At 39.5% G+C, this 63,933-nt stretch overlaps 4 protein-coding genes across 5 annotated transcripts in view; all 4 read right to left on the minus strand.

Moving 5' to 3' along the window:
• Positions 1-6,539, minus strand: part of dicer1 (dicer 1, ribonuclease type III) — a 19,258-nt gene extending 12,719 nt beyond the window's left edge. Inside the window, exons 1-8 of one of the 2 annotated variants that reach the window (XM_030781691.1) lie at positions 6,453-6,539; positions 3,177-3,236; positions 2,381-2,493; positions 1,803-1,993; positions 1,286-1,448; positions 797-921; positions 469-603; positions 1-48 (exon numbers count right to left, since the gene is read on the minus strand). The exon at positions 1-48 is cut by the window's left edge and continues 113 nt beyond it. In XM_030781691.1, the coding sequence (XP_030637551.1) occupies positions 1-48; positions 469-603; positions 797-921; positions 1,286-1,448; positions 1,803-1,916 (585 nt within the window). In that variant the 5' untranslated portion in view covers positions 1,917-1,993; positions 2,381-2,493; positions 3,177-3,236; positions 6,453-6,539. Of the gene's footprint in view, positions 49-468; positions 604-796; positions 922-1,285; positions 1,449-1,802; positions 1,994-2,380; positions 2,494-3,176; positions 3,237-6,452 lie in introns of those variants that run through there. The other variant, XM_030781698.1, reaches the window with a different exon arrangement.
• Positions 6,540-8,667: 2,128 nt separating this feature from the next.
• On the minus strand, positions 8,668-28,103 carry clmna (calmin a). Its single transcript, XM_030778020.1, has 13 exons — positions 27,803-28,103; positions 17,928-17,989; positions 16,786-16,881; positions 16,577-16,660; positions 16,380-16,472; positions 15,696-15,889; positions 15,416-15,609; positions 15,044-15,126; positions 12,225-14,588; positions 11,110-11,276; positions 10,598-10,676; positions 10,296-10,354; positions 8,668-9,709 (listed from the first exon to the last, which is right to left on the minus strand). Exons 1-13 carry the CDS (start codon positions 27,885-27,887, stop codon positions 9,547-9,549), a joined length of 3,723 nt encoding a protein of 1,240 aa, XP_030633880.1. The 5' UTR covers positions 27,888-28,103; the 3' UTR covers positions 8,668-9,546.
• Positions 28,104-36,480: 8,377 nt separating this feature from the next.
• Positions 36,481-50,483, minus strand: syne3 (spectrin repeat containing, nuclear envelope family member 3). Its single transcript, XM_030777426.1, has 18 exons — positions 50,436-50,483; positions 49,261-49,418; positions 48,928-49,100; positions 48,447-48,756; positions 47,877-48,032; positions 47,359-47,703; positions 46,619-46,755; positions 46,180-46,354; positions 45,663-45,845; positions 45,105-45,248; positions 44,592-44,726; positions 43,686-43,847; positions 43,211-43,383; positions 41,995-42,793; positions 41,343-41,501; positions 39,764-39,937; positions 39,417-39,458; positions 36,481-36,755 (listed from the first exon to the last, which is right to left on the minus strand). Exons 2-18 carry the CDS (start codon positions 49,402-49,404, stop codon positions 36,567-36,569), a joined length of 3,600 nt encoding a protein of 1,199 aa, XP_030633286.1. The 5' UTR covers positions 49,405-49,418; positions 50,436-50,483; the 3' UTR covers positions 36,481-36,566.
• A 1,377-nt stretch (positions 50,484-51,860) lies between these two features.
• On the minus strand, positions 51,861-59,461 carry gabrr2a (gamma-aminobutyric acid type A receptor subunit rho2a). Its single transcript, XM_030773190.1, has 8 exons — positions 59,371-59,461; positions 55,339-55,406; positions 54,131-54,354; positions 53,190-53,272; positions 52,936-53,076; positions 52,649-52,801; positions 52,344-52,540; positions 51,861-52,169 (listed from the first exon to the last, which is right to left on the minus strand). Exons 1-8 carry the CDS (start codon positions 59,387-59,389, stop codon positions 51,861-51,863), a joined length of 1,194 nt encoding a protein of 397 aa, XP_030629050.1. The 5' UTR covers positions 59,390-59,461.
• Between the last annotated feature and the right edge of the window lie 4,472 nt (positions 59,462-63,933).

Genomic DNA, 63,933 nt, shown 5'->3' on the forward strand with positions numbered 1-63,933 from the left:
AGCTGTCAGACCCAGAATCCTGGGACAGCTTGGAAACCCCTCGCATATCTGCAAGCATATGATTAAAATTACACTGAAATTCCAGAGCACTGTATTGCACTCAAAAGAAAATAGCTTACAATCTGATGGTCTAAAGACAAAATTGCATAATTAACTTTTTCATCATCTGAATGTTCTGCATATCAGCTTATTCTTATGATATGGTGAACGAAATGTAATTCAGGTTTACATGCGTATAAGTGTTCTGCATGTCATGTACCCGTCCATATTTCCCTATGCTACCTACTATAGGTCTAACAAATTCAATGGCAAGAATTAAATACATGTCCATTAAGACTCTCAGCTGGATTCACATCCTTTTTTGCATTTCTTTAGGATGACAGCTAGATGAAACTTTTATTATCGTATTCTATACAATGATGGATGTGATTACCAAGCTACAACTCTATGCACAGACTGCAATTTCACCTTCATTATCTCCCGATAGGGATGGTCCGTGATTGCAAGGTGACATTCATCAAAAACCACCAGGTTGATTTTTGATAGTGGCAAGACTCTATTCTTCAGTACATGTAGAAATATGTGGCATGTCATAACAAGCACCTGTAAGAATAGAAATTATGGAAAAGAGGTAGGTTGCATGAGGAGTCGTCACACAGGCCTGAAAAGATTACAGCATGACATTTCAACAAAAAGATTGAATCTGCTAGCAATTCAAATAACACCTTGGAATTCATCAGTGTTTCTAAGTGTGTTCAAAAGCAGCGGAAAACTTTTCTTGGCTGTGTAATCACACCTGATTTTCCATTATTTCTTGGCTCCATTTTTCCTCCGTCCACAAAGCAGTGTTCTCTGTATACTCGCCGACTTGTAGATCTGAATGGGTCCTAACAGTAGCCGCTTGCTGAGCCACAGACGGTGCTAAAACACACACACACACACACACACACACAAAAATGTCAAAATACTATTATAAAGCCTCTTGAACAAAACACATGTAAGGTTATCACAAGCAATCCTGCAACTCTTCAAGCTTTACTGCTTTTCATTTCAATGTCAGCAGATGTTTCCTGCCGTGTCGTAAGCCTTGAAAACCAATGATGCTTCAGAAGAACAAGGCGGCAAAAAAAAAACAAACAAAGAAAAAAAAAAAAAAGGAATGTGACAGTTACAGTGACACACCACACTGGCAGCTGAGCAGCACAAACAGGCAGATTCACTCAGGATGCTGTTAAGTGCAAAGACTGAAGTGTAACAATGCATCAGCATACAGTACTTTCCCCACCTGCATTCACCAAGAAAACGGTCCTTTTCCCGTTTTCTCTGAAGTCTCCACGGATTTGGTGGGAGAGCTCTTTTGTTAGGAGTACTGCAATAAAAGTCTTCCCTGAGCCAGTATTTAAGCAGACAATAGTATTGTGTTCAAGAGCTGCTTCGAGAAGTTCAACCTGTTAGGAAGAGGAAAAAAAAAAAAGAGTATCAGCATTTTCATCATTCTAGGGCCTACATGCATGGTTATCCTTGTTGTTCAAGTCCTACAAAAAACATCCCTCCACATGCAGCATCAGTTTGCTTACACCAAACCAACATGTGTACAGCAGGCATGCTGAGTGCTGCTTGGGCTTAGTAATCTCCATAGAACACATTTCCAATTGCTCTGAAAAGAACATGGCCAACTATCACAGTATTATGCAAATATCCTTAGGGCATCTTTGCAAAATTAAACCTGGTTCTCAGTGGATTCTCCCAGGTTGCATTAAAGTTAAAAATACAAATGACCTTGAGTTCTCCTGAAGACTTACCTGATATTTCCTTGGTGTATATATGTTGTCATGGATAGCTTCCTGTTGCCACGGGAGACCAAAGAAAGGCCCCATGGGTGAGGAGGCAGGGGTCACCAGCTGTAGTCCTGCCATGTTAAGGGTTTCTTAAGCAGGGGGAGCCTCCAGTCATCCAGTGTTTATCTCATATCATCATGGTCTCCTAGAGCTTACTACACAGGGAAAACCAGAACCTTTTAATATACACAGAGTAACAAAGCAATTTCACAGCACAGGGCTGTTGCGCTTACGGCCCTCCGACTTATCGAGTACATAAACCAGGTCCCATTGCTATGAAAACAGCTGGCCTATTCTTAACATACAATGCATCACTAAAAATGCACTGTCCTTGGATTTAGGCTGTCAGATATTAATGAGGCCAAAAGAACAACCGGTATCTCCTAGATCGCAAAAGCATTATTTAGCCTCTAGCTGTAATCTCTGACTGAAGCGTTTTAAGTTTTACCAGTACAGACTAACTCGCTCTATCCAATTGGCTGTTTCGCCCTTTCACTACACTACAGCCGTGTGAGAGTGGAGAGTATGAGGAGTCTACTCACAGATTGGGTTTTCAACACTCTGCTGTGTGTCCTGGGAGCACTTATTCTGGGCTTCATTATCAGTGCTCTTCAATCAGCTCATGCTCTTCCCCCACCGTCACTGTACTATGGGGCTATGATGGGGTAAAAACACATATATGTGAACAATAGTGTTGTACATCAGGTTTTTTTCTGTTTTGTTTCAATCTTTCTCACCTTGTAGCATCTTTTGTCCTTGTCCTTAGCTATTTTGGTTGCATGTGTAAAACTCACTTTATCATCTTATGTGTTAGGAAATGATATTAATGAATGCCAACTGGCAGGGAGTGCTTTCAAGTGGTAGTCCACTATAAATTAAGTTAGTGTTAGCACTTCTATTTATTAAACCCCATGTCTGTCAAAAGCATTATTTTGGGGTTTTTGCATACATGTCTTCTGTAACGAGTTAGCTGCTACTGCATGCTATTAGCTTTTCCCAAATGTATCCCATATACATTTGTGCTAAATTCTTAGATTCAATAAGACTTTGATTAAGACTTTGCCATATCTGATGATGTTGATGTGCTTATGAAGACCTCTGTTTTTGGCCCACGGTCATTTAATCATTTTGGAGTGCCAAACAACTTTCAGCGGCAGGCAACAGCATACAGTAGACACAGATGAAAAAACCAAATTAAAGTTAAACAGTCCTGGGGGTAAGTACAAAAAATAACCTCAACTCCATTGATGGGAGTGCACTTTTTTAATAGCAGTGGCAAACAGACAAAATTTCATTCATATTTATGGTATGGTATGTTTAGTTTAGGAACAGTTTTACCTTAAATGCAACTGCTGAGCCTTCACAGCCTGAGTTAATGATCCTTTTAATGAACTGAAACTAAAAGTAGAGGGAAAAAAACAACATAAGAACATAAGACAGCTTACAGGCAAAGGGAGGGCAACTGAATTTGGATGACAACTGGCTTGTCAACACATTTCTGCCACTCCAAAATCAGGACCACACTTTTCTTCTGACCACCGCTGCTAAACACAGCTGCAACAAATCTCGGCAGTCATTTCAGCTCAAGTAACACAAGGCTTCATTTTTATTGAGTGAACACATTTGCTATTGGTTAAAAATCTGCCTTGAAAAGTAAGTGTTGGAGTTCATGAATCTATAATTCAACCACAGGGGTTATTTACTCTAAGATCTTAGAAATGCTGACACACATCTGCTTTGCTCTATGACATAGCCTACTCTCTGCAGGGGAAAAAAAAAAAGTCTGAATGAAAAATGATTGGCTACTTAACTGTACTTCACTTCAATAAGACTACAAAATACTGGTCGCGATTGCTAAAACGCCAAAAATTACAAGCACAGTATGATTAAATGGCTGCTTGATCATTTCCACAATATAAGAGGGTGTACAGAGCCGTATTTGAGTGTGTTTCAGTCTCCACATCACAAAGAGTGTCTTTCTTCTTCAGATTTAATGATAGCTTGTATTTCTTCCATGCTGGCCTTGCAGAAGTGAATTCTGAATCCATATGCATCATTTAACAAACCCAGATCCAGCCAAAGTCAAACACAGAAGCTAAGGTCTCCAGACATCCTGCTTAAGCCATCCTAGTCTTGCCTTGTTGAACACACAACTGCAGCCCAGACAGGCTGCATACCATAGACCCAGTCAAGGTCTAGAAAAAAAGTGGTGAGTATGACCTACATTAGCATGTGAATGGTTCTGGACGTGATGGCAGCTATGACTCTTTCAAGGGCCCACGTCAGCACCAACTTTATAGTAAGCTTCTATGCTAGCAACAGATGAAGCATACAAGAGCAGCATGAAAATGTTTTAGATTTTCAGTGAGATAAGCTATATTCTGTAACACTAAAATGAGCTCCACGTTCATGATAAAAATCTGTATGTGTGTATAAATTACTGGAACATTAATTAATGGTTAATCATTCCGTTCAGCTGGTGACATTCAAAGTTAGCTTACGGTGCTTTCTAAATCTCCTGGTGCTGGGGAGGGGACAACACTTAGGTAAGGTTTCACAAAGCAAGAAGTGATTTCAGCATCTCACAACACACAGCAGCTCAAACTTCTGACATCTTAGACTAAAACTTCACATTCAGATCAGTCAAAGGAGACAGCCCTCAACAGAGCACGCTGTGCTGCAGATCATCTGACTTGACCCAGAAAAGCAAGGGCAGGTCTCCATAACATGCATTTCACATGTATTCATAAATTCTCATCAATAATTCATCCCCGCTTGCATTACTGTCACATTCACTTGATAGCCGTTACAAAACAGCCTTGTGAACAAGAACATTTGCAGAGCATATGTGGGATAAAAGAACAGGTCCAACAGCAGATGTATTGCAGATTATGCAAAATGTCACTTGCATCTATTTAACAAACGCAATGTGAGATCTTGAGCACTTTCTTTGTCATCTGCAAATTGGCCGTCTAATTGCAATTTTTTACTTGACCTTTTATGTCCTTTTCACATAATGTATGGTGTTACTTTTTGGTTTGAAAACCTGCACGTAAAGACTCATCCAGACAAAACAGAGAGCTGATATTTAAAAAGTCTTCAGCAAATTCTCTAAATAATCCACAAAATCACAAAAGCTAAAAGTGATGCAACTTGTTCACGATTTTGAGAGCGTACACTTTTAGTTCCACAACACTGACTCCTTAAGGCCCAGACACCAGTCCACTGGGCTCAGGTTAATCAAATACCCTCCTAAATGAACTTCTTTATCAGGATAAGATTTGTATTCCTCTTCTATCCATCTATTACTCTAAAATTTACTTAAATGAGGTCTGTTTGCAAAAAATGAGATATCTCCTTGTTACTTTAGACAGATATCTGCATTCATGTAGTGAGTGCATCGCTAACTCGTAGAACCTAACCAACAGAGGCTCAAAATTTCCCTGCGCTTGGGAACACTATACATTGTTTTCCCACTGATATTAAAGAGCGCAGAGACTCCTCAACAAAGGTTATTTACATCATGAAATGCTTCCCATTACTCTCCCTCGCTACATATTCCCACTTGAAATACTTGTTCTTGGGGGGGGCGGTTAGTCAACATCTTTATTTCACACTTCTTGGCCGGCCGATCCGTTACGTTGACATGTAGCCATCTTTACGGCACACGTGTGTGGTACATATCCCTTCAAGTCTTACCTTAACATCTCTCTCATCTTAGTTACTCCGAGAATGAATATATATATATTAAGATATGTATCTACTTTTTTTTCCCAAAGCAATCTCGCTATCACTCACTCTTCCAGCATTACTGATCAATTGTGGCTTACGCCAAAAAAATTCTCAAACGTCAGCTCAGTTAAATGCAAATGTCGTAGCTAAGAAAGCGCACGAGTGCGCTGCTGTACCATTGCTATGTTTAGCCTTATTTTTAAGAAATGTGTAAGAAGATAATACAAAATTTACGTTTAACTAGATAGACATTTGGGTAAATAATGTTCGACAGATTGCAAGGAAATGCAATGATAGGCCTCACTGCGACCTTGGCCTTATGTGCTGCTTTGCTGGTGCCAGTGCTTAGCTAGCTGGGTAGCTAGTTACTGATAGACTACAATTAGCGTAGTTAATTCTGATGTACTGAATTGGAAACTAATATTACAACTATTTCGTGGGGTTTGCGTACATTTGTGCATCTGAAATCGCAGAAATAGTTAATTATTTTAATATTTCTCATTTAATTGTCAGGCTAGCAACAACACCAGCTAACTTAAATCCCATGCGTGGAGAGACGCATGTAAAACGGCACTGTCATTAAGAGAGAATGCAGTGGATAATAATGGATTTTTATTAGGTTATGGTAAAACTGCAAAGTGGCCAGCTTAAATAACATCCAGACCGATCCGTGTAGAAAATCGTAACAATCAAACAAAAAACCCACTACGAATATTTATTCTCTTATTTATACCTAGAAATGTCACCGCTTTGGCTAGCTGCTGTTAAATTGATTTTTTGGGTGCGACGACTATCAAGCTGATATTCTGTCGAAAAAATTTCCAACACCAAAACTAGCTAAGGACTTTGGGACACCATGATTGTACAGAGCAATATTCTCACCTAATTTATATGTTCTTTATTTGCCGTCTTGGTAGAAATATCTTGTTAAATCGTTTGATACTCCTTTCTCCATTCCCTCCTGCTGTTGTCAGACTTGAGAAGCTCCTGTGAAGCCAGCAGTAGGGACTTGTAGACATCGGCCAATTTACTTCCTGGTCAGAGTTTTCCAATACCAAAATAAAAGCCAAATTCAATGCTTAATTGTTTAAAATGATCTTCAAAGTTTTTATGTTGGTTTATGACATCATCCTGTTGTGTGATGAATATATTTTGAATTTAAAAATTCAAACGTAAAATCTTTACTTTAAATACGTAACGGTTGTAGCCAAGCTATAAAATGTTTGGGCAATGCTTGTTTAACTCCGTTTACAGTCTAGTATTTGGGTTAGTGAATTGTAAATCCATTGATTTAACTTCCGCCCTCTCGCAACCAAGTTTTTCGTTTAATCGACTACTCGTGTATAATTTCGAGGATATAGGGCAGATACAGGGTAATATACGTCTTTAATCTGAATAACCGTCAGATCTATGCTCAACTTGAGCTCCTTAGACATCATCTGTTGTCTCTCTCTGCGCAAGAAAGACTCCACAGAACTGGCAGAGAGAAAGAACGGGAGAGAGTTAAAAAAAAAAAAAAGTGATTTCAGAAGGACGAGGAAGAGATTCAGAGATGTTTGGGTATATCCAGCCATTTGTGAACAGTATTGTTAGTCCAAGACATGTTATTTTGACAGGGAAAGAAAACTTCCGTTAAAATCGTTGCAAGGCGTCCCGGGTTTCTCAATTATGTCCTTTAAGATTGTCCACCAATTCGGTCCTTTCAACTGTGGTCTAATTTTGAGACGACAAATTTTGTCCTGCAGCTAAAGCGGAAGATCGCTTCAGTTCAATAAAAACGGTTCTCGATACCGCTAACTATAAACTCAACAATATGTTAATTTCGTGTCGTTGAGTACACATTTCTAAATATCTGAGTGTTGGTCTAAACAGTTTTAAATTTGCTTCTGTAGTGAGCATTGCGTGAAATCCTGCCATGTTTGATATGAATTATTTACTAACTCACTGCATCTTAACCTGGTGTCTCCGCTTGGTGGCAGCATGTGCGCGTTTTGAGGTTATGATAACTGCCAACGTTAAAATACACGAATCTGCCTTTAATATAAGGTGTTTAAAGGTTTGATATTGAAAACGTGTTATAAGAAAGATGGGAGTATGAGTCTGTAACTTAATTACACTGGCTCAACAGCATAATCCTACGATTTTAAAATAACTGCGAAGAGGCTCAGCAGTTGCCAGACCCCGACAGATTTGTCTCCTCAATGACAAAGCTGCACTTGTGGGGTGAAATCTCGAGATATTTCTGATGTGTTGAATCCGAAATTTGGTCAAATCTTTGACGGGTTGACGGTTTCCAGGAAGAAACTTAACCAACTGCTCAATGCAGACCAGTTCAAAACAGATTTTTTTTTAAGCAATACATTACTGAATAAGACATAAACCAATCACATAAAATGCACAAAGGGCAAAGCATTTCATTTATTGCACTTGAAAATCAGAACAGGGTTGTCTCATATATAAAGGCGAGATACAGAATTACTTAGCTCTTGAAGAATTAATCTGTGGTATCCCATGGACACATCATGCAAACTTTTATTCCTCAATTTACAAATGCTGAGGACCCTACTATGGTCTCACTGAATGAATGAGCCAGTTTACCAGGATTAAGAAGCATCTCTTCCAAGACTGTTCAGAGCTGGGTATTTTCAGTGATGTGTGGTATTCTCCCAACTGTTAATTAATCTAGCATGTAATGTTGTTATGTCATGGAATGCTGCTATGTAGTTGTCGCATTACATTTATATTTTATGGGAATCTAAAAATAAAGAAATTAGATCCACCCTTAGAAAATAAAGAAAACCTAACAGAAACATTTCATTACAAAGCACTTTCTTTACAGAATCCGTAGGCTCCAAAATAATCAAGCATAGCTCAGTAGACATACAGAATATAGTATTATACAAAGCCAAAAACATACAAATACCACTAAGGAACTTATTTTTCATAAAACAATACAAAGTCATTCATTGTTTTGTATTTGCAAAAACATGGCAAAAATTTCGTATGTGCTCTTGCATTCTGTAAAATACAGGTACATATATATATATATATATATATATATATATATATATATATATATATATAGATATATATATATGAACTTAACTTGCTGTCATGTCAGAAATGTTGTACTTCATGTTAGAAGATTAGGCTAATTCTCTCATATTTTTCTCATTCAGTGGGGTGTATTTTTCAGCGTCTAAAACTGAATCTTTGGCAGTTCTGGTTTTGTGTTCAAAAAGTGCAAATGATACCATCAAAAACATCCTCACAACCCAGAATGATGGATCTTGAGATGTGTACCTATGCCAAGTACCTTACAGTCATCAAAATACAGATTTTATGCACTTGTTACAATGTATCAAACATTGTCAAACATCTGTAAGAAATCAGACTCATTCAGTTTTGTTCAGATTTGTGCATGTAACTTGTAAAAACATATACAATTTCATTAACTATATTGTTCACCTTCACACAGGGGTACATTCACAATTTGATATGGCATGGTAATAACTTAGACAGTTTACTTCCATAACCTTCACTTTAAACCTAAACAAGTGCACATATTCCTACGTATTCCTCAGAGGGCTTCTGTCTTCAAACTGTAAGCAAGTGGACTCAAACTATATAAAAGGCCAAGAACATACTTTTAAAAGATTTAGAAGTTATTAAAAGATAAAGCATTCATTTTAACAGGTGACACTACACATATGTGAAAATAAACCGCAAACTGATTGCTCTTCCAAAACCAAGCCATATTTCCCTTGGCCTTTTTTTACATGTATGTATGTTAACTCCATGTAACTGTATGGTGGGCATTGTCGGAACTCTGCCATAACACTTGTAACTATTCAGTCCTCTGAGAGCTGCAAGCATGGCTTAGCAAAATGGAGTTTGGTGTCAGTTTAAGACTGAGCTGTAATGCTAGCTGAACATAATGTATGTTGTTACATGTGTGCCTGTGTTTAACCTGCAGTCATTCATTTAAATTAAGGAGAAGATGTGGAAGAGACCAGAAGTCCATCTGCGGTAGGACAAAAAGGCAGTACAGGATGAGCCATACAATCAGAAGGATGTGGAGTTCAGGCACCTCTGTTTCATCCGAGTTCTCTTGATTTTTAGATGTCTTACTCTCCTCCCTATGAAACAGACGGAAGCGTGACCAAAAAAGGAGTTATAACAGGCAAAACATTTTCTGTAAAACATACATGCACAAAAAAGCACTGGTTGACTAGACATTTTCACTCTCTTGAGAGAAGCCTTCAGAAAGCATATATATTTGTTCAGTAGTTCTGTTGCCTCACTCAACTGAAGCTTCTTGGTGATGTAATGATCGTGCAGATTTATAAATTTTCCACATGATTGTCAAAGGAAACTAGAGAGGCTCATTTGCTTGAGGTTGACATGGGAACCATAAATAGGCCACACCTTGATATTCAAATTGCTGTGAGCAAAGGGAATGTCGTGTTCCTCCGAGGCCTATCCTTAGCGTACAGACAGTGCTCACCGAGGACAACGCAACAACGACTGACTCCTACACCCAAAGCAGTTGTGAACCAGGGAGAAATGTTATGTGGCATAATGAGTCAGAGCTCTTTTATCTTCACTGGCGGATTCACGCTGGATTTTCAGACATTTTGTGGTTAACTAAAATGGGATTATGTATCCATTTCTAACTGACAGACTTTAAAGTATAAGGGTAAAAACTTTATAGCAGTGTTATACCTTTTATTGGCACCAATGCTCTCTAAGCTGCTGGCTTCTATGGGTGACCCATTTTCACCCTGTTGGAAATGAAGAGATATAATGTTGGTATACAGGAGATTTGGTCATGACTAATGACAATAAATGGATTAAACTAATACCAAGTTCATGATTTTGCCACATCTACAAAAATACATTTATTAAAAAAATAACAGGAAAATGAACATCAGAAAAGCTGTGAAACATAAAAATGTAAAATAGTTTATTAACCCAGCATGAACCTACATGTCATAGTAACTATCAGTAATCATAATGTAACTGACCTGTAATTCATTTGAGTCAATCACCTTCCTTTCACACAGCTGACTTTCATCTGTGCTGTTGTCACCAACAGAAATTTCCCTGTTCAAGTAAAAAGACACCAGTCATGTAAACAAAAAAGGAGCTGTCTTTCTCAAATGATTCTTCAGGTTACCTGGTCCAGCTTTTAGTTACAATCATTTTTTAAAAGACTAAAACAGCAGCATAACACATTATATATACTACAATAAATGCCAATGAATGTTATCTAATTGGCACAGCCTTTAGTTAACACTACAGATGATCTAATAGACTGAAACAGTGGTTTAAAAAGGAAACCAGTACAGTATTATTGGCAAAGGTCAGTGAGGTATCATATTCCAAAAACAAACGACTACATTTAAGGGTAATTTTGTGTTGTTCTGCAAGGCACACTTCTGAGGTCATGTTTCTCTGAAAACATGCCTTTTCCCAGAGGTATGAGCTGCTCTGTTTGTGGGCCTTTATGCAACAGGCACTAATAATAGAACGGTACCTCAGAGTCTCCATGTTTTCTCTGGCAGCAGCCAGCTCCTCATCAGTCTTAATGAGCTCGTACTGCTCAGCTGGCACATCTATCTCCACTGCACCCCACTCTCCTGGGTGCCTTTCCCAGGGCTCGAAGAGGCATTGGTCTTGCAGCTTGGGAGACACCTCTCCTGACTGGACACACAAGAAGGGAGTAGGTGAACATCACACCCAGACATTGCTATGGCAACATTTTTACCAAACATTACACCTAGAGAGTAAACAGTCCACGCCCAAGGCAGGCAATACTTCTCATGTCGAGTTTTCCTCCCTGCAAGATTATCTGCCCATCCTAATCTGACATGCCTGGATCTAATATTCAAAGGCTCTTCAGGACCATCAGCTGGATCATGACAGTTTGCGTGAGATCAGAAGAAAAGCCTGCATATCCCGTGGACCTTCACGAAGATGATTACCTGCCCCTAGATCTTAACAATCACAACATCAAGAAATCACCAAATGTGGACACTCTTACAAATATCAAACACCAAACCATGCCTGTATTAGCAGTGTTTGGCACATGTGGATTTAAGGCATTTTTAAGGCATTCAGAATACCTGCAAGGCTTTTAGCAGTCATTCAGTATGACACCCTGACTGACAAATTTTACTCTTTTCTTTTAATATGCAACATTCGAATGTGTGCTTTCTGATTCAGGTCATATGAAATCACTGAAGCACTCTGAACAGGGAGTATCAGTATGTAAGTGGGATGATCTACTTATAGAGCATCTGAAGTCTCCAAGAATTTAGTTACTTGTCTGCACATCTTCATTTGCTCTCACTAATGATTAATCTTGAATCATTTATGGAATGTGTATCAGTGTATCTTTTAAATGCAGTGAATGCATCAGCAGTTCCTACAGCATCAAAACACTTTAGACATGCTTACTGAAACTGAGAACTAACTGATCATTAAACTAGAAATGGGCCATTCTAGGAAATTGCCTCCGGTAAACCACTTTAGATTTACTCTCTTGAACTTGACTCAACTGCTACATGCCTCATATTACTGTCAGTGTCTGTGTTGTCTGGTCCAGCGTAGCCTATGATGTAGTAAAGACTGGTCATTTTGCCCTATTACCTTCCTCTGTATCACATCATCACTGCCTTGTGCCATTCCATCTTCGCTGTCAGTCTCAGAATCTGGCGATCTGTGTTGAGTTGGTGCTGGCTGGAGCGGTGTCACACTAAGGGAAAGACGATGATCTGTCAGATCTTTCTCAGGCTCTTCTAAGAGAGTAGGGATCTCCTCAGCCTCCTCAGAGATGGCCTGGCTTTCATCCTGACAATCCAAAGAAAGACTATCTATGTTCTGTTCAGTGCTGTCCACTGGGCTGTGGGGCACTGGTGAGGTAGGACTGAGATTATCTTCCTCACAGAGGACTGAGTCAGGCTTGGGCTCCACAAAAGCCTCAATCACTTCTGATATGGGCACATCATAGTGTGGGTAGTACACCATGTCCAGTGGTATCACCGAAATAGCCCTATTTGTTTTGTCTTCCTCTCCTTCTGTATTGCTTATTTTGCAAGGAACCTCATCATTCATCTCACATTCTGCTGGTCTTTCCTCATTTTCCAACTTACTCTCTTCCACATTAGTCACATCTTCAGAAATCCCCTCAGCTCCTCTTGACTCCTTTTCAAATGAACTTTTAGCCGCACTTGGCTCATCTTCAGAATTGTTTCTTGTTCCTTCTTCTGCAAATTTCTCCTCTAGCTCATTCTCTATCCAGTTTGGTCCCTCAAGATTGGTCATTCTGTCTGGATCAGGTTCTCCATTACACAGGCCTTTTTCAGTCACCTCGTTGACAAGACTGGAGTCCTCATAGCTTCCCTCACTACTGACTGGTGTAATTTCAGAAGTGTCATCAGTGTACCTCTGAGACAGCCCAGCAGAGGCCTGTGGTTTAGCTTCAGCAAAGTCCTTCATTTCAACTCCTCCACTTATATCTGAACCCTCTAATCCAACAGCCAAGTTTACCTCTTCCCTCTGACTTAATGGGCTGTTTGGAGCCTTAGATTCATTGTAGTGTGTGCAGCCCGGAGGAACTTCTGGCTCTGTACAAACCTGTTCTGCAATATCTCTCATTTGTTTATGACTTTGCTCTGGGTCCTCTTGTGGCTCATCCTCTAAATGCTTTGTCTGGTCTTCTTCCTTGCATTCAATCAGACCTGTCCGGACAATAAGTTCATCATCATTTATGCTGCAGTCTTTCTTTGTCCCCATACAATCACTTAACACATCTTGCACATTGTGATCTTCTGGTTCTTCTAATTGCTGTGTCTTCTCGGATAGTTCACTGCACAATGGCTCTTTGCCATCCTTTGTCTTAGAGGGGATTTTCTCATCTTCATTTAGACATTCAGGTTCACTTTCAGCCTTCACAGCAACAGTGACTTGATCTGGTTCATCTAGTGATTCAGGAGAGAGCCTGTGCACAGCTGTAGTGTTTTTAACATGACTGGAAGACTCTGTCACACCAGTGGAATATTCAGATTCACTTTCCATCTTATTTTTGACATCTGTCTCTTGTCTCTCAGAGTCACCAGTTGGTGCTTCTGTATTACCAGCATCAGACTGTACTGCTGTGTGTTCTGTGTAATCCTTGTCACCTGGAAAGAACCCTGAGTCACTGTCCCCATGGGCAAGTTCATGAGGTGATTGAAAAACAGTTTTGTCACACTGCACTAATTGTGTTTTGCTTAGATCTGAATCCGTGTTTGATCTGATCATGGCCTCTTGTTTAGGCATATCGCTGGCAGTTCCATCCTCATTCAGTTCTAAAATATACCTATATGCATCTTCATCCTCCGATGGCAGTGTGGTTTTGGCCTGTAGACTCTCCACAGAGCTGAGGGAAAAGTTCCCCTCATCTATGAACAGCTCTGTGTCTGTATTTTCATGTGAGTTCCCATCCAGTGCCAGTGGTGATTCTTGATCTTGTAGCATTTCACAGGTAGAAGAGGAATCTCTCAATTCACCTGTCTCACTGCTCTCCCCCAGCGAGACATCACTGGGGCTCTGCTGTAGCTCCTCAAGAGGAGTAGTTTCACTAGTCATCTCGCTCCATGAGTCTGGTGACTCAATCACGGAGTCGGCAAAAGAGGGCTGCGGGGAGCTGGAGGAGGACACAGTGCAGTAAACCTCTTTGTTTAGGTCAAGAGAGTGATTAAAGGACCGGTCATCTGCCGGACTTGGGCTAAATCCAACAGACGATTCTTCACTGGCCCAGGGTCTGTCCTCTGATGTCCCTGAATGGACAGGAGAAGAAGTCTGCTCAAGATCATCGGACACAGACGAAATGAAGATCTTGGGTGGCGGCTGGACCCAGTCCCTCTTTACAACACAAGATTTTTCTCTTTTCCTCTGAACACCGTTTCTAACCATTGGCTCATTCAATCGTGCGCTGACCTTACTCCTCTCTATGACATCCGACATCTGATCCTGAAGGCAGAGAGAAGAAAACGAGGTAATGGTCATTACAGTTTATTTTCATGGTCATATCTTTTGGCATTGGAATTTCATCTTGCTATATACAAAAACCCACTATGTTTGTGTTAAGATCCTTTTCAGTGCTATTTTAAAGTTAACTGCAATAACTCACCAGATGTCTAAATGCAAAATGGCTTTGCATCATGTCATTTCAAACCTGTGGTGCAGCCTACTAAATATGAAAAACTGATGCAATGCACCTTTTGGGAGTTTTATTCTTTGGAATATTTTCTAGTAAGGTCACCGTGGCTCATAAATGATCTTGTGTCACATTTTGAATAAAAACATAATGTCAATAAACAATTAAACAACAACTTGAAAATGTCAAATGCTAATATCAGGTTCATTGTATATTGATGAACAGCTGCACACACCCTTGTTCACCAACCCACAAGAAAGTATCTTACCTCCTCCATGCCTGGGAAGTGCTCAAGGAACTGGGACACATAAGTCATTATAGACTGTTCATCAGGTGGATTAAGGGTCACATCTGCAGAGACATACATTTTTACATTTCAATGAGCTGGCACACGTCAATAATGGTAATACTAAACAATATAGAGCAAACCAAATAGTGAATACTTTAGTGATGTGCATATAGTCACCTACTCATCTAGAAGGACACTATACAAAATTGTATGGTAAACATTCCATGCCATGATTATATCATTCAACTCAGGGCGACTCCATTTTGTTGTCACGGTGATAGTACACTACTTGCCAAGTTGATAGGCATTAGAATAACTCTGGCACATGAGGAAGCTAATCTGTGGTTTCACCTTCAGGTTCCAGTAGCCGTGGAATGCCCAAGCTATAGTGTGCTGTTCTGAATGCCTCCTCAATGTTCTCTCTTGGTGATCTCAGCAGTGCTCTCCTCATGTCCACCAGACTGGGGTCAATGGACTTGATAACAGCAAGAAAAGCCAGACCACTTGTCCAGCTCTTACCAAAGTCTTGGACAGCCACTCCATATCTGACAGAGAGATAAGCAATGAGCCATTCAGAAAACACAACACAGAAATCTCTCAAAATGTTTTTGTCCTCCACAAAATATCTTACTTTCTAGTGCGTCTCTGCACCCACTGCAGGAGGGTCTTTATGGCTTTTCCATGATCCCTAGCAGCAATAGAAGGTCGCCTCTCATCTGAGGGTGTGCTGGAGTGGGAGGTGTCTGAATCAGAGCTGGTGGGAATGGAAGACAAGCTGGAAGAAGAGGGGAACTGGCTCTTGATGTTCCCAGTGAGCTCTTTAATCTATAGAGCAGATACAAGAAATCCAGTGGGACAAAAAAAAAAAAAAATAAGTCTTGGAGAATTGCCTGTTCTTTTGTCAAAACGCTTATCTAAAGTGATTAGTTTCATGCAAGAAAATTTGAAAAATAGAGGAACATAAACTATTAGTTCCACTCATTTGGAAAACAAATTTGGACATCTAATTTAATGCTGTGTGATTGTTTAGAGATTGGGACAGATGAATTGGTTAAGAGAGCCTGACAACACTGTAGTTACACTATCTTTATGTAACCCATTAAGAAAGAACATGTCTCCCACGACCAGCAGTGTTTGAGCATATCTACACAACCTACAGCTAAAAGCCAATTTGTTTTGTTTTGGTTGAAACAGGACAGCTCAGTGAGAAAGAAGTAGTAAGAACTTCACCAAAGCTGATGGTGAAAGAGGGACAAACAGAGAGAAAGAGAGAGCATCATGAAACAGAGCTTTCAATTTCAATATGAAACTTCACCTGGAAAAACAGGATGATATTCCAGATGAGCCCAAGAATTATTGAGGAATTTCCATCTGCGACATCAACAGCATCAATGCTGACCAGCTTAACCTGGCAGAGATGTTTGTTGCACATTAATATTTAAATTGAAAATTTCAACAGTTAGACCAGTGTGTAGTCCTTTGTATTTCTGTGAGACTTCAGCTAATACTTACATTTCTTTCCTCCAAAAATGCCAGTACTTTGGCAATGTTATTTAGCCTGAAAATGCGATGTGAGGATGGCTTGAATCCATGCAGCTGAAAGGTCAGAGTGGAGGAAAAAAAATAAATACACCATATCAGAACAACAGTAAACACACATGTGTGAAATATTAGCTTTTATTAAAAAAAAATATTTATTAAACCTAAGGCAAAATTCTTACCAGCTTACATCCTGACAATTCCTCAAGCAGAGCCATTAGAATCTTGCCATCCTGAATGTCACGAAACAGGTCATGGACTACCATTGGAGGATTGCACTGAAAGGGAATGACAGGAGATAGAGTTGAAATCAGGTCAGTTAATGTTTTGAATTTATCATTGCTCCTTAAGAATTTAACCATTTAGTACATTACAGGGGCGGGGTAGGAGGTTTCATGTGATCATTTCCAACTCTGAAACAATTACACATCATTCTATTGTAAAACTCAAATGACAAACAGTTTTGAATAGATTTTTTTGGCAGTGCATGGTAGCTGAAGAGAGAGAGAGAGAGAGAGAGAGAGAGAGAGAGAGGTCAATCTTCCAAACAAAACAGAGAGGACAAATGTGTAATTGTCAATTAGTGGGTCAAAGTTTTGATGAGACGCCAGACCCTGAGTAACAGAATAGAGGCTCTTTGTACAACAAAACAAAAGATTCAACATTGGTTGTTTTCAGCCAGTACTCTAGGCACTTAGAACAGCAGTGTTATCATCTCCAAGCTGTCTGAAACACTAGAACCACAACAAAGCCATGCCAGTGACAACAATGGAAGGGAGCCTGACGAGTAAACCTACAGTGGCTTGGGTAATGTGCATTGCAAATGTTTGACTATGTATACATATATATCAGTGCATGGGGAAGTCAGAGAGCAGGAGAGGGCAAAGGAAGAAAGAGAGAAAGAAAGAAGAAAGAGAGAGAGAGAGAGAGAGAGAGAGAGAGAGGGAGAAAGAAAGAAAGAAAGATTCTGCATACCATTCTCTCTGCTTACTTTCTTTAAGAGAAAAAAATACCCCTCTGGAGTATTGTTATCGTTGTTTCATTTTGGCATATTAGATTCTATACCTTATGCATGTTTAATGTTGGACGATGGCAATTCTACTGAATTCATCTATTATTCATTGTAAAAAAGGGTACAAAAATTCCTGTTTACTGTTCATGTCATCACATGAGGGAAGTGTGGCCTGAAAAGTGCTCATACAGAAACAACCTGGAACTATCAAATAGAAATGCAGAGGCTGAGCTCAGGAAGGTGGATTTTGTTTATAATGTCAATCCCAAAAGTGTGCAGGGATAAAAAAAAATTACATAATCTTCCACTAACCTTTTCTAAATGTAAATTCATCCATCTTGTAAAAGTCCTCTTCTGAACAAGTTCTCTTTCAACTGGAAAAGAGACAGACATTCTACATGTTAATTTTATTACTTTGAAAGCAATGCAAAAAAAAACGAAAAAAAAAACAAAAAGTGCACATACAAGCTACTGACTCATCTCATACAGTTCCTCGCTGTGCTAGCCATTAATCACACACAACCTGAAGGCTTCACACACTTGTAAACACACCATGGCAACGAAGAGGAGGTGCAGGAGGTAGTCATTACAGTACACATAGAATGACCAATGCCTTTAAACGTCAAACCTGTTCCCAACCAATTCCATATAATTACCACCCGAGGGCCATTTTGGGAATTCATTGCTTTTTATGAGTTGAACAGGGCTAGTAAATTAGTGTAACGTCATCATGTAGCAGTAACACACACTTTTTTGATTTGTGTTTGGTGACTTGCTACTGAGCATTACATACTCCTATTAAAGATCTACACACCTGGCAAGAAAAGAAATTATACATACAAAAGTCTTTTTTATTTTTCAGTCAGATTTACTGATTCTACCATAGCTGCACTTAATTTTATTGCATTTGATGTATGTGTTAACATTATTGATGGTTAATTGTGAGGAAAATGCAGAGCACCAAAGAGACCACAGACACATACGCCTAACCTAACACGGGATTATTACTACACTGGCTTTTCTCTCTCCACTCAGAAAATCTCATATTGTTAGTTTCGTTGCTAAGTAACAAGAGATTTGCAGTGCATTGTGGTATATATTCACCATATCAGTGATTAGACATGTTCACTAGATATTACAGTGCATTGTGAGAAAAAATGTAGAGCCCTCAAAATGACTCCACAATGTCATTTTACAATTTGAACACTAAAAAATGGCCGACGTAAGTGTCAGTGCCCTAAAGCACAGATAGGAATCCATATCAGAAAAAGACACGAATCTGTTGGGAGATGAATATGGAATGCACTGTTATGCCTTATAGTACAACAAAATACAGTCTAGAACACACTTAATAAAAGGTATGAATGGATAGTCTGCAAATTTGCAAACTGAGCAAGTGGTGGTCATAGCAACGTCTGTGAATTCCTACAGTTCATGGCTGACAGAGTAAAGGTCAAAAGTCTCTAAAAATCTGGCATGTGCATATTTGTCTTGAAAAGACTCACTCTTTGGACAATACCATCTGGTACACAGAGAGCTGGGGATACCCAGAGAGCTGTCCTCGAAAGTCACATGATCTGTTTGTCAGTTTGTCCACACCATCTTCCTTTTGATGAACTGTGCAGACTCCTCAGCAGTGTCTTGCTCTTCACAGTGTTCTTCATTAGCATTCCAAGAGTGCACATATATAATATAGGGAGAATGGAAATGTCTTGGGACGCCTGGGAGTGCATTTGAGATACAGCGTTCTTCATTCATTATTCAAAGCAAAATCCTAAAGAGGCACCATTGGCTGGAATCAATCAATAAGTGTTATCCAGATGACACGACGGAATAATGACCTAACAGTCTCACAGGAAGTCTAGGCTCCAGGCCACATGCATATTAAATCACAAAGCACAACACTCGCACTTTCACTGACACGCCAGTGGCCAGAAGTATTCAAGTGGAAATTATTGTGACATCTTTCATAAAGCCATGAACACTTCACCACTTTTTTTTAAACAATGACAAATAAAAAAAAAAAGACTCTGCTAGTGGAATTTGACAAACGCTGCATTGTCCTAAACTGAAACCAGAGCAATGTTAGCTTAAAGTAACATGGAAAATCCTGACCCTACTTACATTCAGTCAGTAACTGCAACCATGAACTCTGAAAAACATATACTGTATAAATACACAAGTTCTAAAGTAATTTAATAATAATTGCAGATTGAGTAGATTTTCAATGTATGTTTTTAACAAATTATTTACTGCAACAAACAATAATTCACTAGTATGCAAAAAGAATCTATGGTAAACAGACATTACGAGTGTGAAACCCTTTAGAACACATTGTGGTCACTACAATTTCTGGACTCCTTTGCCCTGCAGAGTAACGGGAGCCAAAGTAACAGCGAAGTGCTCTTAGTTTCCATGCGACCCATGTCTTTTTAATGAGGAGAGCTGTTTTCCAACTCAAACGCGCCAGCGGTCGTAAAGACGGAAGTCTGCTGGCTGGTTCTGCAGGACAGCTTTGAGCACTCAAGTGTGACAGACAGGCAACGCTGAGCCGTACTGCAGGTTCTCCATGAGTGGAGAAGGGGCAATTTGGCTCTCTTCATGAAAACATCTTTGTTTGGGCAGCACTTTCATTTTGCTGAGGTCAGCTGTTTTCATTGTGCTACACAAACCCCTGTTTCAAGAGAGTATTTAACTTTAAAATGGCCACCGCTGCTGAATATTGAATACTGCTCAGTGAGAGAGAAATGAAGTGATAAGAAGCATTTTTAAGTCCAGAAAAATATACAGCCTCTCATTTAGATGCATGAAGACTGTGGATGATGTGAAATCATTTTGCCTGATACAAACCAACATGTTTGATCTACTTAGCGCAGAATATTGACCGTTTACATAATCATTTACCGAGTAAATCTCTGGCTTCAGAGAGCAAAATTCAAGGATAAGAACAAGTGGCCACATTCAATAGTTTCTGTAACGTGGCTCTGTTAACTTTCACACTCTTTCTCTCATGCGTGATTTTCATATCTACTCCTAATCCAGAGACACTTTATGTGAATACATGGTTTTGTTTGCCTGTTTTGTTCTGTTCTTTTTTTTTTCTTTTTTTTTTGGTTACTTGTTTGTTTGTTTGTTTTTTTTGAGGGGGTGTGTTTGAGTTGCCATGACTATATGATAAGAGCTCTTCAAAACAGTGTTGTGAAATACCCGCATTGAGCAGGGAAGCAGGTAAACATCTCCAAGGCTTACATTCCCTGCCATGGAACCTGCAGCATGCAAAAAACAAAGGAATTATGTAATGAACCTGTCACACTATCTCTTACAAAATGCAAAATTCTGAGAGCAGAAACACTCCTCACAAGATTGTATCTTTGATAAAGCTAATTCAAATATTCATGTTTTGTTCTGATTTCCTGCAGATTCCAAACAGACTGGACACACAGAAGCAAGGCAGTAGCTCTAAGTTTCAGTGGTCAGACCTATTGATGCAAGAATGTTTATGTACGTATTCTCTCTGTCTCAGTCTGAACGTGCTTGACAAACACAAAGAGACAATGAAGCAGTCACATGACCTTCATTTGCTTAACATGCAAAGAGCGGTTTGGTAAGCTGAAACTTACCACATGGAAAAACCCCTTCAAGAGAGAACAAATCTACCACTCGACAGAATATGAATTACATTTTCAGCATCAAACTGAGGGATTTCAACAGCTTCCTTGTGCAAATATTAATGCAGAACACTCCGCAGAATACTTGTAAGTAGTTAAATTTACAAGCATTTTGATGGAAGATGATGATGTCTCCTTTGCAACACTGTTTCCAAGAAGCAAAATATTACAACATTTGCACATGGAACATGATGGAAGGAAACTATGGTGATGACACAGAGTACTCACATTAGAGTCTTGCTCATCCCCACATTCCATAAAAATCAAATTTATGTTATTGTAGCGTATAGTGATTTGGGAGGTGAATACAAAGTAAAGACAACAAAGAAAAGGTCAATTAAGAGTCACTTATCATCTAAAAATAATTATAGGTGAACAAAAAAAATCTATCTATTTACCATTAGAGTAGAGGTCAGTGAAAACCTGTGGGCAAAGGTGGTTTCACCCCACTGGATACCAATTAAAAGCCTGTGGAGGAATTCGTACTGATCAACACCGAGCCTCCAGATGTCTTAGTACCTCCTACGCACCTCAAAACTCTGAGATAAAAGTGTAGAATCATTTTTGAAGTCAGAGAGAGAACACTGAGCTCTTATACAGCATTTCACCTGCTTTGCTTCCAGATATGTTGAGGTCTCTTGGTTTTACTTCATTGTTGTACATGACAGGCTACAAATGCACTACACACAGAAGGAGAGGAGCACGGTCTATAAAACTATAACAGTAAAGATCGGCAGCGGTGACGCTGATTTCCAGGAAAACTCTGAAATAATCAGTTGTTCATTATCCGATTTAAAAGGCAGGAATTCCTTCTTTATTTGCAAAAAAAGGCATATTCATGTCAAAATACTCAAATAAAAAAGTCCCCTCTCTTTGATGAGGGCACAGATAGATATTCAGCGTTGATGATAAAGCTTGCACATCCTAGATGTTCCGAGGGAAACTCCTTATAATGCTCAGTTTATTGAGTTGCAAGAATGAGTCATCTGAATTCACAAAGGCAAGAGCAGTGTTAAAGAAGGACACCATCAGTCAGTCTGAACCCTCCTTCCCACTCTGAGACGCCCTGATATTCTGACAGTTATGGATACATTCCTGCCCTCAGGAGAGGACTGCTCTATTGTGGTGTGTCTGTATATGGCTTCTCGATCTCATGAGCATAACAGCATCCAATGGCCCATTTCAACCTATGGTGAGTTCAGCTATAGGACACGATATGATGATGAAGGCACTGGGTCATACTTGAGCGTTAAGCTGACATGTAGCCATTGTCAACTTGTCAGTGTCATTCCTCTAGGCAAACCTATCCACCTTTCACAACCCAGTTTCAAATCTGAGTGTGAAACCCTATCGTGTCCTAAAGAACCCACCGCATTTAAGAATGTTTTTAATTCAATAAAAATAAACCAAGTTCAGATCAGAACTGCAGTCTGCAGCGCTGATGCAATTTATTCATCTTCATGTCATGGTAATGGATGAAGATGAAAAACAAAATTTAGTTTCACTCCAATGAGGTACATATTGTAAACTATGCCTAAAATGTTGTTCTTAAAATAACATATTCTTTACTTACAGAAAGGAAATTCATTCAAGGACCCTTTTGTAGTAACCAACCCAGCTGCATCGTGTCAGGAGGGTCTAGTGTACTCCTAATGTGTCAGTCCTGCATAGCTTATACTCAAGTATGTTTGAAAGACTTGAAGAAGAGCATAACGAGAGAAACTTAAAAAAGAAAGAAAACCACACCATTCTATAAGTTATCATTCTATATGAGTCTTTCTTTAAAGAAACTGAACTGATTATTGTAAGACTGTTGCAACGCATACATCTAATCTCCCTCTGAATGGCAAAGTGTATCCCTTAGTGGCCTGAAAAAAGAACCAGACAAATTTCCTCTGGATAAGATGTCTGTGTTACAAATTATCGATAATGTATTTTTCTTGTATTCGCAAGATTGTTACCTCCGCAGCACAACTTCCATTAAATACACGACAAAGAGCAACCAACTATATTGTTTTCCACAAAAACTCTTCGACAGCAAAGCCAGCATAAAATTGAGCAACGTTTTTTCCTGCTTTTTGTTAAAGAGGTGGAATGCAAAATATAATCAAATGTAGCTAAATGTGCTGAATGCGATGGGGTTCAAGTCAAGCCAGCACACTCAAGTCCCAAGTGTTGTGTCTCAAAGTTAACATTTGAGAAGGGATTACAGACTAACAATGTCCATTGTCTAAACCTGAAGGCACTGTATGTAATGTGCTTCCTGTGTAATCAAGTAACACTACAAATTTATCAGCCAGATAAAAGAAAACTCAAACAAATGACACAAAAGGTCACAAGTTGTTAGACAGCCTCTCAAAAGTATGGGAATGCCAAACCATTTGTGGGCCAGAGAGTAACATTTGGTCATCTTTTAAGCATAAAGCTAAATTTGTAAATAGTTTTTAACACGATGAAACAACTTCCTTTGTTCATTAACTTTCAACCTTTTTCTCATTAAATATCACAAGGGCCCGAAGGTGAAACACCTATCTATTTTGAATTCAAATACAGTAAGTTTTCACATTAATATGCATTTTTTTGAGTAACTCCTTTTGAACAGAAGGAACAGTGGTTCTCACAGACAGCTGCACTATTTATACAGCACAGCTAAAAAAAAGTGGGTAAGGGACTATCAACACTGCAGTGCTATAAGCTTTACCTTATTCTGCACTGCTTGCAGTCCTCTTTCACTATATCCTCTGCCAGCCAGGAACACCTGCAACTAATAAAACAGGTTTCTCTATGTTCTCACAACCCAGAAACAAAGAATTACCTCAGTGTTTACGTCAGACTTTCTTTACAGGTCTGTCTGCTGGTTTTAAATACTCAGCAAACCCATCCATTTTTGGTCAACAAAGGTCATCTTATAGGGGAAGCAATGCAAAGATCTCTTTACGCTGATTTAACTGTTTACATTTCAAATGAGCTCCAATTACAATTGGAAAAACATCATGAAATAGTTCCAGTTTTTGTCATGTAGCTCAATCAGCACTTCTTCTCAAGTCTTGTATATTAAACCAGGGACATGTATCATAAAGTATGGTTTGCTAGTAATGTAAGTTTGCAAGAACCATATGGATACGACAATGTATTGAAAAGTACAAAGGCTGACTGGCTAAAATAAACACTGATGTTTTGTCCAAAAGAAGGTGTCATATAGCGAATTCAAGGTGTGTTGAACCTTGTCTAAGAGTTGCTACATAACAGCCTTAACTGGCAAATGATGACATGAAGTTTTTTGTTGTTGCTTTTTTTTTTCTTCTTCATAAACCCAACCCCATGAAACCAGGTGTAACCGTATTTTGGGTAGGATGAGCAAACATACTGAGTCGTGAAATAAGAGTTTGATACTGATACTACCTCAGTGAACAGCTATTGTTTATCAGTTACAATCATTTTATACACACTTTCTATATTTGCTATTAAAAACACAAAGATTTTAATTTATAATTGCATAACAGTTCTATAATAATATCCACCTTGTCTATTAAACAGGCTTCAGAAGAGCAGACAACATATTAATCCATGCTAACTTTCTATAAAGTAAATGTCCTTTTGCAATGTCACAAACATGTGGTTTAACATCACTAAAAAGAAGCAGAGAGTCCTCTGACTGAGGAGAAAGAGAGGATCCATCCTGGCGCCCACACAGTTAACGTGGCTTATATAATAGTTCAGCTGCAGAGGCTTCTAGCACCCAGCTGCATATTCAGAACATATAGCCCATGCCAGGGGAGTGAGCCACTCATGCATGCTGTAGAGAGGACCGGCTAAATATAGATGATGGTACACCGATGGCTTCCCTCTCAGTGCTACTGAGGCTTTTAGACTTTCTTGCTGTGATGTTCAAGAAGAAGAGCAAGCCAGCCATAGAACAGTAAGGGAGTCTCCCATCATTTCACAGAGACCATAATAAAGCACCACTAATAATATATCATAGGTTCAGGGGTTTTTTCTTTTTCCAAGAGCATGACATAGATTTAAGAGTCACCACCACAGTCCGAAAACTGCGCATGGAAAAAAAAACTGCAGTGGGCTAAAATCTTGTCTATTACACCTGCGCATTCATGTTACCTGACAAAAATGTCTCTAACAAGTGTGAGTGAACGCTATTACGTGTTAACAAATACAGAGGGAACACATATTACATGGAGAGCATGACATCATAGACACAATGCACAATAGGCTAACTGTGCTGCTATCCAAACAATGTGGTACCACAGGAATGGATTGCTCAAGAGTTATCGGTGAACCAGGTATGGCTTCACAAAGGTTAAATAAACAGAAGTTTTCAAGTGGAGAATCAAGGGGAAATTGAATTTGTTAAGCACTACGTGAATACCCAGGCAGACAGAAGATTCGCCTAAGGGTTAGAGGGCAGTGTTGGTGGACCAGAAATCGGGGTGAGCAAAAAACAGGGATCCATTGTCCTGATTCTCCAGCCCTACGGAAAACTTCTACCAACATGTATCAGCAACATCGCAGTATTCTAGCCTACAGTCACTAAAAGTTGGCTCTATAGAGCAGTCTAATGTGTAACAGATCATTTCAAAGTTTCACTGCATGTGTCTCTGATTCTGAGAGTGTGTCAGCATATCTGTGTTGTCTGTGTATGATAATTTCTCAGGCAACACTTCTTGAATCTTTCTGACACATCAGCAGTCTCTCTTTTGTCTAAAATACAGTGAAGTTCTGATGATCCTTTCTCTGTCTTACTACACTTTTATAACATCACACACATTGGCTTGGTTTCAACACCTCAAACTACTTTAGCAGAGATCTGGCTCTTAAAGGTAAATACATCCTTATCAGCTCCTTTCTGCCTCATGGCCAGCAGCTGAGGTTTACTTGAAGTTCATGGGAACTCTGATTTGATCTTTTAAATAAACCAGGCACTGGCGAAGCAACAGCGAAGCAAAAGATCTGGACATGCCATCTGTGCCCACACTCGGCAAACGCTGAGACATTTTTCCATGGGAGATATGACCATGTTCATTTCACACTCCCTTATTCATTTCAGTTGACAGAATCTATGACAAGCATATTGGCTAACAATAACATAATAAATCTAAAGCAATTTTACTCTTCAACTGTACTATTGTGTTACAGTTTAAGAAGACGCAAACCCAGGGTCCAATAATCACACCATATGATAAGAATGTAATCAAAACAACTAGACAGCTTAACTGATAAACTTTACTGCAAGCAAAACATGAGCTATCTGAATACACTTTGATGACCACAAAAGCTTCAACCCAGGTCAATTCAGAGCAGCACTCAATGCAGCCCACATACATAAAGAGGAAGCCTGAATCCCAATTAGCACTACATGAGGCTCTCAAGGACCTGCAGTGTGTGGGAACGCACTGCACTGAAATTCCAGCTCTTTAATGTAGAGGGCATTGCTCTTTCACTGAAGTGAACATGTTATGTAATCTGCTTTAAGGCATTGTTTTCTGCAGTGTTTCATCCTTATTTTAATTTCTTCATCACAGAAACCACTCAGATCAGGAGGGTCCCACTCCTGCGCATTTTGGAGTCAGTGCCTTAAGGTTGCCTTAATAGCAGCTGGCAATTACCCTACAATCTCAAAGATTAGTGCAGTTTAAAAGTTTTTGCATAAACATCCTCGCTTATTTTACGTGTTGTACCTTACTGAAACAATCGACAACAGTGGGTGCACAAATACCTTTGTACAATACCACAAAGTATGACTGAGCCGTGATTAACGACGCACAGACATCACATATGTGGTTTTATATAGAACCCTCTCGTGTGCCTCGAATGCAAATCATGTGTAAAGCTCTTGAGGCAACTGTGTCGCGGATTTCACCACAGTTCGCTCATTATACCATTTATTTCCTCTTATCAATTGATTAATTCTTTTTGAACCTCAAACAACTGAGTATCGTCGAAGCTTCACAGGTGTTCGATGTGATGCATACGGGGCAACACGGGGCAGCGTTTAGCACAGCCCTGTTGCTTTCTACTTGGGGAAACTTTTGTTGAAGCCCATGCCGTGAGAAGAAAACTATTATGGCTATGGCATTGGCGCACTGTGTTCCTCACGTTTAATCCCCCACAGCAATCTGGTTATAGTCGAGGTCTCATTCACAGAAACGCTTATTTGCGAGTCCCAGTATGTTTTCTCATTTGTGTGGTTGTGGTGCTTTGTCCTATTGTCTATCTTCCATTGATTTTACGTTCCCTCTGTAGCCACCGATTTCACGATTTGGAAATAATTTGTTGATTTATCAAGAGCCTGTGTGAATAACAGATGGTAGTCGAATACATCGACAAATAGACCAAACGTACTACCACAACAATCTCATTCACCGGTGTGCTGATACATTTGTAGCACACCACGTAGACTGGGATTGCAAATGAACAGAACGATACCGAATCAGTCTTAACATTTGATAAAAATTTAAGATGCGACTCTTTCCATTTTACGTGGGTCTCTCTTGGATTACCTACCTTGGAGATTTTGCACACGAATGTCGCTGATTTGCCCAATAAATTCCTCCCGTTCAAACCAATCGTCCCACTCGTGCCCAGCCATTTGGGCTGTCGGAATAGTTGTTCTCTGCACCTTGTTTGATAAACTCCAGTCGCAAGCGACCGGTGGTCTCTCTTTGAAGTGGTCTATTAAATGTATATCCAGACGTCAACCATCAGTGGAATTGCAAGTATTTAATCTGAATGAAGAGATGCTAGTTTCTGGCTATGCATTGTTAGTGTGAAGTTAGTTTCCTCATGACGTAGGAGGCTCCAGCAGTGCAGAGGACACGAATAATGGGGGAAATGAGAGGGAAACGGGAATGAATAGCACCTGGTTAATATTTTGAGGATTCTCTGAACACGCCCACTACCATTTTACAGTAACGACAGGGCAGTTTCTTGGTGACGAAGAGAGCCTCATGATATGGAGACTGAGTGCACTGCCCACACGTATTTCTCACAGGCTGTTGTGATATATAGGTTATGGAACATTGTGTTCACATTATTCGGAAATGTTATTTGTTTTAATGCATTTAGAGTAATGAAAGCCAATATATTTCATATTTCACCACGACAGCTCACAGCCAACCCGTTCTGTAAACAACTGAGTTCAACTGAGATTCACGTATCGATGCAGTGTCGCCCCAGCTCCATGCAGTAGAGGAAGCCTGGCAAATAAGAACATGTGTTTAAGTCTTAATGGGATAATGTGTAACAAGCCTAGTTACCCTCGTGTTACAATATGTCATGCAGTCTACGCAGCTTATGTTGTGTTATTTGCCGTTGTACTGCTCCTTGGTAAGGAGATCATCTAAGAAACAAGAATTTTTTTTTTTTTTTTAAATTCCAGAAGACACTGCATAACGTCTGAGATGGTTCACAACCAAAATAGTTTGAAAACACTTGAGGTTAAGACAAAACACAGCAGCATATACAAACCTCCTGATATCAGTTTGCATATTCCTCATAATGAACTGAGCACATCATTGCATTTTGCCAAATGTACTCTGACATGCATACTAAATATCTTTTCACATGATTTATGATTAGATGAGGTACCAGCCAATGTTTCTGCAAACTCATTTGTCACCTGTGTAAGTGCGCTAAAGAATGAGAGAACAGGCTCTCAGTGTGTTCTCCCTATTTCAGTGTCTAGATGTTAAAGGTGGTTGTGTCTTAGCAAATGCAGCCTGTTATGGGAATATGTGGGTGTCAGTTTTAGGTTGGAGAAGCAACACATTCAACCTCCCCTGGGGATTTTAAGTTGTCCTCATGTTTTACTGATGACCTAACGTTTTTCTAAAGTTTCTCGTCAGCTTGTACTGAGATGCCATAACCTGTGGATTAAAAAATAGAGAATGAAATGAAGCATTTCTACACCCTGAAAAGACACTGATTTGATCAATAAGGGGTAAAATGTTGTAGTAACGTAGTAACAGATGGTCTTACACCAACACTGGTTTCTGACATTCTTAAAATATTTTTTTAATGTAAATCCAGCCTGTCAGCTAATGAAAATAGCCCCTGACTATAACCCCACAAAATGCAAACCACTTCAGCACTTGGGATTTCCTGCAGAACAGTGCAGATGCAACACAGCTGGTTTGTGATAAGAAGAAAATCACTTGTTTTTACAATGCAGTGGTTAGAATAGTAATATTTACATGAAATGATGGGTCACTGTATTCAACCCCCTCTGTAGCTTGGGCAGCTGTTGTATAAGGGAGCGCAGGATGAAAAATGAAACCTCCCACATATAAAAATCTTAAATTACTTCATGCATAAAATAATGTCTTTCCCAATGAACCCTCTAACAAGAAACAAAAAAATTAATGTCAGTTCAAATATACATTTTGTACTTGCAGTGTATTCGGATACTGTGTAAGTGTTTCTCTGTGGAAAATAAAAATAAATCCATTGTATTCTGGTTGTTTTGTCATAATAAAATGAATTTGAAAAAAATTTGGACAGGCTGTAATGTAATCAGCTTCAGCAAAACTAAAACAGATTCCAGAGGAGAATTCATGTAATGTATGTATGTGACTGCCTGGCCTTCCACACAATATCAGTTTCTTGGTTTTACTATTCTCCATAAATGTTCTTATCTGTAGATACATCAACCTTTTAATTGCCCCAAAAGCATGCAGTGCATGCCAGAAATCTCCGGAAGCCATGTAAACACAGGTGCAATTAGAACTGTCTGAAACTAGCAAAGTAGAGAGAGTAGTATTGTAAATATATCCAATCAGTCCATCAGAACACTGGACAAACCAAGGAACAGATTCGTGTGATACAATATGGCTCATTCTAGTATGCTGTTCCAATCACACAACGCAAGCAGGAGTTAAAAAAAAAAAAAAAAAAAACTTACCATATAATGATTGTCAAGTCATAATCAGGTCATAAAACAGAGTGTTTCGTATCTTATTGAAACTGTGCTACCGTTACTTGCGCTGCTGTTGCAGTTAGCATGACTGCTAATATGTTCATCCGAATCTTAAGAGCCTGGAGTGAGACAAGATTTTTTTTTTTTTGCCTTTGATAAAGGATGAAGATCACATGAAGACAGTCATATGTGGATGTTAATGAATTTTGACACTATCTATATTTAATCATGTCTATGGACCTGTCTCACATCATGTTGACATGGGTTACAGCTGTCATCACGACTGTCACCCTTAATACAGGTTTCACTTTTACCAGAAGCCATGGTATTTACTGTGTGTGCCTGCTTTAGCAATCATGATTGGATTTAGCCTTCCATGGAGAAAAGCACACCACAACACATGCCAGAACACTTCTTGTGACCATCTGTCAACTCCAAAAATGTGGAAAAGACAAAAAATGCTATGGTAAGCTTGGAAGATCTGGTAAGATTATAATGCATCACGACACTGTAATAGCATGCATTCTACAGAAGATTATGACTGTATTAGATAATATTCATAAGTGCCTACCCAGGCACCCCCCTCCCCCTTCCACACGCACGCACACACACACACACCTGACGGCTCTGCATTCCATCTGTCTATATGTCAGGCACTGATTGCAAGGATACTCAATATGGAGGTCATGCAGCTTTTTCATGAGCCACAAGCTCTGATTTAAATGTGCCTAATTCAAATGTGCTTCTGCTGTATTCTCTGTCGTGGTCCTGGATGTGCTAAGTCCCTGCCTTGTGTGTCATCATGTGGCATTCTGTCACGTGACATGGCCTGCCGTCAGGGCATTAACCAGCAGTTCCTCCTACTCTGATGGCAACAGAAGGCCTCATTTCCTGAATGGAATAATTTGATACATCATTTCATAATGACCCAGGTCTCAGTGCACTGACTCACCCTATTCTGCTCATTACAAAGTGATTTCTTCTCATGTTAAATTGAACTGGTTTTACCCTAAGGGCCACAGTCCTTTAGTGTTAAATTATAGAGATGAGAGAGCACTGAACTACAGTGAACCGTTGTTGCATGAAAAGTTACTGATTAATATCTAGTATTATTTACATTCACGTGACATACTTCTCCTGTATGTTTCCCATAACCCGCTAATTGTATTACACACAGATCCTTAAAACCTTTCTTTATGCTTAGTTTCTTTTTGTGACTAGATTATGGTCACACACTGTATTCTGTTATGCGTGATTTTCATTTATTAAAAATCAACTCTCGGAAAGCAAAGAGGGAAACTCTACAAACACAGGCCCCCTGGCTATGGTTATTTATCACAGGAGAAAAGCATAAATCTCCCATTCATGACAGATTCACGACAGGCACACTCCACAACAGGAAAGAGGCTTAGACAATATATCGACCATTCACATTTATCACTGTCTTCGCACAATGATTACTGCATTAAGTACTGCACAAACAATAACACATTATCTCTTAACACTAAGCTTATGGCTCCAAGGTATTATGTTTTCAGAGATTTAACCAATGAATTAACACAACTCCTCTGTAAGATTCACACTCCAATGTTAACATTGTATAAATAAGAATTTCTGCAAATGTTTCTGTGAGAAAGAAACAGCAGTTTCCAACTTTGCATAACAGGGTCATCAACTTTGAGTTTACGATGCTATCCCCATGAGGGACCCAGCAAGGCACATGCATCCATGGCAACCTGCTACAGAATTAAATATTTACCACACTGGGTGAGATATGGGTCTGACTGCCACCTAAAACAAATGCCTTTATCTTACAACATTATTCTCAGGTGCAGACACACCGTGGACCAAATCTGTGTGTCGTATTCCTATACAGATGAGATGTTTGTGTTTTTGTACCTGATTAACTTATGAAGTAACGTGTAAGAACTCTGCATTTAAATATTTAAACACCTAATATACTGTATACCCACCTGAAAGGCTGGAAGGGTAATATCATCTATATTATTTCATTTGTAGCTATTTGTGTGTTTCCTACATCCTGCTTAGGCCTCTTAATGCATCTCTTCTGTGCCCTTGTTCTCCATGTTAATTGGCCTAATCTAATTACTGTAATGGCATAAACAAGAGTATATTTGGCAAGTATGTCCGGAAATTCAGTCAGATGCATGTCTTCCTCCAAGCTGCTGGGAGAAATTTGATTACGAATACGTATTCTCAGGCGTTTCATTCAATCTTAACTTCATCAGTGTTTAATCTTACAGTGAAGTTCAGAATAAAAACCACACAATGTACAAAGTAAATTTCAGTTGCGGTTTGGAGAAAGGGTATTGAGATGTATCTTTGCCAAACAACACCAACAATTATAGTAAATCTCCACAAAATGAATTATAGGAATGAAATTGAGTGGAGGATAAAAAAAAAAGAAGGGATTACAGCATTTGGGATTATCTTGTGTAAACTGCAGTGAACATACTGATCTCTCCAGATTGCTCAGAAGTTCAGGATTTTTTCGGCTCCTCCCACTGTATTTCACTCAGTCTCTGGATGTTAGTGTGTGCATTCACATGAGAGTGTGCAAAGGGTGGGAGTCCAAGCAACCAGAAGACTGATTTCAGCAAGACTGCACATCTTGTATCGGAGATTGTTCATGAATGATGAACTAGTCATCGTGGCTGAACTTTCTGCCACCCATTGAAAGGAAAGGATGGATCTAAGGGAGGAGATGTTCTATTATTTAGTGCATATTACTTACAGCTGAAATAGCAAATCTCTGCTCATTCAAATACATTTTTTTTTTGTTTTCCCATTAGAAGAGAAGAAGATTTCATAATAATGTGCCTTACATTCCAGAATTTCCAATGGTTAATAAACAGCCAGTGCTGAGTTTAAGGAGAGATAAGAGAGGGGAGAAAAGAAAACGTCTGCACAACTGACTGCAGAGGGGAAACGGCAGCATGAAAGCTGTAGGCTGCTTGTGCACTGAACTCGTGGGCGAGTGTGAACGAGTGATCCAACACTTTCCATCTATGAGGAATCCCATTTGAATAAATTAGGCCATGTCGGGGTGTTTTCAGTTCTGAGTAGACCAGGGAAGAAAGACACAAGCAGCTACCGTTTGAATGTTAGGTAGAATGGATCTCACACACACACACACGCACGCACACGCACACGCACACACACACACACACACCCTGGAAGGCAAACAATCGCCTGAATGGCACATCAGCTCCTGTTTACAAAGTTCTCCCACACCAAAGCACTGTTTACCTAACTAAAATCCAAGAGAAATGACTAAGTTAAAACTTGGAGGCAGCTTAATGTTAAGTAATGTGCGGTATGGTTGGTCTGACTGTTTTCACCAGATCTGAATCTGACAGTACCACATGTGTCATCCTGTGATTTAAGCCCAGTTTCCTCTGGCCTAAATTAAAAAGCAAGTGAAACTAAATAAGTTCAGATCAAACAGAAGATATCCTGTGCTGCTTAATGTTTCCAAGGCAGTTCTCAAGTGTCATCTCTCAGCAAACACTCTAACCTAGTTAAACTTTTAGCCGTGCTACAGACATATAATTAAACTTTAAACGAATCGCTGGGTTTTGAAATTGTTTGAATACACATCCATGATACGATATGGATCCTCGTCTACTGCTTATGAACGGCATAAGTGCATAATGTAAAGATTTAAGATGTATATATATATTTTTTGTTGTTTTTGCTGCTGTTGTAGAGCTTGTTTGTCTTGCTCAAACCTGTTATTCAGTGATATGCCATTGAAAATTAACTGAAGCATGGAGGCCTATTTCCTTCTAATGAAGTGCTTCATATTTTCAAACATCCTGATAAAAGATGGTAGACAACTTACCAATGCAATACACAGATCAAATAGTTCTGTATCAAATCTGTATAATTCAAAAAGTGTCATTTTGTCACTCAGTGTTTATCCAAACCGTCCCCTGTTAATTACTCGTGTAATTTTATATGACTTGAAAAAAATCCAAGGCACAATTTAAGGAGTCAGAGGTAATATGCATTGCATATTTATTGCTTGGGATAAAATACAAAAATATTGGTTATACACAAGCTTTGTAGACACAATATGAGCATTCGATGTCAAAATATAGTAACAAATGATTGCCTCATTTCATTAAAGTAATTTCATGACTCCCAAGGCTGATTAATATTATTTTTATACATAGTATTTAGATGCAAAAGACATCATTAGATATTTGCATAACAGTCTGTCAAGACCGACAGCTTCCAAAATGAACCATTATTACATTTCCCAAACTTCCTCAAATGTCTCAAAAAAAAAAAAAGTTCTTCAAACCTCTTAATCATGCACACAGTGCTAAAAAAAAAGCAAATGGAACACAGTTTTTACACTCAAAGCCCAATTTTGGCTTGAGTCAGGCAAAATAGTATAAACTGCACGATCCGTTTCCGGAGTTTCAAGTTTATTCGGCGTACAGACAGTCCTATGTAACTGTGTAGAAACTGTAAAGGGTTTGTGTTGCCAAAACTACACATGAATAATAGCAGTGCAGTTCATTCAAGTGCCAAGCATATGTTGTGGTTTAGGATACATTAAAAATGCAGCATTTATTTATCTGATTAAAAATCGCTAACAGACCATGCTCTATACCGTTTTAAGCTTTCATACAGTTTTGTACCCAACAATTCTAAATGTTGTTAAGGTTAAATGCGATAAATTTTACTGAATATAAGGGGAAGCTATTACTGAGAGTTTGACACTAGCAATTAAACATTTTATAGCAGTATAAAAGATGTATTGGTGTACAAGGATAATACTCTTAATCCTGCTTCTAAAAAAAAAACCCATGCAAGTTTCAAAGGATTTTCCTTGACATTACGTTTTTGATCTCTGCCATACAACATTCATAAAGTCAGATGTAGAACACCTGGGTAAAAGAGCTAAAAGACTCAAATGCACAGAGAGAGCTTTTTTTTTTTTTTTTTTTACTTCGGCAGGCTTCCACAGAGTAAGCCTTTGTCAGGAAAAGAAATCATTATTCTGCACATGGAGTCATACTCTAAATTCTATTAAAAACTGCCCAAAGTATTTATAGATCGCTATCTCATTGCCCTGACAAATATCTTAATTATGGGATCCTAATAGAACAAGTACATTTGGTCTTGGTTGCCGTGGCAACGCTTGGGCCCATGAAGCTCCAAGTAGTGACATGCAAGCAGAAAAAGGACAAACCAAAAGAGGGTCAAGTAGGTCACACAGTTGTTTGCTCAAAAAAGGACATGCTTCCAAAGCTGGTCTATTTTCATTCCACAGTCTCAGCCCTCATAAGCGTTTTAAAAAAAGTAACACACGATGAGGGTTACGTTACGGTGCCTGCCAAAACAATGTTGTAGGTTTAGATGGACTATCGCGTGATAACCATTTCCACAAAATGTTAAAAGAACATCACTATTATGATGAAACATAGTCCGTAGCACCTTAAATAAGGTGAGCATCTCTTTCTTTAAGACAGACAGGCATGCTAACAGGATGCATGTCATGTCCATGTGCATGTTTCTGTTTATGACAGTATACTGTTCTGTAACAACTCACAATGCTACAGGTTAACATGTAACACGTGATTATAACAGACTCTTGAGCGATGCATGAGACGTTCAAGAAGACCACGGGTTTTAAGTAAAGATCATCAATACTCCAGTTGATGCAAGAACACAGTGCTCAATTATAGCTATGACTTTGTATGTAAAAGCATTGTTAACTCAATAAACGAACAGAAAACAATTCTTTTAAAACACAGTTTACATTTTCAAGAATTAACGGTATATCATAAAATACCATAGTGGTCTTTTAAGTTAAAGCTCTAGTAATACATTATGCATAGAACTACATCTAACAAAACATACAAAGGGGTTCTGGGGGTGGGGGGGGGGTACATTGGCTGAATTAAAATGTCATTTAAAGAGTTCTGCACTGACAAGAGAGGCTTCACTGGTTTTTCCAAATGGAAGCAGAGTGTAGAACAGCTTGAATCATGTGGAACAGGTTAAAATGTGTCGAAGCCAACCACCCACACACAGGCGCAAGCTTCTGTTCTGCAGAACCCTACAAAGGATGAAGTGTGGGACCAAAACAGTGGAGGAGTGGGAACACAATAAGAGGACCAGAGCTGACTTTTTTTTTTTTTCCCTCGTCAAACATAAATACTCTTCAAATGCACAACTAATGGATTTATAACACAGAGAACTTTAATACGTAGCTAAACCGGTTTGTGGTGGCCACAGACAGGTTTTTGAGAGGAAAGAGATTTTTCTTTTTGGAGTCTGTGCGTAGGAGAGTGTGGAGGTGGCAATGCTACCATCTTAAGTGGGTGGAGGGCCGTCGTAGCGCAGCATGATGTTGAAGGAACGGGCGAAGTTGTTGGTGAGCGAGCAGCTGGTCCCCTCGTCCATCATGGGCAGGAGGAAGGCCAGCAGCAGCAGGGCTAGCAGCAAGAGCTGGAGCGGCAAGGCCACGCGACACACTCTATACAGGAACCCACCTCCCTTTTGCTAAAAATCACAACAAAAAAAAAAACCCCAAAACCGTTATACAGCTGAACTTCAGTACACACACACACTGCTCCCTGTAAACTGACACACACAAACACGCACTCAGAATTTTCTTCAGAAAACGCACCTATCCAAATACCACACACGCTATGTAGGATGCTTCTGTTTGTTGTTTTTTTTTAATTAAATCATACAAGCACATGTATTTGTCATATTTCGATACATGCATCGTACACACATAAAACTTGATCTCTGCAGATCCCCTAATGTGCATGTAAGTATGGATGAAGATCCACCCACACAGAAGTCATCGCACACCAGGAAACAAGTTCACTCACTCTCCCGCCTGCTCTGTCCCTAATTTCCCTTACCACACCACTGATACACTTACAAACACATACAGATAGAGAGAATACACACATGCATACATTTCAACTCGACAGACTGGTTTCCTTCTCCCCAAATGTTTAACACATCATTAACACATGTGAATCATTTGAAGATGAAAATATATTCATCTCACTAATGTGCTATATTCACAGGGAATATGCAACTCCACGGACCTTTGCAGATTGTTCTTTATATGTGATTTCGGCTTGTGATTTCATTAAATGTTTAGTGGCGGCAAAGTTTCATCGACACATCAGGAAGCAGAAACATTTTGTGAGTAAGAGAGAACTGTGAATACTCCCAGTACAAAACACATCATCCCCTCTGTGACTGAGTGTCTTACAACAATGCAAATGCAACCCCATAGAGCCATTCCTGCGTGACTCAAGAAGTACTGATAACTCAACACCCAGTCAATTCCAAGCCTCTCTCAATTCAGACTGCTATTACATGAAATCTAAAGAATAAGGAGAGAACATATTTTATGTTTTTCTTTTTTTCTGATCATTTGTGAATGAAGGATGTATTGTAAATATCCACCCACACCAGCTTTCTCCTGTCTTTTCTATTGCACCTACTGAGGAGGGCAACAATGTCAGCCCAGCAAGGGCTTCACCAGCTAACGCCTACATCCACTTCTGTGTGTGTGTGTGTGTGTGTGTGTGAGTGAGAGAGAGAGAGAGAGAGAGAGAGAGAGAGGGAGAAAGAAGAAGAGCTCTCTACAGCTTTGTTCTCATCCATAATCAACGAAATAATTACATCAGATAGGGCCTTCCAACAACAGGCTATTCCATCTCACAGACAGGTGGTGAGCACTACTGAAAAGTCATGCCGTGTAACTGAATATTTTATGGCTGTACTAGAAACCTGCTGTAAACATGTCACAGGACCAAGTTACATAGTAACTTGAACTGGTGTCTTACGGAATGAAAAATGCATCTCATATACATCCAAAATATGCATAAATTGGAAAAGACAGTATAATCATACTGTAAGGGGTGTACTTTTTCAGTCAGTTAAATGGTTTTGGGGCTATGCAGTGTCTCACTACACTGCATGTTTACAATGCAGTGTAATGAAAGCTCTCTGAGTAACCAGCACTAGATAATGACAGGCATGGTATGGGTAAGCTAATGGACATGTGGTCCCAGGTGTGTTGCACCCACTCACTGAAATGTATACTGTTTACAGCCCTTTTAATGAGAACATTTCAACATCTCCACTATGGTAAACCCCTGTAATAAAAGGCACCGGAAAGGCACCTAAAAGGCAGAATGATACACGTCTACAAAGCCTGTTTAAATAAAAGTGCTTTTGTGACACTCCCTCGTTTCACTGGAATTAACATGACTAAATCTGAAAGCTTTCCAGATGCTGCACAGTACAGTTACTTGCAAATGACCTTGCTAGAGATAAGGCAATGATGCACATAGTGAAAAAAATAAATAAATAAACAAAAGCACGCCAGTTTTCTCTCACACAGCTGATATCTGCTCATGTAAATAATCCAGCCAAACTCAGCATGGACATTTCGTCAGACTCAGCGGTGCACCTGCATGTCCTCACAGATATTTCCAAACACAGAGAGCTGCTCATTTAGTTTTAACCAGATGGTGGGGAACAGAGGTGTGAAACAATGCACATATCCTGAGGAATCTGGGAAAAATTATTTGTGGAGCTTAGCAAACTACCTGGTGAGAGATTGGACAAGACACACCTAACATTTCTTAATCTCTAGACTACCTGCAGCGATTCTATATCGAATGTGGTTCCGATTATGGGCTGGTCTCTTTGGTCTATGCCTCAGCTGAGCGCTCCAACAAGTGATGCTTGTGTCCTTCATACTTGCTCCATGACACTCTACTTACTTTCAACACAATACCTTCACACTTTATTCAAAGAGAACTCCTTACAAAAAAAACCCTAAAACCCTTACACTACACTCAAACATGCCCCTTTACATAAAAACTCAATACCATCATTACACTCTTTACACAAAAACACATGTAATCTAAGGATTTTGGTCTTTGACAGCAGCTACTGAGGAGATCAAAATAAAAAATTCTAGGAAAAAAATAATTGGAGGGATGGGTTGTATATACCACTGAATACAAATATAAACAATGTTCATGCATAATATTTTTGAATAAATTTTCACAGAGAATCTCTATAGAGGATTCAGAGAGCAATATGTACAAAATATTGATCCAGATCAAACTCATTTTCAAAGCATTATTATAAGTGTTCATGCATATAGATATTTAATAGTACCTTTCTTGTCTGTATATGTCCTTCCTTTTGAACACTGGTCTCCTGAAATAAGGAACAAGAACAGGTCAAATACAAGCTCAGTGTTGCAATGATGCCACCTTGAGGTACAAACCAAGTGTAATTCTTAAATTAGTTATTGGACCTCTACATTCACTCAGTTTTAATAACATCGGCCAGTTCAAACAGAGGTGATGCATATTACATCTGCTGAGCTGAAACAAAAACCATTAACTGAGTTTTCAGAGGAAATAAATTATCAGTAGGGGGGAAAAATATCTACAAAACAGCATACTGCTTTCAAGCCATTGTGTGTTTTAGTGCCATCTAATGGTTTATCTCTGCATTACCTTTATTCTTAGCTGAGCTTTGAGGTCTCCAATGTCCTTCAGTTTAGATTTGTAGAGCATCCAGCGATAGCGTAGCTCCTCCAGCCCCACATCTTCCAAGCCCGTATCCCCATCCCAAGACTCCAGCAGGAGCTGGAACTGAGTCTGTCCGCAGGCCACATTGGATCGCAAGCCCTTGTTAGAGACCACAAACACAGTCAGCGCCTGAAAGCTCAGGTTGAGTCATACTTACAGATGGTAGAAAAATACAGGGGGCATATATGTGCGTATACGTACACACACACACACACACACACACACACACACACACACAGGCCAGTTTATTGGGTATACCTGCTTGCTAATGCAAATAGTCTGTTCCTCCTAACAGAAGATCATGTGATTGCAACTCATGCAGACATACATAGCTACACTGTTGTTTGATCAAACACCAAAATGGACAAGCCGTATGATACAAGCTGCTTTAATTGTGGTATGATTAAAGCATCATTTGAACACCACAGCACACCTGAGGATTGTGGCTGACCTTGTGCAACCCTTTATAGCTATAGTCTAGCCTTTTTCAACTGGCTATTTACAGCATGATACTGGACCATGCCTCAAAGCATGCATCATCTGAGGATTTTTACATAAACATGACAGTTACTTAAATGTCCCCAGATCTCATTCCAACAGAGCACCTTTGGGATAAGGTGGAATGGCAGTTTAGCAGCATGAATGTTTGTGCTAAAAATCATCAAGCCAGCATGGAACACAATCACTAAGGAATGTTTCCAGCACTTTGGTGAATACATGTTGTGAAGAATTAAGGCTGTTTTTGAAGCAAAAAGAGTGCCTATCTAGTAGTAGATAGGGCCTAATAAAGTGGCCACTGACTAACATATATATGTGTGTGTGTGTGCGCGTGTGTGTGTATGTATATGTATATGCAGATGGTGGGGTGAAATGTTGTACATTGTATATAGCTGTAATGTCCACTCTTCGCTGTCATGGAAGCAGGTCCATAATAAAAGGTTTTGCTCATTGTGAAAGAACAGGAGAAAAAAAAAAAAAAAGAAAAGGTAAAGAGCATACTGAATGCTCTTTTCTCAGTAAACAATACAGCATCCCCTTCAGAAATGCGTTTGAACTTCTCTCAACAAAAAATTCCTACTGTGACCAAAAACACGGACTGACTGTCTGTCAAATCAGCTGCCAACATCTATTTTGGTCCCCTGGCAGGATGCCTGGAGCTTTGTGGGTTGTATTCGTCGGAGCTCAAGGTAAAATTCGACCATGCAAGTTTCCCAGCAAGTCAGTGCGTTACACAGAAACTCCCAAATATGAGTTCAAAATGTGAGTCACATTAACATCAGGGCATAAAGCATATCTGCATAGAGCATTGATACAGAGCCCACACTGGCATGGAATTGAGTTGTTCATTAAAACGTCCTGGCACATACTGTAAAACATCAAAGCGTTTAGTCAGAACTGTTACTACTCAAACCAGGCTATACTGAATTTTCAATCGAGTATGAAACTTTCATCAAAAAATGGAAGAACAGAGAGAAGCTAAATAAAAAAAAAGAAAATCACAAACCTTAAGTGTATTCTGTCTCATCTTCAGCTCTTTAGAGCTCAGGGCTTTTAGGTTGCGGAGAATTCCTGAGAGTTTGTTTTCTTCTTTACGTAGCCATGCCTCAAATTCCCTTCTCCGTGTCTCGTAGTCAGCATGACGCTGACGCACAGGGGATTCAATCTAAGGCATCCAAGAAAAATGAAAAGAAATACACTTTAATTGTGTATTTGCTATGGATATTTGCTCTCAACAGAGTAAGTGGTGTTCTGAAGCAAGATAAAAAGAGATCTACAGGTTGTCCTTGACTTATAATGGATGCGACTACTCGAACTTACAATGGCCATCCCATTAACCTTGTCAAATTGTTTTCAAGTAGAGGTGTCTTCTCTAACGACGACCTCTCCATCTGCCGTACAATAACACCGGTTTGCAAGGCTGCAATATTTGTTTGTTGTTTGAGTCTTAGTGTGGTTGAGTATCTGGCCTCATGCATGATTCGTAGACAATAAAGAGATTCCACATTTAAGATGAAACTGTTGACAGCTGGGTCATCGGACGAGAACCACATTGTAAGCTGAGGACAATTGTGATCTAGAATTACTCTGTACTGCCTAAAACAGAATAGCTTCCAACAACCGACAACTCCATAACTCTAAAGAGATATTTCTCTTACCTGACTGATATCTATTAGGCCTTGGGCAGTGGATGTCCCTGCAGATGTGTGTTGAGAAGATGGAGATCTTAGAGTTTCTGTCCCTGTCTTTACATTCCCTTTTAACATGGTCTCATGAGAACGTTCGGTTTTTCTCTGTTCATGTGTTGCATAGTTTAAATCGCTCATCAGACCATATCCGCCCTGCAGGGCCTCAGTATCTATGCCGCGTATGGACATCTGGCCCTGAACCCACTCCTCTGTCCTACCACTGCCGCTGGACTCAGTCCCCCCGACAAAACGCGCTCCGTACGAGCCTCCTCCTTCTTTACGTTCACCCCTCATCCCAAAAGCAATGTTGCGCAGTGGTGCGGCATCCACCTCAGTTTGGCTGTCGCCACCTCTCTGCGCTTTCCACCGCGCTGAAGGTCCTCGTCTTTGGTTGGTCTCTTTGTCGATTTCCATTTTGTCTTCATCCAGAGCCATTCCTGTGACTGTTCTCAGCTCTGAGCGGCCCTGTGCTTCATCTCCGAGGTGGAACTGTCCATCAGGCCCTGACCCCTGCGTTTGACCCCTAACCTCTCGCCTGACGGACGGTTCTCTCTGCTCCTCTTCAGGACCCTCGTAAGACCAGGGGCAGCCTTGCTGGCTGCCAAGATCCGATTCATGATCCCGTGTCCTGTCTCGGCTGTCTGATCCCTTCCCTCTGAAAGAACTGCCTCCTTCCAATTGCGCGACCCCTTGACCTGGCACGAGCGGATCCTCTGACCTACACGCTGATAAATCTAAACTCCCAGAGGATCCACGGTCATTCAGCAGTCTGCAGAGAAAGTAGTTTAGATTTCGTTTAGTTCAGTAGTTTAGATTTAGTTGTGGAATACAGATTTGGCTTTAGTTTACAGCCTGTTTGGAACATTTTAACCTTGTCTCTGAATTACCAGGTAAAAGGTGATCAGAATTAAAGTGTCCTAAACTGAATGTGCACAATTTGTGTTTTAGTAGTTACCAGTGTTCATATCTTGTGGTTTCGTAGTCTTTACATTATATCGTAAGCTTATGCAGCAGAAAGTCGTTATGCAACAATCTGAGCCCAAGCAAAAGGAGGATTTTTTTTTTAATCCTGATTTTACATATTTCCTGTCAAAGCTCCTTCTTGACTACTTCTTGTCAGGGCTCTTCCTTGACTACTCTCTTGACACTTTTCTTAAATCAATCTGCAATAAATGATGTTGCTGACCTGAAGATGTTGAGACTGAGTTCATGAAGGGCCATCCAAGACTCTCTGAGCCGCCTCAGGTCACGCACAATGTGCACTCTTCCCTCCTCTGATGTCCTAGCAAGTACGATCTGCCCCTCAGCCTCAGTTTGATGTAACTGCAACTCTTTTGCTGGAAACTCCCCTAGCGCCCTCTGCAGGACAGATTGGGGAACAGATAAGCTTAGGCACAGCGTAGTTAAGTGTGGCTTTATAATGACTGTGTGTCTTTCTGTGAGCAGAGATCACACGGCATAATACATTATAATAGCCAAACGAAACGGGACGATGAAACAAGTTAGATTTAAAAGATAAACTAAAGCAAAGAACTTCATAAAAGATGGAGTGATTCTCTCTCAAAATTCTTCAGCATAACACTGTCTGTAAATTGAAGGCTCTTTTGCCAGCGTTGAGCTTAGCAGTGATAACAAGCACAGATGCATGTACGTTCACATACCTCAGCCTCATGCTGCCGGTCCTCTACGCTCCACTCTCCGCTCGTCCCTCGGAACGAGTCCAGCTTCTGTCTCATTATCATCAGCCATTTCTCCACATTCAACAAGTTCTCGTGGAAATTCTGATGCTTTTCGATGCCATCCTCACACTCATTCACCTTTGTCTGGTACACAAACATACATGAAAACACACACACACACACACACACACACACGCACGCACAAACAGATAATGAAATGTGAAACACAACACTATAAAGACTTGTTGTTTTTTTTTCAGTGTAATTTTAGTTACAGGACAGAGAACTGAATAATTAAATTCAATGAACAGAACTATTTTTTGTGTGTGTAGCAGCCAACTACAGCTAAAAATGAAGAATAAATGAGTACAACTTATCACTGCAGTCATTAAAGCCACACTCCTTAATTTCAAACCGACTGCCCTGCCAAGTTAAGGTACAGGACTTGGATTCGCAGTAGCTTTAACTTTAGATGCCCGGACAGTAGAGAAATCCAATCTTTGATTTAGGGGTACTGTCGGGTAAATCATTTTAACTCAACTCATTAGGCCATTCTAACATCTTCTTTAAAAAATCAGAAGGTATATGTTCTAAATTTAATTGGTCACTGAACAGCAGGATGCCTTTCAGAACCCGCCTTGAAAGCACAGCAGGAGTTTTCACAGCCCTTGAGTGTGAATTTTGTGTCAGTTTCACTTAAACGTATGAGTCGATGCTTGACGTCTCAAAATGGTTCATAAAAAGGATAAATTAACCAGAGCTGATTTTCATACATTTTCACATCAATTTGTTTACTGTTTATTTCATCAGAATATACTGGGTTTTAAATAATTATAGCAGTTCCCTAAATATCAAAATGATGTTTCTGAATGACAAATCCTTCCATACCCTGACAGCTTTATAAAGCTGTTTCCAGTCGGCATAGACGCACTCCAACTTCGTCCTGTTTGCTGAGCTGGATGACACCAGAGTCTCAAGAGCTGTGATATGCGCTTCACAGTCCTCCAAGTCCCTCTTAATGACCTTTGAAAAATAAATGAAAAAATAACGAATTCAGACGTCAAGCCGTTATTACATCAGTTTTAATCCTACCTGATAGACCAGATAATGAGGAGAGAAAACTTTTTATATCCCCAATGAAACACTATTCCCCGTCCTTGAATTATTCACACACACACACACACACACACTTCCTCATCCAGAACATTCTCTCATTCAAAGAAGTCAGAAAATCACAGGGTGCATGCTGCATACAATATTACCTTAAGTATAGGAATTCAGAGAAAAAGTACAGGACAGACAGTCCGGAATAGTATGGAACAACACAGAATCTAACAATGTCCACTAGCAGTAACTATTAGTAGTTGGGAAGCGGGAGAAGATGAGTAGGTATCAGCTCACCTTCAGTTGGTCAGCTTGACTTTTCTTTGCCAAAATGTCTGGCTGAAGTCCATCAACTGAGAGGAATCTCTCTTTGATGTGGGTCAGTTTTTTGTGAACCGCGTCATAGGCATCGCCAAAGTCCTTTGTTCTTGATATCAGTCCCTGTTCAAGTAAAGGCACAGAATGATCTGTGCTGAGGCGCTACTGCCAAAGAAGTTTTAGCTGCTAGGTAAGCGCGAATAGTTTTAACCAACAAAATGCCTTTAAAATGAGGAGCTAGTTTTTCCATTTATGTTACATTATCCCATGTGCATTCAGGTTTTCTCTGGAAAACTCACTGCTCTACGTAAAGAAAAAGCTGTCATTATATTACACAGCAGTACATATCCCTCTATTTTTCCACAAATCGGCAAAACTTACTGGCTACGTAAAGAAAAAGCTGTTATTATATTACACAGCAGTACATATCCCTCTATTTTTCCCCCACAAATCGTTAAAACCTACTTTAGGTAGACCACTGAAAGCAGAGTTGAAGCATTGTGTAGCTGTAGGGGGTAAAAAGATTTGGAGGGATACCTGTAGACGGCTTTTCCTCTGTAAGAGCTGGCTGTGCAATAACTCTCTCTTCCTGACATCAGCATTGAGCTCCTCCAGCAGAGACTCTGCCTTCTCCTGCCCGAAGACAGATGTCAGCAGGTCACTCTTCACTTGCAGCTGACTAAACCGCTCCTGAAGCTGAAGGCTGTGTCTCAGCAGCTTCTGCAGGAGGAATTTAAAGATAAAGAAAGCAAGAGAAAGAGATGAGCACTATGAAACAGACCAAGCAAGTATCTGACCCTGAATGAGATATAAATTTGCTTGTTCTATACGCACAACAAACGACAGCTGAGCTGTCGAAAGTGAAGAGTTATTTGAATTACTTAGCTAAAAGGCCTATACTAATATGCAACATATTAATAAATAACATAGAGAGAGAGAGAACATCAAATTGTTGAAACTCCATCCACAACACCAGAACATTTTGACCCCCCCCCCCCCCCCCCCCCAATATGAATTGTGATGATATTTTTATGCAAGGACAGATGGCTGTTACCTCGATATTCTGCACAAGCTCAGCAATGTGGGTGAACTCGGAAACATTTGCAGAACCCTCCAGGACGCGGGACACCAGCTGGCTCCACTGGCTGAAGCCATGCAGAGGGTCTTGCAGAAACTGCTTGAGGTCCATTTCACTCTCTGATGACAGCCTGAATGACTTGCTTTTAACACTGCCACAAATATAGCTCTCATCAGTATTGTCTTTCTAACATGTTATATGAAAATGACCTTTAAAACCCCTATACAAATTGCATAGAGAAAGGCATTACCTTAAACATCATACCAGTCATTTATCAAAAGGAAATAACCCTTAAGGTAAGCGTAACCTCAACACAGAAATTACATTCAAATATTTTTCATTTTTGATTCACATTTCTTCCTATTTATTAGAAGACACACCTAAGCCATAAGAATGTACACAATGCGGATCTCACCTTTGGTATTCTTTAATTGCTGCCAACACATCGTCAGACAGATTTTTGGAATCATGGGAAAATCGAAAAAGCTCCTTAAGTTGAGCCTTCAGCTGCTCAACTCTAGGTTCCTCTGCCAACAATGTGTTACGTACACCCTACAAAACAAAGAAAGGGGTAGCATAATCACCCTGACAGAATGGTAAAGATAGACAAGGCAGGTTTAGAAAGAAAGAAAACTCTCCAAACAGCAATACATGCTCAGTTACTCTTTGTGGTACAGAAAAAAAGCGAAAAAAGCAAAAGGTTACTAATACTAATTGAGAGCATCAGTAAAACAGATAAACCTTATGATGAACCACTCTAATTAATTTCTGAATTAGTATTTTTTTTGATGATTATTCTCAGAGTATGATAATCACAGAGACTCACAGGATTGTTTTAACTTTACTGAGTTCTTTTGGAATCTATGAACTTTATCATATCTATGACAATTCATATACTCATGGGAATTTGTTTTTATTCAACCTGTCTAATTACGCGATTTGTCTCTGCTCTCAAGCACTGTCCCAGTCCATTAAGCCTGAAATATGGGCGGAATGTTTTTCGCCACCCGACACCTTCCCCACGCCCCATGTCGGCATTTTGCCAGAGGCGAGCTTTGTGCTATGACAAAACATAAATATTCACCCCGTACATTTTAGACAACGGAAAAAAAAAGTGGCTGAAGGAATTCAAAGAGAGAGTAAAAGGCAACTAACTGTGTACTTTCTCCAGAGAGCCACGGTATGCTCCTCTGTCCTCTCTCCGTCTTTGCTTTCCAGTTCGCGGCTCTGTCCCTGTACGAGGGCTCGGAGCTGAGCTATGTCCTCTGAGAGCTTCTGACAGTGTGCAGAGTACTGGTTCTGAGAGTCCAGTGAGGTCTGGAGCTCCTTTTGGACCTCCTCTAGCGTAAGCCTAAGCCTCTCCCATGCCAGTCGTAGATCCTCTACCTCTTGAGTAATTTGCTCAGCTCCAGCAGGGGAGGTGTTGGTCTTCACAGCCTCTGCAAGACCCTCAATGTACTGGAGAGTCTTCTCCTCGTTGGCTATACTGGCATCTAACTCCTGTCAGGGAGCACAGACAATACAAGACAATTAGTCAATATTACATGCTGCACTTATCACTGATCTTTGCCAAAAAAAAAAGAAAAAAGCCACGCAGCAATCCCCAAGAACAATATGAGTGTGCATCAAAAGGTATAGAGATTCCATACTCCTCTCCATACAGGTCAGTGTACCTGCCAGGTTTTGAGTTTATTCTCAACAGTGTTGTCTGCTTCACTGAGCTGGTTGACTTCCTCTGTTTTTGACAGGAGCCATGTCTGGAACTTATGAACACAACTCTGAAACTGCTGGTGCTCCTCTGCAATTTTCTCAAGTAATAACAGCCTCTCCTAAGGAAACAAAAACAATCAGTTTAACAGGATTAAAATAACTGTGACCAAACTTCTTGTGTAAAAAGTTCTGTCAGATAAGCTTCTTATATTCCAAATAAAAATACTGATATTGCACAAAACAATGGGCAGGACACATCTCTGCTAAGTTAGTCACAACGCATCCACAATGTGTGATTAGCATAGGCGTGGTGCCAACACAATAAGCACCAGAATAGCCCTTTAACAAAATAACAAAATTATGTTCAATTAAACCATTGTTTCCAAAGGTCCAAGTTGTTTTAGAAACTCACAGATGCACACACAAAACACTTACTCACTATGCATGACACCACTTCAAACTGAGAACAGCGCATACCAAAAACGCTTGGTGTGTCAGTTTCCCCTCTAACAGCAGATCTAAGGCACTGTTACCTCTGCTTTCGCACGGATGTTGTTGTAGGCCTCCTGCATGCGTTCCTGTGCCTGCTGATCTACGCTAGGGTCCTCAGTGCGGTTGTGTAAAGCAGCAGCTTCGTCCAGCAGCCTCTCAAGTAGCGGAGCCTGGGCCTGAACGTCGCTGAAAAGGACACGATGGTGGTCCACCTGCCACATCTTCTCTCTGACGCCCAGTTGCTGCTCAGGTTCAGGCTCCAGCAGCCGCTGCATCTTATCCAGCCACAGTATAAACTCCTCATGGGCCTTGAGGTATTCACTCCAGTGCAACCAGACCCATTCAATACGGCTTAAAAACATCAAAAACAATCTCTCAAACACTACAACTGTACCATTTACTCCTCACCACATGTTCACGCTCTGAACCACGGATCGATAACATTTTAAAATTTATAGTTTCTCTGAAAAGTGCGGAGAGAGGTGTTTTTATAGTCAAAGAAACGAGAATACACAGCAGTACCTGTGGCAGTGGATAATGTAAGTGGAAGTTTCTTCCCATAATGCTTTGAGGTTTTTCAGCTTGGAGTGAGTCTGGTTCTTCATCTCCTCATCTCCGTTTTGTAGCAGAACCTCTGCAGCCGCTAGAGCCACATCTACCTTCATCCAGCCCTCATGCTCCGACTCATGGATTTTCTTAGTAACAAATTCACATTAAATACTTCAGTGTTACAAAATACCACAGACAACTGAGCTTGACTGGGGGTAATTTTAAGCCTCTTAAAGTAGCTGTAAGCAAAAAGGTCAAAGGAGAGGGTTAAAGGGTTAGAAGGTCAAGCACTAATTTGGAACTCACCTCTGTTTCTCTCAGTCTGGCCTCCAGTGCGTCTCTGGGGCCTGAGGTATTGTCATTGTCTCTGAGTCTCTCCTGGACGGCCTGCATCCAGGACAGGGCACTCTCCAAGCTCTCCCTGAACTCATGTTGCTCTTGCTGGGTCATAGGACAAGGCAAACCTGACATGAAACAGAATTACTGTAATATTAAACACTGTCTAACCCAGAGACTAACAAGTTTGATACATCAGTGGAAGGAGATAATAATGTCCCCTTCTATGTCAAACGTAATGGAAAACACTACTATTTTGTGAAGGTTTCTAACCTCATCGCAAGATGAGGTGCATTTCCATGTTATAACCAAGAAGATCCTTTACAGCAGAAATGAGATTTATTGTCGACGCCACTGAGGGTCGGTGCATAACAGAAACATTGGAACAAATTCTTCTTGTGAGGGAAAACTGGCCCAGATGCAGCACTTCCCAAAGTGAGTCATATTTCCCACAGCAGTTTCCATTCTTGCCTCTTATTAGCTTTATATAACCCACCCTTTTAGGGTAAGTTTACAACATATTTCACTCATTGTTTAACACACAACATAACGACAATTTGTCCAAATACAGATATAAGTGCAAGTTTCAAGTGTAGCGCTCGCCCATTAGAACGGTTCGTCTCCGAAAATAACAACTTGTAAGGCAGTCTGTATTTCGAGACGTAAAAGCGTCTGCCCCTCCCAGACACGCTATTCAGACTCGAACTGTATTTGTTCGCGCGCTGAATCATAAATCTCCTGATATGTTGTTTAAGGTCAAGGTACAGTAGTATAAGTTTCAGTATTTAAATATGATCTATTTGTTTCGTATCGACTATCCCTGTTTAGTTTAGCAACAAGCATGCACGTTTTTACTAGAAAAACTGTGGGCAAATGGCCATGCTGTCTATTTCGGGAAACAACATAAATCCTGTTGTTGAATCTAAATACAACAAAGGAATTAGATTTCAAAGCTAATTGAGGACAGTTAGTCACAGCTACAAAACGACTCCATGACTAACTCTAAGTGTCCTTTATTTACGTAGCATGACAAACATTAACGTTAATAAATTTTTGTAAAGTTTATGTTTTAAAGGCAAAACGTTCAGTTGGTTTAGGCAGATAATTTGCATAACGTTCGATGGTAAATTGACACTCATACTCACGGATATCTGTGCATCTGATGTCAGTGGAGCGATACAAAATGACCTTAGGTGCTTCTACTTAACTATAAAGTTGTACGAAACGTAGGAAGTAAATTCAGGCCTTGCAGTTGCATCAGTTGGCTGATCTGATTTGCCAGGCGAGAGCAACAAATCCTCCGAGCAACTGATAATTCCGAGCTGCGCGCGTCGTACTGTACGTCAAAATTCAAATTAAACGCGCGTTTTGGAAGACCGCAGTAACCTAGCCTACAGATTTGAGCCAGTAAACTAGATTCCAACGAATGGCTAAGTAAACAGTTCTTCCTGGGACAAACAGTCAGATAAAAATTCAAAAGATCCTGAAAATGTAGTACAGTCGTTTAGAGCTTCAGAGGAAGGCTGCCTAAACCTTTAAAAACATTAAACCGTTGAAAACATGGTATGCCAAATAATTTCTGATAAACGTTTTTATTACATTGTGGTATCTTGCTGAAAATGCATATATTGGTGGTACATTTGCTACATCTCAACCTTTACTTACATACAAACTACCAGACTGCTTATTCACCTTCATCAGTGATCACAGAATCAACAGAAGCTGCCTTACATTTGGACTAATATAGCAAACAATTTCCTGCATCCCACTCATACACAGTGATAGGCCTATATACAGCAGCTCTTGTGCTGCTGTATACTCTTGTGTTGTGTCCTCTTGTGTTATTATTACACAATGAATTTTTCATATAAGGCAGACTAAAGATGCTCACATAGCTGCTTATCATTAGAATGTACAGCATTTTGAAAGCCACGGTGAAATATATAAAAGTTGACAGTCTACGATCATATTCTCTTCTCAGGGGAGAGTGGTGGAGGGTGTCTAAGCAGTTCCATCACAATAAAAGACTTTCTGTATGATTTTTATGTCAATTTATTTCATGCTGTCATCAGAAAAAATGGTATGAAGCACCCTTATACATACACACATAAAATGGACATGGCCATTTGCTTTACTAAATACAGTACAGTAAACATGTGTTTCATTTCTTCCTCTCATCCAAAGATAAAACAGACTTAGATACTGAGCAGTTAAATACATTTGAAAATCAAGCTTACAATTTTTGTAAATGTTTTGTTCTTCACACCTTAACAACAGCTTTACGTCGATAGCAAACGTGAAAATAAAAGAGCTTAAACAACATTAGATAAATTAATGAGCCATTAAAGTGACCCCCTGAAAAGGCTAAAATGAAATGTTCGGTTGTTAAAATTAACATCCCACAAGACAACCTCTCAGTGAGAAACTTCTTGTTTATATTATATCGTGGAATTATTTATATTTGTGCACAGACCCCAATAAAATCAGCACAAAGGAAACTGAGCTTTAAGGAGACCATAAACAAAAGTCTTTTAGTCTTCAAGCAAGCAAAAGTGTACATTGGTTCAGGATCAGCTGTACACCGACCAGTATATCAAGTTGAAAAAGATGTAAGATCCTGGAAAAATCATCCGTGAGTACTTGTCAATGGCATGGGTGTTCTGGATGATTTGGAAGGCCCGAAGACGCTTCTTCTTGGTAGTTGTGGACTCGCTGCTGACAGACAGCGTCACTGTCATATGCTCATGTTTCTCTGGCTCCTCCTCAGACACCATTGGAGCCTCAGTGTAACCGGCCAAGCTGTTGGTGTCTGCTTCGCTGTATGTCCCGTCCAGCATCATGGTCCTCGTGTGGGACATACCGCATGTGCAGGGTAGAGACTGTATGTAGCAACGGAAGAGAAAGACGTTACAACTAAAGAACCTAAACCAGTATCTCACAATCAACAGGTACTGGTCAGCACATTCACCTCAATCAGTGTGACTTAATCACAGTGTGGTGAGACATATTAAAGTCATTGCAGTGGAGTAAGTTATTGATACCTGCTCTCTAACCCTCTCTCTGAGCTTGCGTTCCCTCCTCTCCTGAACAGTTGTCAGGTAATTGACAGCTGCATACTCCAACACCGACAGGAACACAAACACAAAACTGACCCACAGGTAAATGTCCACAGCTTTGATGTAGGAGACTCTGGGCATGGAGGCATTCACTCCAGTGATAATGGTTGACATGGTGAGCACAGTGGTGATACCTTGTTAAAATACACAAAGCAACTTTGCATTACTGAAACCTTATGGGACAATGATGGATGGCATCAATACAGCCAGTGGCATTTGGTGTGGAGCCGTGATTAATTTACCCAGTGAGACTCTGGCTGGCACAGCTCTTCGATCAATCCAAAATGAGACCCAGGACAGCATGACCATAAGTGTGGCAGGGAAATAAGTCTGCAGCAGGAAGAAAAAGATGTGGCGCCGAAGAGTGAAGTTTATGTACAGCCGATTGTACCATCCTGAGGAAAGAGCAATTGAAAAGTAATCAGGTGTCTCCATCTACATACATTTTCTGTTTTTCTGCTTTTTTTTCTCAGTTTCTCTCGGGGGAGAAAAAAAAAAAAAAAAAACATACTCATTCATCTAACCATACCTGTGCTGCTGTAAAAAGCCAGCCGAGAGGTAGTGTGGAACTTCTGAATGAGAAACTGTGAGAGGGAAATCTTGTCATCTGTGGTGAGAGACTCGTCCCCACTCTTCCAGTACAGCATCAGATCTTCATCGGTATAGGCATCTGGACAAGTGAGAAAATGTATTGGCAGTGTGATCAATCCAGTCGACTTAGAATGAATATAATGGTGGTTTAGTGTGTATTGTCGTGTAGGGCTGGAGCATAGCTCTACTCACAGCTCTCCAGTTCCAGTGAACAAGTCTGTGAATCCAAAGGAAAGCGGCTAAAGTCCATATTACATGCGGCCGTTACAGTGACCCTGAGTATCAAACGGACAGATATTAGTGATGAGAGCCAATTCTAAATTTGCATCTAAAAGTCATTAAAGGCTTTTAGTCATACATATCTGACAAAACTGCAATGCTTACATATTTATATAACAGACTGCAGAACTATTCTGATCTAATCTGATCTGAGGTAAACCTTGAAAAACATTGAGTGGGCTGGAAACTAAGACACTCATCTGAATTATTCATTATAACAGGAACATTGTTTATTCCACTGTTCTGTCCACTATATGCAACAGTGAGGTTATAACACATTCTGCACTGTCCATCTCTCAGCAGGTAGTCCAAATAAACTAGGCCAGTTTCATCAATAATGGCAGTTTCCCTCCAGCCAGAACAGAGTGACTGAAATTTGACTTTGAACTCAGTGCTAGACCTTGACTTCACCATTCTAGCAGATAGACTGGCCTATTTTTTCTCTAAAAGCACCAAAGACATGGCAAAAACATTATCTGCCAGAAGCAAATTTCTAATTTTAACACCATAGCAATATGCAGATGTAATATTTCCAAGCTCCTGCAGCAGTCTACATGCCTTTATTGAGAAAGAAAGAAACTTTGCCGATGTATGCGGTCTCAAAAGACCCCGTGGATTCAATTGTTTCGCAGAAAAGAACAGATTACCTTTGTGTTCCAAAGTAAACAAAGCGTGCCAAATTTTTATTCTGAGAATTACACATATTTTACTACAATTTATATCATTGCCTCAGTTGCTGTATGTTATGGTATTGTTCCTAATACACATCCAGGTCCGTGACTTAAAATCGAGTTGCAGTCAGTTAATATCAGCAGCTTGTGAAAATGGTTGTGCCTGAAGCAATTTTCTCCTACCTGAGACTGTAAAGTACATGACCATCAGGAAAAACTCGAAGCATGATATTCTCTGTAGTGGTGTCATGAATGAAAGACCTCTTAGAATGGACAAAGAACACATCAGGCACCCAGATTTTCTTCACCAGTCGTCCATCAAAGGTCATGCTTTTATTTGTGGTGCTGGTGAAGGACAGCCGTTCATCTTTCCAGTAGTGTCTAAGGTATAAGGTCATTGTGAAATCCTACAGGATCACAAACAAAAAGCCTCTATAATCATCCTGCTGGATACAAATACAAGCATTACACATTATTCAGCACCGACCACTCTTTCTTATCACTCAAGATATCAGTTATTTTCTGGAAACATTACAGAGTAACATTCAAACATACCATGGCAGGATATATACGGATTAGTTTGTATGATCTTAATACTGTCTGAATAATGGTAGACTGAAAGTATGTAAAGACCTTGTAAATCTGATAAAACGACAGATATTAATGTGGGCAAATACTATAAGACTAGCTGAAGTGTTTATTTATATAACCACTGTTGCTATGTACTTTTCGAGTAACTTGTAAGTAAAAATACAGAAAGTACCAGAGAAATGACATAAATGTTACATAAAAAAAAAAAAAAAAAGATTTCACATCCTTATATATGTTAGCTTGCAAATGAGTGAATGTCCACGTAGCCTCTGATCCTTCTAAAAGGGCCACACACTGTTCCATGTTTAAAGTATTTCTTTAAAATCACTACAGCAGATCATCTCTCTGCAATTCTTCTCTCTTTTGGTTATATAACTCTCAACATTTGAAGCTGGCCATAATTATATATTGTCAACAGAGAACCACAGTTTCTTTGTTACGTCACAAAGAGGCTTTCACAAAAAGGGAGTTCCACAGCAATAATGCACTGGTTGTATGTCCGTTGTATTACACTGAACTTTGGAGGAAACCGTGTTCATGACTGGAACACGTCTTTCTTTTCTAACTAGGATTTGCAAAATAGGATATACAGTGTCAGATATTCAGCGACTCGAATGCTCTATTTCAGCATTATTTAGACTTTTCTGATAACAAATACACAGACATAAAAAGGACAGTATTAAATTCAGGAGTCAAGAGGGTTTTTTTTAATAAAAAGATTATTTTTAGGGGTTTTTTTTGTTTTTGTTTTGTTTTTGTTTTTTTAACAATTCACACAGGTGCTCGTTTTTGTGACCTACCATATCTACTTCTGAAATACTGTCCAAACTCTCAACTTGTACGTCGACTCCAACAGGAATTGCAGGGCCTAGGATAGAAAAAAGATGACAAAAACAACAAAATTAACAAAAAATAAAGTAACAGTATGTTACTTATCATCTGACAAAAAACAGATACTGGTAGACACTGATAGAGCGTCATGTTCATGCATGGAATATTCTTGAAACAGTTTGACAGGCACACGTCCCTTCTTGCATGGAAAGATACTATCCAGATTATAATTAGGTTCAACACAAACGTTGTTGACCTTGTCATGAAATAATGAATCCTTTGTTTGTACTGGATGGTTTTTCTAGTTTTTCAGATCTACACATTGAGGCTATGGCAGAGCTGAAATCTGAGGAATTTCAGAACCATTCATACCCAAGAGACAAGCTGAGCTCAGTGAGAGATCTTCTGGAACCAAGGCTTTGATATCTGACATGCCACTTTTCTTTTAGTCCCTTTTGTATCTCACATAAAGCCCAGCTATCTCCAGGATTAGGATAACAGTGATATGTGACATTTAAAAGCTCAGACTGTGAGGTAAATGGGGTGGGTTAACCCACATACATATGGACAGACATACTGTGGTACTGGAATTCAAGAAAGCCTTACATGAGATTTCCATCACATACAACTACACTCTCGGTAATCCAACGAGATTACTTAAAATGGCAAATAGTACATTATATAGTCAAAGCTCAGAGAGACATTGAAACTGACAAGCTATACTTACCATCTCACAACAAGTTACAAAAAAGTCATTCCGGAGAAATGTAAAAGAACTGACAAAGAGCAAAACATTTTAATTTTAATATCTGTATGAATAAACTGTATCCTGTACATTAATCAATATCTACTGAAAGACACGTTTAGCATGGAATTAATCCCTCCCCTCAACTGTACCAGTCAATGGTCATGTGCAACTGAGGCTTCAGATAACTGATGACTCACACCAAACAGACAACAGCTCCTAGGTGAAATCAATTTGTCTGAACTAATCAACTCTCATGCTGACAGACAGCATCTAAAAAAAAAAACACACAGAATGACCTTGTATGGTACTGCCCCATTTCTGATCCCAGACATAACTTTTAAATTGTCTATGAACAATAGGTACGTAAGTGATCAATTATGCTGATCCACATTCTGTGTGTAATTCATTTGATCTTTTTTTTTTTTTTTACAATCTATATTTTACTATGTCAGGAGTTCAAGTCACAGCTTCCTATGAAACAAATTCAGATCATTTATAACATAACATATGAAAGTATACACAAAATATTGCACATTTGTTAAGTCTCAAACACACACACACACACACACACACACACAAATACACACACACACACAAAAAACCCTTAGTGTCTGTCCAAATGTAATGTAATCTAACCATTCCTGACATTTTTCTAATGTAACTGCAACCATTTACTAATAAATTAAGATGACACCACCTTCTAGTGTCTTGGCACAGTGTCATCTATGATAAACAGCTGTCTGCTGGGCAGCCAAGCCACAGAGCTGTTGCATGTGCTAAGCCATGCAGTCAGCAGAAACTACTGCCAGTTTAATCTTGTCAGCAGAGTTAGTGAGGGAGTTTCACTCCCTGCCTGTCCCAGCTACACTCCAGATGGCCTGGGCAAACCCATCATGGATCGCTTCTTAAATGAACATCCCAAAAAAAAAAAAAAAGAGGTTGATACCGCATCACCCAATCAATGCACACACAGAGAGATATACCACTTGAGTGATTGGAGCAACTGTTGGACAACTGCCATATCATGTTTTCAAGCAGACTGTAATATGCAAGTTTCAGCATAGCCAAAAGAAAACAAACAATAATGTAATTTAATTATGCTCAATTTGAATACATACATATATATACACACATACACATATATACACATATGCATACATACATATGTGTGTGTGTTGTGTGTGTGTGTATATACACACACACATCAAGTAAACCATACATGACATCATCACCAGTCCAAGGCAGTAGGACAAATGCTTTATATGTCAGAAACATTCCATTTCTGTATATCACATGGCTGCATTATACCCCATAAAAATGCATTTTAAGACCTGTACTTTCTCTGTACATCAAATGATGCTTTAGTGCTCCTCTTTTGGTGGATTAGCAATAAGCTTAATGCACCACCACTTATCACTCTAAGGATTTAAACTGCATTGCAGTTAGCTTTGGCCATTGACTGTCACTTGTGAGGCACAATCTCACTGAGGCAGGACATAAAACATTATAGTTGAGTTCACAATATTTACAGATAATAGATCGGCTGAACCACAGTGATCCACTGGTATGCAAAATGATATTCTTTTTATCATTAAACATATTCTCAAATAATGAAACAATGAAAACAGAGAACAAACAGACTGAGAATGGATGGCAATACTCTGCAATATTCTGCAATTCATCTGTGTGATGTCTCATGACATCATTGTAAACTGGAGAAAAATGAGGAGTACATAAAGCCACGGTACAATCTCTCTTTCTGACTACAGCAGATGTTTGAATATACTGGCAAGATGAATTTTACATGAATGTGCAGAGGGTATTTTGAAACCCCTTTTTTTGCCACGACCCCCTGCTGAACACAGCACCATTCCCAAAGGAAATCTTTGTCACAGGCAACAAAGTGCAACAAAACAAGTAACTTTTCTCACATACTGCATTATAAGTTAGAAAAACAGCAGACAATTAAAGATGTGTTTTTTTCTCCCCTTCAGGTTTCACTTCTTCCAAATATTTCAGTCCCAAAAATCATCATTTAAAAGAATCTGGGGCAGAGAGAGCACTACGAGAAGTTTTGATAACTCTCAGTCGTGAACGGCAACTTTCAAGTTTCATACAACGAGTAGAGTAGAGCACATTTTCAGCATTTGTTTAATGCTGTTCTGGTCTTGTTTCTTCACAGAAAAGCGGAACTGCTGTGTACATATGGCAGGTACATGTATACATCCGGTCCAACCATATGTACAGTATGAAAAGAAACACAGTGAATATTCTGTATGTTGTTCTGTTTTTTACACACTTAGAAATAGCTGAGTATGTTAGAGGGCTGTTTTAGGGCTGTGAAAAGTCTGCCAAATGGAAAAAACATCCAGAGATACAAAACATAAAGAGAGGGGGAAAAAAACAGCAAACACAACCCATTAAAGTAATTAGTCATTAATGTAATTCTATTCTTAGAGACTCTGAGCGGAGGTCTAATAACAGTTCTGTCCTTTAAATAATGTGGCTTGCATTGTGACAATGTTGTCACAGTAACCAAAGTGAGTACATTAGTTGGAGTAGACTGTGGAGACACCAGTGGAAACATAACAGTGATGAGTGCCCATTAAACTTACAAAATAAATACAAAACCAAGACCTTAAACTAACGAACATGTCCTAAATGACAAAATATGATCATGTTCATAGTACTCTTTGAATTAATCAAACTTCCACATTAGCTTATAATTTGACATATGATCGGACTGAGAAATGTTTGATTTAAAATGAATTCAGACTGTAGCGTCTCTGACATTATGCCTCAAAGAGGCAGAATAGCCAAAAGTCTTCAATCTTCTTAATCTAACATTATTCCTGGTTTGGATATCCCTCTAGAGGGAGCCAATGGAATTTTCTACAGAATCTGCCATGAAATTTTTATGCAAATAGTGGCTCTCTTTTTATTTATTTATTTTTTAATAGCCCTAAGGTCTGTCATCCTGTTTGATTTTGGCCAGTAAACTATTTTTCAGGCTTGCTCAGATTTTACTTGTATTTTGGAATGTATAACTGTAATATTTCCAAAACGCAGGTAAGTGGTTTGAATCCTTGGTGAACTTATTATGTGAAGATGAAACTTGCTTCACATTCACTCATGACACATAAATGTCATTGCAGCACTTTGCATGTACTTTTGATACAGGGGATGTACATTGTGAAGGGAGAATGACAGTAGGAGAGCTGGCTCGTATAATTGAAGGAATTAATTATCTCACCTCCAAATGCTGGCCTCATGGTGAAATCATGGTCATCTACATGAAACAGATGATCGGTTTTCAGTTTCCGTGACTTGGTCACATCTGGTGCCTTCTTTGTTAATGAGCTAAGACAAGACAGCATGACAACACAATCTGTGAGACGATTCTGAAGTCACAAAAAACTAAGAGCAACACAAGATTATGTTCATTAAATGACATTATACAAGTCTTGAGCATACTGTAGAATGAATGCTTCATCAGTGATCAATTTTTTTTTTTGTATATCAATACTAATTGCATTTCTATGTTTTGTGAAAGCTCTGGGTCCTATTTTTTTATTACTGATAAAGACAGTGAAGTGGTGAGATAGGTATCTCACATGACTCTGTGGATACATGCTAAATATGACGCACGACCACCCAGGATACTCTTTGTGCTCATTGTGTTAAAATAGAATATGTGGTTCCTCTCACAATTCAGTGAAATTAGCTCTCCCTCTTCCCAAGTTATTTCATAAAACTAAAAAGACAATCTGCAAGAATTTACATATCTGCCATACTCATTGTCTGCAAATTCACAAGAAATTCCTTTGTCTTTCATCTTGTCCCTAAAAAGGAAGACTCCTTAAACAATCTTTGACAACACAAATTTAAGCTGAAATGCTTTTCATCTGAAAAAATAAATTTACAAACCTATCTCTGTTTTTGTTTTCATGAACCCTTGGAGATAGGACTTGCTTGTCTCACAGGATGCTTGTAGCAATGCTTATTTAAGACAAACTAGTGGCCACTGTGTTAGAATTTGCATATCAGATGTGCATCCCCCTCTGTTGAGCACATCTCTTTGGTCTATGATAGCAACATAAAACCTTAAGATGAACAAAATTTTTGTTTCATTTTTATTTCTGTATTCAGAGTCTACTTAAACATACATTTAATTGACATACTTCAAGAAATTTCTTTGATTTAACCCTACATTCATATGGGTATATTTGTCTTACTCTTTTGAAGGCTGGTTGTCACAAAACATGTTTGATGTTCAAACATATGGAAGTTAACATTATACTTGAAACCCTGGAGTATTTCACAGTTAAATCCTTTATAGTCTGAAACCTTCAAATTTTACCAAATTTAACCAAAAAACAACTTTGATGAGCATCATAGAGACAGTTATTTTACACATTTAAAAATTTTGTTAGCGCCTTCAGCATAAAAATTCTCAGAATTTTAACATTTTGGCAAGCGTTACAGGAGCCTTCGCTCCTGCACAAGCAGGCTCAGGAAGAGCTTCTTCCCTGAGGCTACTCCACACCACAGCACTAAGCATTATTGCACTCATTACTGCACTGTCTCAGTACTTTTATATTTGCACTGCTCATTCTTGCACAGGCTGAACCTCTCACATTGTTCAGATTACTATTATTTATACTGTACATACAACCCACTGCACATATTCTGTCTCTACTGTACATACAGCCCTCAAATATACACTCCCTTTTCCAACTCTGTCCACTTCACCTCTATGTGTAACATATTTGATATATTATACATATATATTAATCTGTATATATATTGCTCTCCACTGTCAATAACACTGTACATACTGTAAGATATAGCATCACTTTGCAGCAGTGCTTACTTATACCTGCACTTATCAGTAAATAATACTATTCTTTTACACTTCTGGTTAGGTGCCACCTGCATTTCATTGGCTTTGTACCTGCACAATGACAAGAAAGTTAAATCTAATAATTATTATTATTGTTTATGCTTAATAAATGTCACAGATGTAATCTATGAAAATAAATGGGGATACCCATTGCTACACAAGAGCATAAGGCTACCATCAATGTTGAAATGACTTTTGTGAGATTAATTAATGCTGATAAATACACACAAAAGTTAAAAAAAAAAAAAAAAGTATGACAAGCAATCACAGTCTCCCATAAATGCAGAAGATTATTTGCTGTAATTTAATAGTCTTGTAACCCATTAGGAGAAAGCCACATGTTGTGCCCATGGCAGCATGATTTCGTGATCTCCTCGACAGATGGGCAAAACGTGCCTGTGACACGTGGCTCTGTGACTGCGAGTGAGCCACACCAGCCACAGCGTGCCATTGATGAGGGGAGTTTACAGTACAGAGGGAGCACCGACTGTCTGGGTCATAATCACTGCGCTCCAGCCTCTGCCCTCGTTAAGAAGTTTTAACAACAGAATAGTTTAACAGCATTTGCCTCACGAAGGCTGAGGATTCAGAGAACATGAATGGTGTTAGGCGGTCTTTTTCTCTACCCTTGACTTATCATTGAAAACAACACAATTACTCGCACAAACGGCATAGTCACCATCATAATCATCAGTTAAATCACAGTTTTCATTTCGAGTAAAACTGTCATTGTGCTACGTATATAATCAATAACATCATCACCATCACCTTCATCACTAAGACATCTCCATCAATAAAAACACAATAAACAAAGCATACAGCATCCGAAATATGCAGTACTACTATCAGCATATATTTTAATCATACAACATATTAGAGCTATTGAACAGGCTATCCTGATGAATTATTTAGCAAAAGGGCTAAGCGCACTTACGTTCCATGCTTTTGAGTTTCAGCGGGTCCTGTCCACCTTCTCTCTCTCACTATATGCTTTCGACAATCGCTAATAGGAACGGAACAGAAAACTAAAAACAGTAAATTAATAAAATAAGGCATTATGCATACAAGCTAAAAAATCTACAGGTGTATCCAGAAACCGCCTTTATTCCACGAGCACACTGGTTTGTAAATGGCATCATTCTCCCGTTCGGAGGCAGACGGGCACTGCAACTTGCATTGCTATGGCAATGCGATTTGCCTGTGGTTTAAATATCACCGCTAAACATGCTGCCTGCTCCCAGTGGTGTCCTCTTATTTGTCATTGGTTATCAACTGCACAGCTGTTCCGAGGCGCTCGGACCGCGTATGTTCTGCTGTTACCACATGGCTTCATCCTAGCACATCACATAGCACTGAAAGCAACCTTCTACACAGCTGTCCGTCGGGGTAGAAAAAAGTAGGATTAGGAGGTACTTGTATCCTGAAATAGCTTGCCAACACAATTTATGCCCGCACACCCAAAGTCATTTAGCTTTATAATTATTATAGTATATAAAGATGCTTAAACTTTAATGGGGTAACCTTCCCTTGTCTGAGGTGTACAAGATCCTCAGCTTGTTAAAGCATCCTATTTTTTAATTGATTTCGCTCGCTGTTCAGGCAATGGGCGACACTCTTGAGCAGATTAAGTTTCATCCTAATACCTCGTCCAGCTCTGAAATATGCTCCCAAAAATCTTCACGTTCAATGTAAAGTTTTCTGACAATGAGTAGCACAAGGCCAATCCGAATGTAAAATATTGCTATTAGCCTCACTCAGAACATGTCCAGTTACCCACATGACTTCAGTCTCATTTGCAACCCCACTTTTCTTAATATATTACTTTTAAATTTACTTTGAAACCTTTAACCTTAAGGACCAACAGTGTCTCCTGGGGTATCGCATAATCTTCCCTGACTTGAGCTGCACTGAGGGCTGAGTTTTGGACAGCCACTGCATGTAAGAAAAAGATTGTTTTGTGAGGCTTGCAATCATACTGCACTGAGCGGAGGAGCAGATGGTGTGGTTCTCTTTTCTCGCATCTCCCCTCCCTCTCACTCCGCTCCAGCTCTGCTCCAGCGGCTACTGAAACTCAGTTTATCCGGGATTTCACAGCAATTCACTACAACCACGCCCAAGCTTCGTGTTCCACTTGAAGCCTGTCACCGAGCTGGAGCATCGCCAACATTTCTAAAGGATCTATTACGTAAAAGTAAGTCTGGCCTTACGATATTAAAAAAGATAAATCTGTCCGGTTTGTGAGACAGCGTTGTCTCTTCCTGGGCTTTTGTACAATAATAGTAACAAATTAAAACATTTAAATTAAATTGCAAACAATAAAAAAAACCCATAGTTAATTTGTTTTTAATTTAATTGATGTAATGTAAAAGGCTTGACAGAACTTCTTAATATGATACCATGGCCCCCTAATGTGAGCAGAAATGAGCAAAGCTGTTGGCTCTATACCAAACTCAGGGCCAGTATGGGAATGAGAAAGATCACGGACACTATGACTGATTTTGATTGCTCGGCATCACGGCTTCAAGCATGAGAGCTTTTAAAATTCAGTGCCATATTGCATGCCACATACTGTGCTGTGGATTTGTGCAGGTCTCTTGATGGTGGAAAGAGGCACCATCACATTCTACAGTAATGGGCAAAATTATGTAAGGTAATATTAAATGCAAGAAGATATAACCACGGGATCACGTTCCATATGTTTTATGTTTTATTAAAAGTAGATGAATTCTTTATTGTGCTGTGCGTCCAAAATTCTATCACAAGAAATCTTCAGACTTGATACATTAGGAATCAAGATTGTCAAGTTGCGTCTTGATTCATTCACATATGCCATTATGTCAGAGAGATAAAGAGAGAGAGAGAGAGAGAGAGAGAGAGAGCCAGACAGACAGAATCTTTTTTTTAGCATTTTGA

This window comes from Chanos chanos, chromosome 1 (assembly GCF_902362185.1).
Source record: "Chanos chanos chromosome 1, fChaCha1.1, whole genome shotgun sequence".
In the NCBI taxonomy this organism is placed as follows: domain Eukaryota; kingdom Metazoa; phylum Chordata; class Actinopteri; order Gonorynchiformes; family Chanidae; genus Chanos; species Chanos chanos.

What these genes read in the sequence shown, in the direction of transcription:
- gabrr2a (XM_030773190.1), bottom strand. An exon ending in CATGTACTTTACAGTCTCAG is followed by an intron (nt 53,273 to 54,130) that starts GTAGGAGAAAAT and finishes TTTGATACTCAG; the next exon opens with GGTCACTGTAACGGCCGCAT. An exon ending in GGCTTTTTACAGCAGCACAG is followed by an intron (nt 52,802 to 52,935) that starts GTATGGTTAGAT and finishes CTCTTTCCTCAG; the next exon opens with GATGGTACAATCGGCTGTAC.
- clmna (XM_030778020.1), bottom strand. Translation starts at nt 27,887, where the DNA reads ATGGCTGGGCACGAGTGGGACGATTGGTTTGAACGGGAGGAATTTATT. An exon ending in TGAATTTACATTTAGAAAAG is followed by an intron (nt 16,882 to 17,927) that starts GTTAGTGGAAGA and finishes ATTCCCTTTCAG; the next exon opens with TGCAATCCTCCAATGGTAGT. An exon ending in ACGGCTACTGGAACCTGAAG is followed by an intron (nt 15,127 to 15,415) that starts GTGAAACCACAG and finishes ATGTCTCTGCAG; the next exon opens with ATGTGACCCTTAATCCACCT.
- syne3 (XM_030777426.1), bottom strand. Translation starts at nt 49,404, where the DNA reads ATGACCCAGCAAGAGCAACATGAGTTCAGGGAGAGCTTGGAGAGTGCC. An exon ending in TACATTATCCACTGCCACAG is followed by an intron (nt 48,757 to 48,927) that starts GTACTGCTGTGT and finishes GATGTTTTTAAG; the next exon opens with CCGTATTGAATGGGTCTGGT. An exon ending in AGCTTGTGCAGAATATCGAG is followed by an intron (nt 45,846 to 46,179) that starts GTAACAGCCATC and finishes TTCCTCCTGCAG; the next exon opens with AAGCTGCTGAGACACAGCCT.